The sequence below is a fragment of the Sceloporus undulatus genome, chromosome 1, assembly GCF_019175285.1.
Source record: "Sceloporus undulatus isolate JIND9_A2432 ecotype Alabama chromosome 1, SceUnd_v1.1, whole genome shotgun sequence".
In the NCBI taxonomy this organism is placed as follows: domain Eukaryota; kingdom Metazoa; phylum Chordata; class Lepidosauria; order Squamata; family Phrynosomatidae; genus Sceloporus; species Sceloporus undulatus.
This window is the reverse complement of record NC_056522.1, coordinates 212,976,710-213,048,798: the sequence shown is the minus strand read 5'-3', so window position 1 is coordinate 213,048,798 and position 72,089 is coordinate 212,976,710. Positions and strand designations below refer to the sequence as shown.

At 42.2% G+C, this 72,089-nt stretch overlaps 1 protein-coding gene across 1 annotated transcript; it reads right to left on the bottom strand.

Annotated features, from left to right (window-relative positions):
* Positions 1 to 21,503: 21,503 nt before the first annotated feature.
* On the bottom strand, positions 21,504 to 67,009 carry LOC121926049 (growth factor receptor-bound protein 14-like). The gene is made up of 13 exons (XM_042459061.1): positions 66,726 to 67,009; positions 57,523 to 57,679; positions 39,544 to 39,665; positions 38,586 to 38,660; positions 36,444 to 36,581; positions 35,470 to 35,580; positions 35,161 to 35,256; positions 30,565 to 30,642; positions 28,461 to 28,577; positions 28,309 to 28,378; positions 28,126 to 28,213; positions 23,592 to 23,685; positions 21,504 to 21,941 (listed from the first exon to the last, which is right to left on the bottom strand). The coding sequence occupies exons 1-13, from the start codon at positions 66,786 to 66,788 to the stop codon at positions 21,795 to 21,797; spliced, it is 1,356 nt and encodes a 451-aa protein (XP_042314995.1). The 5' UTR covers positions 66,789 to 67,009; the 3' UTR covers positions 21,504 to 21,794.
* Positions 67,010 to 72,089: the final 5,080 nt, after the last annotated feature.

Here is a 72,089-nt window from a genome sequence, read left to right as displayed (position 1 = left end):
TCATAGGGTTTTCTTGGCAAATTTCTTCAGAGAGGGTTTGGCACTGCCATCCTCTGAGGCTGAGAAAGCGTAACTTGCCCAGGGTCACCTAGTGGGCTTTAATGCCCGAGTGGGGAATCAAACCCTGATCTCCAGTCATAGTCCAGCACTCAAACCCCTATACCATGCCGGCTCTCAGCTATGCAATAGGCCTGTGAATTTTTTTAAAAAGAGCAAATGGTGCATCATATGTGAAAATTTCACTTTTTTTCCAGCTGATATCATGCATTTTATTATGACACAACATCACACCATAGTATCATTAATGCTAGGGTTTCCTGCCAGTAAATACATCAGCTGTTTCCCTTTAAGGGTTTGTATCTGTTACCTCCTTCTGCATTTCAGAACAAGGTTAGGAAATAGGATAAGTATAGGAACAAGTGAGATTATCCAGAGGCTAGCTCAAGAAAAGTGAATTTTAAAGCAAGATTTCATAGAATCATAGAATCGTAGAGTTGGAAGAGACCACTAGGGCCATCCAGTCCAACCTCCTGCCATGCAGGAAATCCAAATCAAAGCATCCCTGACAGATGGCCATCCAGCCTCTGTTTAAAGACCTCCAAGGAAGGAGACTCTGTCACCCTCCGAGGGAGTGCATTCCACTGTCAAACAGCCCTTACTGTCAGGAAGTTCCTCCTAATGTTCAGGTGTGGAATCTCTTTTCCTGTAGCTTGCATCCATTGTTCCGGGTCCTGTTCTCTGGAGCAGCAGAAAACAAGCTTGCTCCGTCCTCAACATAACATCCCTTCAAATATTTAAACAGGGCTATCATATCACCTCTTAACCTTCTTTTCTCCAGGCTAAACATCCCCAGCTCCCTAAGTCGTTCCTCATAGGGCATGGTTTCCAGACCCTTCACCATTTTTGTCGCCCTCCTTTGGACACGCTCCAGTTTCTCAATGTCCTTTCTGAATTGTGGCGCCCAGAACTGGACACAATATTCTAGGTGGGGCCTGACCGAAGCAGAATACACTGGCACTATTACTTCTCTTGATCTAGACACTATACTTCTATTGATGCAGCCTAAAATAGCATTGGCCTTTTTAGCTGCCGCATCACACTGTTCACTCATGTTCAATTTGTGGTCTACTTGGACTCCCAGATCCCTTTCACACGTAGTTTCATTCAGCCAGGTGTCACCCATCCTATATCTGTGCATTTTATTTTTCCGCCCTAAGTGCAATACCTTACATTTCTCCGTATTGAATTTCATTTTGTTAGCTTTGGCCCAGCTTTCTAGTCTATTCAGGTCATTTTGAATTTTGATCCTGTCCTCTAGGGTATTAGCTATTCCCCCTAATTTGGTGTCATCTGCAAATTTGATAAGTATGCTCCCAATTCTGTCATCCAGGTCATTGATAAAGATGTTGAATAGCACTGGGCCCAGGACAGAGCCCTGTGGGACCCCACTGGTCACTTCTCTCCAGGATGAAAAGGGAAAAAAGGAGGTTGTCACATGACATAAATAAGAGCAGTAATATTTTTAGGACATGGATCAGAGCAAACACTGCAGGAATCAAGAAGAGAGCTAGCCAGGGCAGGGAGAAAAGTCTCATTGGGATAAGTAGGAATAAACAGCATTGGTTTCTTAAGGCACCATATTTTAACCTTTCTGTTTGTTTTCTGAATTATCTGTGATTCTGGGTAGTCCTCAAGGTACCGTTTCCCCTTGCTTTACTAAATCATTTTAGAAATTAGGTGTTCTAAAGCTTATTTATTTTCTGTGCCTTTAGGGCCAGAAAATTATGAAATGCTTTTTGCCCTTTCCGGTCTTTTAACATATGAGAGCCAGTGTGGAGTAGTGATTTGAGTGTTGGACTACAACTCTGGAGACCAGAGTTTGATCCCCAACTCAGCCCTGAAACCCACTGTGTGAGTCACATTCTCACAATCTCAGAGGATGGCAATGGCAATGCCCCTCTGAACAAATCTTGCCAAGAAAATCCCATGATAGGTTTGTCTTAGGATCACCATAAGTTGAAAAAAATTGAAGGCACACAACAAAATCTTTTAACCTGCAAGCATATATTTCTCCATGGCTTCTCCCTGATTAGGATGCTGAACCAATTTGTGTTTATAAATGACCCCACTTTATTGGCTGCCACCAAACTAGCGCCAGCCAATCACATCGATTTCCCACTTTGCTCATGTATACGCAAGCAGGGAAAAATCCTTCCACCGTCATTCTTATAGACTTGTACTGCTCCTGCAATACTTAGGAACAGCATATTAGCTAAAAGGCATATTATATAGCCATGAAGATGACTTCTTCTTTGTTATAGGTTTCCTGCTCTAGAGACTGAGAGAGAAAGGGTGATGCAGGCTGAGAGATGTAAAAAAAAAATGAGGATCATATTTTAATACATGAGAAAATTGAAATGCCTTAGGACAACAGCATAACTAATGCCAGCTAATGTACTGGTTTTGGAAATAGAATACATTTGCCTTTCTTGCCCACTCTTCACAAACCACATTCAAAATTGCTCAGAGGCCTTTGAGGCTGTGACATAGTGATTTTCCCCATTCTAAGCAGCCTATATGAAGAGTAAATGATCAGTTAAAAATGAAAGAAAAATGATCAATTGAAGATGCCAAGGGTCACTTCAAAAACAGGATGTATTCCCCCTACCATCACAGCCACAAGGGCACCAACACTGTGTGCTGCTCAGTCCTCTTTTTTAAGCATATTCCTATATCAGACACATCAGGATAGTATCTTGTGCTCTGTACTTCCATTTATGTACTTATTTATCAGCTTGGGAGGAAAGTGCAGTGAGCCAATGAGTCACTCGTATGTTCTCACCAAGCCTATATGCTGGAGAAATAGCAGGAATCCACCCACACTAAGTAGTTACTCTCATGTGGACAACTCTTGTCATTTTTCCCACAGGCGTCTGTAGTTTTGTCAGAGATTTGGTACACTGCATCATCTCTCTCTTATAACCTACCAACCTTTGAGTATTTAAGCAGAATTAAGATGTTCAAGCACAATGGGCCTTTGATATCCTCTGCGGTTTGGTTCCAAGACCGCCTGAGGATACCAAAATCAGTGGCTGCTCAGGTCCCATTAAATGGAATGGCATAGAAATGGTGCTCTCCTTACATCAAATGATAAAATCGAGGTTTGTTGTATTTTTGTGCATTTGTACTTGCATCTTTTATTTGAACAATATGCTGTGAGCAACTGTAGCTGATGCTTCCTGTATCAAGTATAACTACATCTCTGCCTTGAGTCCCTATATATTGGGAGAAAGGAGGGATATAAGTAAATAATAATAATAATAATAATAATAATAATAATAATAATAATAATAATAATAAGGCTCCACCTCCTGTCCCCAAGAGTCAAGGTTTGGGCAAGAAATCTCAGGGCCTGGGATGATCCTGACCTGATAACCCTAATAAGAGATTTATTTATTTTAAGTGGTAAAGAAAAGCCTCCTCTCACCATTTGCTGTGCTCCTTAATCAGCCCCACCCAAAGAACTAGTTTTTTTAAAGCTTTCATAAACAGTCACAGGCTGCAGCTATGCTGCAGAATTAAAGCAGTTCAACACTGCTGTAACTGCCATGGCACAATGGTATAGAATTCTGTGATTTGAAATTTTGTGAGATAATCCTTCTCTATCAGAAAGCTCTGCTGCCACAAAAAACTATAAATCCCACAGTTCCATAGCATCGAGTCACGGATTCCAGGATTCCATAGGATGGAGCCATGACTGTTAAAGCAGTGTTAAACTGCATTAATTCTGCAGTGTAGCAGCAGCAACTAGGGCCTGTTACAGACAGCCAAAATAAAGCTGCTTCGAGTCACAGTGAAGGTATGGTGTTTCAATGATGCATGCATCTTAAGAGTCCAGAAGTCGCACAAAGGCCACGGCTCCAGCCTGGAAGGCATGCTTGGTTTGTGGCTTCTGGACTCTTAAGATGCTTGCATCATTGAAACACCATACCTTCACTGTGACTCGAAGCAGCTTTATTTTGGCTGTCTGTAACAGGCCTAGTATTCTTTCACCCACCCACCCCCCAAAAATACACAACCGTGATATGAATTTATTCTTATTCCTACTCCCAGTTATAGTGGCATACTCAGTCTGAGTCGTCAGCAATATGGCTGTTCTTGAATGATATTTACAAAAAAGGTCTCATTCTGATAGACCTCTATTTAGGTCTGTCTTTTTGAAACAGCACAACAGAAAAGCTTTCTGTTACGCATGGATTTTTTCCCCTCTATATGGAGCAAGGTGTGGAGTGGTTAACAACTGGTACTTGGGAAATGGGGAGGTTTTAAAAGTAGTTACCATTACAGATGAGATATCTTGGTTTGCAGACTTGGCACAAAGATTAGGCCATTAGCTTTATAACGGCTTCAGAAAACTATATCTTGAGGAGTTTTAAATTGAAACATTGCTGTTGTTGTGTGCCCTCAAGTTGTTTCTAACTTACTGAGACTCTAAGAGAATGTATCATGGGATTTCCTTGGCAGATTTTCTTCAATGGAGGGTTGCCATTGCCAACCTCTGAAGCTGAGGAGTGTGACTTGCCCCAAGGTCACCCAGTGGGTTTTTCATGCTCGAGTGGGAATTTGAACTCTGGTCTCCAGAGTTGTAGCCCAACAGCATGTTCAGTTTAGTAGAGTAGCTCCGGTTCTCACAGCTGATTTTAAAATATCTCATTTTCTCTGTCTTCATCCCACTTTCCCTTTGTCCTCAGTTTACTTCAGTTGTTGCAAATGAATAAGTACAAAAAAAAAGTAGTTTGCACTCAGTTAGAAGAATGAGTGGACAGGGAGTAGGCAGAGTCTACTGGTTGCCATAAAGTCAGGACCTCCAAACGGGAACAAATGTTGGACAACATTTTCAAATGTAGGACACTTTTTAAAAAACCTTTGAAAAATGGGCTCCTCCTCTTCTTCTTCCTCCTTTTCCTCCTCTTCTTCCTCCTTTTCCTCCTCCTCCTCCTCCTCCTCTCCATGCACCAATAAAAAGGGCGCTTTTCCCTCCCCCTGGCTGGCCCAGAGTCTCACTCCTCTCCTCCTCCTCCTCCTCCTTCCTCCGAGGCTCCTCCTCTTGAGACTGGCCAATGGCAGGCTGGGACTGGAAAACAGCCCGCACCTGCCCTTCTGCCATTGGCCAGCCAGCTTGAAGGGGCGAGTGCTTTCTATATGGCCCGCGTGCGCAAGCGCGAGCTGGCGCGGCCACCGCCCTGCGGAAGTGATGTGGGGTGGGCAGCACACAAAGAGGGAGGAGGGAGGGGAGGTAAGTGGGGCTGTGCGCCATGTGCGCACAAAAGAAAAAAAGAGGAGGAGGAAGAGGGCGGGCTGCGCAGGCTGTGCTGCCGCGCAAAACACAAGGAGGTGGGGAGGAGGAGGTGAGTGCCACTGCTGGGAGCAGCGCGCAGGGAGCGGAGAAGGGGAGCGCTGCCTGGCCCGCAGTGAAGACAAAATCCGGGCCCCAACCCGGAAATTGGTGGAACCGGACCCGGACCGGGCTGTTCCGCCAAAAACTGGACAGTCCCGCCTGCCAGCAAGTTATGGCACCCTAAGTCTACCTAAACCTCACATAAATGCCAGGAGTCTCTCTCTACCTTAAAAATGGTAAGTTTTGTAAACCCACTGGGTGACCTTGGACAAGTCACACTGTCTCAGCCTCAGAGGATGGCATAGCAAACCTCCTCTGAAGAAACATCCAAGAAATCCCATGATAGATCTGCTTTAGGATCATGATAAGTCAGAAATGACTGAGGGGCACCCAAGAACAACAACCAACAGAAAATATAAGAAGGACCAATAGATGATCTATTTGCATGGAATATTTTTCAAAGAGGTAGCCATGCTAGTCTGTTTGGGTATTAAAATAATGGAAGGAAAAAGTTTGTGGCACAAGACTACTTTCTCTTTTCCATTATTTTATATTCAAACAGAGTAGCATGGCTACCTCTTTGAAAAATATTCCAATGCAATAGATCATCATTAATGTCAAATGTTATCAAACATTAAAGATCTTCAGGACACTTTACTGCACCTGCATTATATAATATGTCCTTTTGTGGCCATTGTACTGGAAACCAGTTTGGGTGACACGGCAGTTGCGGGATCAGGAAAGAAAACACTGCACCTATAAATCCAGGGAGGACGAGACAGGAAAACACATGAAAAACAGAAAGAATAAAATGGCAAGGAAAACAGCTTTCGTGTGACCAGTTAGAAGACAGGCAGAAGAAAATAGAAGGGCTTCATTGTCCATGTTAGCATTCTGAAATAAGGACTTGGCCTTAGTTCAGGGAAAGATAAAAGAGCCGATCTGGAAGCGATTTTTTGCAACAAAATTAGTGCTACTGTATCATTTACTGGACTAGTAAAATTGACACTTGTCACCATGGGTTATTCTAAGTAAATAATATTGCTGGAATGGAAATGGGGTGGAGAGGGGAGTGTTAGCTGCATACGGAAGTATTTCATTTTGTCTTGCTTTCTTCTGTTTTTACTCCTTTCTTTCTTTCTTTCTTTCTTTCTTTCTTTCTTTCTTTCTTCTTCTTGCACTACACCCCATCTATCTCTCTTAACTAAAATAAAAAAGATTGGAGTGTGTGTTCACCTACCCTCCTGTTGTATCTCTCGATGGTGCCTTTGAGCTTTCAAGATCGGCCAGGTTGAGGACCTGGCAACATGATTTTCTATCCTGCCCTTGGGTACTTAGGAGCTGTACATGCCATACAGCTCTAGGCACAAGGAAATACTTTTAACAGCTTGACAACACAATGTTGTCTAAGGGGCCTGTAATATTGTCCTTCCACGAAATCTCTCTTGGGAGAAGCAAATAGCTTTTCACGCCAGGGGAAAAAAAAAAAAAAAAGAAACAGATGCCATGAGATCTCCTCTGCAGGAACACCACAAGGTGTGTTTTGTGTTCATCCACAAAATTGGTATTGCACTTTTTCTTCCACGATTGTTTGCAAACAAAAAAAAGTGCCTAAGAAAAAGCTGTGCCCAAGTCAGGTAAGTTAAAGTGCTAAACACCCAAATCTAACTAATCCATTTTGGACATTGAGTGAGCACTTTCCTGACATCCACAACCCAACTGGGGTGGCCTCACCCCGTGCGGTAACTCATGGTGTCACCACCCCCATTGACCTCCTCCTATATCACACTATACAGAATCCTTACGGAGTGTTTTTTGTACTAATGTTATTCAATAAATTGTAATTCCTGGATATCACTGAACATAATGGTAATGGTTGTGGGACATAAAATGACTAAGCAGAATTAAAATTATAACTTTAAATTACTATAATCATATATGCACAGCCTTTAGTACATTTGCATGTACATGTTTCATGTAGTTGAAGTGAAAAAATTTGATAAAAAGTACTGTTTTAAAGAAAATGTAAAAAGTAATTTTTAAAATATATTTTTCTAATTTTAATTTATTTAAAAATTAAAACTTGTAAAAATTTAATTTAATTTAATTTTTAAAAAAGTTGAGCCTCATCTTGCTTAGGGGGGTCACCTTGGTACACTCTGAACCCGCTTAGGGATACCCTAACCCGGCGGCCCCCGGGACAAACCCGCTTTGTTTAGGGCCCCCTCCCAGTCCCGGTCTGGTTTGGCCCCCAGCCCGGGGCCCGCGTGGCGCCCATACACCCACCTTTCCTCCGCCTCCCCCGTTGTGGGCGCCGTGGCAACCCACCTTCCTCCTCCTCCTCCATTCCCAGGCTGGGTGGAAGGAAGCGGAAGGAGGAAGGCGAGTGGCTTCTTGGCCTGAAAACACGGAGGCGGTGGGTAAGGTAGGGGGGGCAGGGTGGGCAGGGGGAGGTGGGCCGGTGGGGCCGGAGGCACGGGGGGGTGCACGGCGCCGGGAAGGGCGCACCTCTCTTCTCCTCTCCTCCGTTGCAGGCCACGCCAAGCGGAAGGAGGGAGGGGCAGAGGGTGCTGCCTGGGCTTGGCGCTCCCCGCCCCCAACGCGCACCAAGGCAACAGGCGGCAAAGCCACCCACCACCCCTCCTCCGCCTCGCATGCCTCTGCATTGGGCACTTCCTTGGGCCCAGAAGTCCGGAGGCAGAGGAGGAGGCTGGAAGGGCGGGAGGGTGGGTGGGCTGCCTGCCTGCTGGCCTTGGCGCACATGCGGCGGGGGGAGCACCAAGCCAGGCAGGCACCTCTGCCTCCCCCTCTGGCCTCCGCCTCTGCCTGCCAGCGCCAAAGGCACGCGCCTAGGCGCGGGTCATGTGGAGGCACACACGAGGCGGGAGGTGGGTGGCTGCCTGCCTGCCGCCTTGGGGGCACGCAAAGTCAGAAGGGGAGCGGGGCGCCCGCCAAGGCAAGCCACCCACCTCTTTTCCTCTTTGGGGGGGCCTGGGAGGCCAGAGGAGGAGGAGGAGGGGAGGAAGGGCGGGAGGGAGGGAGGAAGGACGGGAGGGCGGAAGGGGAGGGAGGGAAAGGAATGAAAGTGGAGGAAGGACTGAAGGAAGGGGAGGGAAGGAGGGAGGGAGGAGGAAGGAAGAAGGGAGTGGGAGGAAGGAGGGAGGAAGGAGGAGGGGGAAGGTGGAGGGCGGAAGGAAGGGGAAATTAATGGGAGGAGGAAAGCGAAGGGGGAGGGAGGGAGGGAGGAAGGAGGGAGGAAGGGAAAGGGAGGATGGAGGAAGGAAGGAAGGACAAGGAGGAAGAAGAGGAGGAGGGAGGAAGGAAGCAAGATTAGTGAGGAGGGAGGGCGGAGGAGGGAGGAGGAGGAGGAGGGAGGAGGAGGAGGCAGGATGAAAATGAGCCAGCTTCTGAGGCACGACCAATGTAAGTTGGCTCTTATTTTTACAAACTCATGCGCATAGTGAAGGAAAAAACCTAAGTCCCTTGACCAAGTACACACTTCTGAGAAAAGTCCAGTTGAATCCGAGGGGCAAACCCACTTCTTGTTTAAAACCACCTTGACATATTCAGTATGCATAGAATGTTCAGTGTGAAACCCAAAGAGTTTGACTATCGAAATAAGCCTCTGAAATATGCAAGAGATTGCCCTGTTAAGTAAAGCCATGTTCAAATGCCCAACACTGTGCTTGTTGGAATGGGGGGGGTGTGGCCCAGAAAAGGGAAAGTACATTTCTGCCATCTGTCTAGGAATATGCCCAAATGTTCCTCCATTTTGATCACTGCCTAAGAAAACATGATTTATATTAACATTTTTTTTAAAAAAAATCAATTTTTTTCGCATCGCTGTCCTCCCTATTTAAAAATGTGCCCTACATTGTGAAAATTTTGTTCCTACATTTGTCCTACATTTATCCTGGTTAGGAGGTCCAGACTTATGGCAACCCTAAACCCGCTGCCAACCCCATTGATGCCACAGCCACAATCTATGCCTCCAGCAAGCTGCCTCATTTCACTTAAACTGCAAGAAACCAGCCCTGCAATAGGCCTTAACAAACAATATACTTGGAGGGAAACTCCTTTTTTTCCTCTCCGTAAGGAGATCTATTTATTCCTCCTTCTCTACTTCTTTCTGGTTTACTGCTTTCTGCTATATTGTTAAATTAGTTTTTATAGGTTAATTCCTATATATAAAGTCCAGGTATATGCCACTTCCTATGTAGCCTTACAACACCGCGAATATATTAGGTCTAATCATCAATAAAACCTAGGCTGCATTATTCAATGACCTGGATGACAGAATTGGGAGCATACTTATCAAATTTCCAGAGATACACAAATTAGGGGGAATAGCTAATACCCCAGAGGACAGGATCAGAAATTCAAAATGACCTGAATAGACTAGAAAGCTGGGCCAAACTAACAAAAATGAAATTCAACACCGGAAGAACTGTAAGGTAATTGCACTTTAGGGCGGAAAAAAATAAAATGCACAGATAATAGGATGGGTGACACCTGGCTGACAATGAAACACTAGTGTGAAAGGGATCTAGGAGGTCCAACGTAGACCACAAGTTGAACATGGGACCGTGAAACCCAGTTGTGATGTCGGGCAGCTAAAAAGGCCAATGCTATTTTAGGCTGCATCAATAGAAAGTATAGTGTCTAGATCAAGAGAAAGTAATAGTGCCACTGTATTTCCTGCTTCGTGGTCTAGCCGCCCACCTAGAGCAATAATTGTGTCCCAGTGTCTGGGGGCGCCACCACAATTCCAGGAAAAGGACATTGAGGGAAAAACTGGAGCGTGTCCACCAAAGGAGGGGCGACCAACAAAAATGTTGTGAAGGTCTGGAAACACCATTTGGCCCTATGGAGCGGAACGACCTTAGTGGAGCTGTGGGATGTTTAGACTGGGAGAAAAAACGAAAGGTTAAGTAGGTGATTATTGATAGCCTCTCCTGTTTTAAAATTCTAGTTGAAAGGGAATGTTATGGTTGAGTGACGGGAGGCAACGGCTTGTTTTTCTTGCTGCTCCAGAGAAACAGGACCCCGGAACACAATGGATGCAACGCTACGGAAAAGACGAATTCCCACAACCTGAAAACATTAGGAGGAAACTTCCTGACAGTTAGGGCTGTTTTTTTGACAGGGAATGCAACTCCCTCGGAGGGGTGGACAGAAGTCCTTCCTTTCCTTTGGGAGGTCTTTAAAAAACAGACGGCTGGGATGGCAATCTGTCAAGGGATGGTGGGGGGGCTTTGAAATTTGATTTCCTGCATGGGCCAGGGGGTTGGGACTGGCCCTAGTGGTCTCTTCCAACTCTATGATTCTATGATTCTATGATCTACACTGCAGAATTAGTGCAGTTTGACACTGCTTTAACTGCCATGGCTCAATGCTATGGAATCCTGGGATTTCTAGTTTTGTGAGATATCTAGCCTTCTCTCTCAGAGAGCTCTGATGCCGCAGCAAACTACAAATCCCAGGATTGCAAAAGATGGAGCCATGACAGTTAAAGCAGTAACAAACCGCATTAATTCTGCAGTGCAACAGCAGCTGTACTTAGCATGAATGTGTGACTATGTAAGTTCAATTATACTAGGAAAATGTCAGAAAACAATCACAGAAGGAGAAGAAATTATTGCTGTGCTGGTTTCTGTCCTCTTTGGTTCTGAACTTGGAAGGTCTATAGAGTGATCCTCATTTTGTTGCTGCAGCTTGTTCCAAAACCTATGAAATGGAAAGCAGTCCTTAAATACAAGTGACACTGCCTGTCAGCATCTGTTTGCAAAGCTTCCACTTATAAAGTTGCCCATGATGTGAGTAAAGTTTGAAATAAAACACAAACATTTTTAAGTGCAAGAGAGAGGGCATTCTACTTTCCACCCTCTTTTTCCTCAAAGGGTGTGGAGGTTCCTTCAGTCCTTTTCTTTTTTTAAGGCATAAAGCAGTAAGACTTTCAGAAACACATAACTGACAGGATAAAAGCTATGAAGTTTGGCATAGATACTGTTCTGAGCATACTAAATGGTTCTCCACCAAGACCAAATAGGAACATCCTATTTCTTCCCAACTGGGTGTTCAAATTCATTCTGAGGTCATCAACTACAGCTACCAAGAGCCCAAAAGGGTGAAACTTGCTACATCTACGACAGATAGGACTTTCTGTTTAAAAATCTTTAAAACACTGAAATATTTTTATCACTCTGTGAACACTTAAATTTCTCTCCCTGTATGTAATATTTCTAAAAGTGAAATGGTAGCAAAAGAGTAAAACCCAGTTAAAGTTACAAATGTAAGAGATGTTCTCTCTCTCTCTCTCTCTCTCTCTCTCTCTCATTTTTGCTGAATGAACCTGTCTTTAAACCTGTTAAATATAGAATAATTCAATAATTCATACTGATCAGAGGGAAAGGTTTAATTTCCGCCAATGGTGCCTTGATCTAGGAGCCATATAACGAAGACATTCCTTAAAAATATTTAAGGAATTAACAAGCCTTTAGGCCACTTAATGCAAAGGGATTGTCTCAATGCTTAGGATCATCTGCCTTCATAGCATTTCCTTTTCTTTATGTCCTTTCTCCCCCCTCCCCCTCTACTTTTTTTCTAATAAAGGCTTTCCATCCCCCCCCCTTAAAAATTAATTATACAAATCATTAGTATTAAAAAGGTAATATAATGGTTCCAAGAACAAGCTTCACAGAGTATCTGCATATTTAATCATCTGTGTTAATAAATATTTCATCATTCATTGAATTCAGGTTCTGTCTTGAAGCTTAACTTGATAACAAACCTTGCAACTGGTAGAACTAATTGGTACAGAACAAGTGAATAATTTATAAGAGTAAAAAGCACTGGGTTTTCGGAAGGTGGGCAGAGACCAGGAAGGCACAGCTGTTTCTGGGAGCTCATAGGAAAACAATGGGATCTTCCCGAAATTCCACAGCACACGGCTGCCCTCCTGAGGCCACGATTTACTGTGGGTTTGTATGTCTTAAAAGAGGGCTATAAGGCCGACTACAAAGTCAGATCCATTAAGTTTTAAATATTCATGCATTTCATTAAAGCTATCATAATTGGTCTACCGTACACATTGATTATGCATAGACCATCAAGTGTTTAACCTCTGAAAGCTTGCATGCGTATTTAAATATATCTGTTATGTCCTGTCGTGGTGACTTCAGAGAAATCTTCAGCAACATGGAGTTGAATGAGGGTGTTGGGAGGGGAAGGATATTGCAGCGCTGAAGGAAAAAGATAGCTTCTCTGGACGTCAGAGAAACAAAGATGTTTCGAACAGCATCTTTGGTACATGCAGAATTTTCCCTTGCGCTTTCTAAAAATATGCAATCCAAATGTTTGATGTGACTAAACAGAAGAAGAATTATGTGGTGTTTCTCAACTGCTAACTGCTCATTTTCAGCTATTTCCCACATGCATTTAATTCTCAGCTTTTTCAAAGCAGAGTAAAGGTGCACTTTTAAATTACAATGCAAAGCCCATGAACCATCAAGAATTAAACCACAAACTCACATGACGGCTAAGCATCAAATGAACACAAAACAAGTTAAGATGCACAGTAAAGATGTGAAAACTAAAATATACATCAACTGGTGTAACACATTTCAGAACAGTAAAAACTGAGCATAACCCCACTAATGGCCACTTTAAATATACATGAATCTCTTTGTATAAAACAAACAACCATTAATGGATAAATGAACATGGATCACTTTACGGGTGACAAAAATCAAACACGTTTCAACTGTATATGGTCTTCCTCGGTAGTTCAGTAAAGTCTAATGCCATCAATAACACACAGAGGACAGTAAGTCAACACTAGTATAATCGTAGCTGTGAAAGAAAAAAATATTTAGAAAAATTAAAACATGCAGAAATTAACCAAAAAATGACAATGCTTTCAAAACAAACTTACTACTTAAAAGATAAAGGATAAAGTTAACACACACACAACTGAAAAGTATACATACATACAATTTTTATTGGTATATCATCATCATCATCATCATCATCATCATCATCATCATCATCATCATCCCACCTGTATCCTGATATAGGGACTCAAGGCGACTACCAACCTATTTAAAACAGTGCAAATTAAAAAATAATGCAAAAATATAAAGTTTAAAAAACAAACAATTAAAAAAGTTAAAAACATTATTAAAATATTAAAATAAATTTAAATATATATATAGAAACCTTAACATCTAAACTGTACAACATTTAAAAAACCCAATCCTTTTCATTCTGAAAAAAACCTGATGGTTGAAAAGTATTTTTACTTGCCACCAAAAGGAGAGCAGGGGTGCGGCCATCCTAGTCTCTCTAGGGAGGGAGTATCAGAGTCTGGAAGCATCCACCAAGAAGGCTCTCCCTTGTTCCCACCATACGATCCTGAGAGAGGTATCGCAATCCCATGCCCAGCCTGGTGCCCTCAGATTAGCCTAAACTAGGATAGCCGATTGTCATTCATTGTGGGCATACTGCTTTGGGGAAGGCTTGTGGATTACACTTGGCAAACTAACACAAAAGACACCATGCCATCCCTAGGGTTGGCGTCACCCAGTGCAGTAACCCCAATCCTCACTGACCTTCTCTCATTTAACACCACAAAGAATCTTTAGTAATGCTTTTTTGCACTAATGTTATTTGTCAATAGTAATTCTCATATGCCACTGAATGCAATACTTATAGTTGTGACATAAACAACTAGCAAAATTAAAATTATAACTTCAAATTACAATATCATACACACAACCTAAATGTATTTACATATACATAGTGAAGATCTGGTTAAAATGTAATGGTTTTTAAAATAAAATTTAAAAAGAATAAAAAAAGTAATTCTGATTTTGTTTAAAAAATAAAATTTCTCCTCCCACTGGGATTCACCCCACTCAGTCATCTCTTAAAGCATTTTAAAGGGAAGCAGGTGAATGCCACAGCCCATTTCTGCCAAACGGTTGGTGTTTGAGAAGTGGTGTCACACACACACACACATGCCATTTAGGGTATCACCTGGTGCAGTCTGCACCCCCCTTGTGATGCCACTGAGAAGACACCGTATTGCATTTTATGTGTTACATGAAATTTGAGGTCATTAAGAACTTAGTAGAAAGTCACTTCTGTTTAACCCATATTATTTACATCCAACTAAATACAACCAGTTGAGCAATACAGCACTTTTGTGAAAGCATTGACTTTTAATTTCATCTTCTTTTAGCATATTTGCATGATGAACTTTTTACTGTGTTTTGTATGTGTGTGTGTGTTATGTGTGCCACAGGTTAAATAATATATATTGGGAAAAACAAGGAATATGTAAAGAACAGCTGTTAATACTAATAGCAAAAACACACTTGGGAGTGCAATCTTGTCCATTCTTTCGGAAACCAGACATACTGAAGCTTCCATAACAAACTAAGGAACTGAAGAAGGAAATCATACTAATGCCTGTTCCCGTTATTAGAAGCTGCTATCCTATACACACTCATCAGGGAGTAATTCCCACTGACCTCAGTGGAGCTTACTTCTGGGTGCACATCATAGGCTTTCCCTTTAAATGTATGGGACTATCAAGATGCTTGATAGACATACAGCTTCTTTGTAGTTGTTGTGTGCCTTTCAAGTCGTTTCCAGCTTATGGCGACCCAAAGGCTAACCTATCATTGGGGAATTTTTGGGAAGGTTTCTTGAGGGGAGTTGCTATTGTCATCCTCCAAGGCTCAAACCACTACTTTATTTGATCAAAATATTCATGTTTCTCCCTAGCTTGACATTCAGATTGTGACTAGACAATGACAAAGATCCTTCATCAAACGTGCGGCTATGATGTTCATCCAATTCATGACACCTTAAAAGCCATCCTGAACAATGTGGTCTGTACTGTTACTTTGTGGGGTGTTGGGGTTGACTAGATCCTTTCCACCAGCAAGACACTACAAGGAGAAGCAGGGACCCCTTGAAGGACCTGTAAAAAATTTTAATTCCAATTTGATGGAGAATTTGTTGTCTTTTGCCCCTGATCCCCACATGTCCAAGAAGGGAACTGGCCTCTGCCTGCATTATGGTCTTTCCAAACCATCTTAACTGGCAACAGAAGGAACATTGGAGACAAAATGTAGGCCTGTGACTAATCTTGTCACTTTTCCTCTCCTGTGTATTTTTTAACATCTTTGCCTGATGAAGAAAGAAACCAGTCAAGCTTTGAAAGCTCATATGATGCATTTTGTTTGACCAATGGACAGATCACTGTTTGTAGATTTTGCTGTATTTTGCTGCATGGCCAACACAGCTGTCTTATCAAATTTTGCCACAACAGGAGAAACTTTAAACAAGACAGAGCTAATGGACTGGGATTTATTTATTTATTTGAGGTTTTTACCTCCAGCAAAAGTAAAATTATTTCATCTGGATTATAATTGGCAAGTTTTACCTATACAGCACCTAAATGTTTTCCAGATGTTACAGTACAGAGTCGTCTTCGGAAATTCAGTGTTCTCTGGCTAAGAAAGTGACAGTTTGTACAGGAAAGTGGCAGCTTTGATCTCAAGGCAAGTTATTTTTCTGTTGCTAATGGAATTGAAATTTTATTTTCTATCATTCATATTTATTTATTTGTTTGTTTGTTTCAAGGATTTATATCTCACCCTTCTCCCACAATGGGATTCAAGGTATTTAAAAAAAAAGAACTAAAACACTGATTACAAAAGTTAAAGTATAAGTAATATTACCAACATTAAAACATATGTTAAAAACAGCATAGTCAAAACCAATAAACCATTAAACCATTAAAACAGCACACTATATTACAAAAGTAAAATTCACCCACCAAATGTCTTCAGCTGCCAGTTAAAAGAGAGCAGGGAGGGGACTGATGTGACCTGCCATGGAAGGTTGTTACAGTCTGGGAGCAGCCACAGAGAAAGTTCTCTCCTGAGTCCTCACCAACCGCACCTGTGAAGGTAGTGGGACTGAAAGCCCTCTCCTACCAACCTTAGGGCTCGGTCAGGCTTGTATAGGGAGATACAGTCCTTCAGATAGTCTGGTCCCAAGCTGTTTAGAGCTTTAAAGGTCAAAACCAGTACCTTGAATTCTGCCTGAAAATGGACCGATAGCCAGTGCAGCTTTTTAAACAGGAGAGTAACATGATCCCTGTAGCCAGCCCCAGTCAAATACCTGGCCACAGCATTTTGCACCTGTTTTACTTTCCAAACGGTTCCCATCAGCGGCCCCACATAAAACACGTTACAATAGTCCAAATGGGATGTAATCAAGGCATGTGTCACTGTAGCTAGATCTGAATTCTCAAGGAATAGATACATCTGGCAGTCTAGTTTTAACTCAGGAGGGAGCAAGCTTATTTTCTGCTGTTCCAGAGAACAGGACCCGGAACAATGGGTGCAAGCTACAGGAAAAGAGATTTCACCTCAGCATTAGGAGGAACTTTCTGACAGTAAAGGCTGTTCAATAGTGGAACACACTCCCTCGGAGTGTAGTGGAATCTCCCTCCTTGGAGGTCTTTAAACAGAGGATGGATGGATATCTGTCGGGGATGCTTTGATTGAGAGTTCCTGCATGGCAGGGGGTTGGACTAGATGGCCCTTGTGGTCTCTTCCAACTCTATGATTCTGTGAACTGTGCAAATGCACTCCTGGCCACTGCTGCAACCTGGGCATTCAGGCTTACAGTTGAATCCAAGAGCACACCCAAGCTGCAAATCTGAGATTTCAGGGGAAGTGTAACCCCATCCGAGTCCCTATTCCCTGATCTACCTTATGACTGACCAGGAGCACCTTCATCTTGCCTGGATTAAGTTTCAGTTTGTCCACCCACATCCAGCCCATTACTGACAGCAGACACTGGTTTAGTATAGAGACAGCTTTCTTGGAAAGGAAAGATAGAGTTGGGTGTCATCAGAATCCTTAGGGACCCCTCAGGCCAATGGCCGGGGGGGGGGGTCAAACAGGAGTCCCCCAACATCACCTTCTGAGTTTGCCCCTACAAGGACTGAAGCCATTGTAAGACAGTGTCCCCAAGTCCCATACCAGAGAGGCAACCCAGAAGGATACCATAGTCAATGGTATTGAAAGCCAGAGTGGTCCACCATAACCAACAGGGACGCACTCCTCCTATCCCGTTCCCTGCATAGATCATCCACCAATGTGACCAAAGCTGTCTCTGTCCCGTAGCCAGTTCTGAAACCAGTTTGAAATGGTTCTAGATAATCCATTTCATCCAAGAACCCCTGGAGCTGGGAAGTCATCATGTGTTCCAACACCTTGCCCAAAAAGGAGATATTTGAGATTGGCCAATAGTTATCCGATCTGGAGGAATCTAGGGAATTTTTTTTTTCCCCAGTAGTGGCCTCACTGCCACCTCTTTTAGACAAGCTGGGAATCTGTCTCGCTGTAGTGAGGCATTCACTTCTTCCCTTACCCAATCTGCCACTCTGGTTGCTTTCAATAAAATGGGCATGGGTCCAGTATGCATGTGGTGGGTCTCACCTTTCCAAGGATTCTGTCCACATCCTTAGGTTGCACAAGTTGAAACTTATATCCAATAACAGTGGGCAAACAGGTGCCAAAATTACATCAGCCAGATCTGTATCAACTATAGCATCCAAGTTGGAGAAGATCCGAGTGATTTGATCAACAAAATACTGGGCAAACTCTTCACAGCATGCTACCGAGTGGTTTATACTGTATATACTGCTCCCTCGGGTTACGAAATTAATTCGTTCCGCGGCCGCTTTCGTAACCCGAAAAGCCTTCGTAAGCCGAAATGCCATAGGCGCTAATGGGGAAAAGCCGCGATTCCGTGTAAAATAGCGCCGAAAAGCACCAAAAATTTTTTCGTAACCCGAAAAAACATTCGTAACCCGGAACAATTATTTCCTATGGGATTTTTTCGTATCCCGGAAATTTCGTAACCTGGGTATTTCGTATCCCGAGGTACCACTGTACTGCTCTTGCAAAGCAGAATGCAGAAAGCCCCTGACCACTTGAAACAGTGCAGCTGGATGACACTGTGCCAGTGTAATGGTGGCAGTGAAGGATTTCTTTGCTTCCACCACTGCCATGGCAAAGAGTTTCCAATGAGTTCTAGCCCATGTTCAATTGGACATGTTCTGAGTCTTCCGCCATCGTCTCTCTAGTCACTGTCCCACTCATTTCATCACCATCAGTGGTGACAGTGATCATTACTCACATGGCTCCACTCCATGGGAGGGAATGCTTAGGAGCAATCGTGTCCACTCCCTGGCCATCTCCCTATTCCAGAGATCAGCTAAAGCTTAGAATGGATCACCTGCCACGGCAACAGGAAACTCCCCAAGAGACATCAGGAATCCATCTGGATCCATAAGCCTCCTGGAGTGGACCATCTTAATCAGTCCCTCACTCCTGCAGAGGCTCTGAGTTCCAGTGAGTCTAAACCACACTAGGTAGTGATCTGTCCATGACAATGGAATTACTGAAAGTTCCTCCACACCCAGATTATCAAAATCCCTTCCTGCACAGAAAACTGGGTCCAGAGTGTGCTCAGCAGCATGGGTGACACCAGATATTACTTGGAACAGACTCATGGTCATCCTGGAGGACATGAAGTCCTTAGCCACTCTTGACAGAACTATCTCCGCATAGATATTGAAGTCTCCCACCACAAGCAGCTGAGGAGACCCCAACACCACTGCGGAGACTCAGCTCGGGGAGACTGTTGTGCAGCAGGGTGGATGGTACACCAACAGAATCCGTATTCTGTCCCAACCACTGACCTTTACATAGACACACTCATACCCATCAGACTGTGGGACAGGGCACCCAGTAAGGCAGAAGGAATCCCAATAGACCACTGTAACTCTGCTTTCCCTCCCTCCTGGCAGGGAGAAATTAACCCACCCACCCCCAGCTTCATCTGACCAGGTCTCTGTGATACAAGCCAAGTCAGCACGATCACCCAGAATCAAATCATGAATCAGAGCTGTTTTTCCATTTACCGACTTGGTATTAGGCAGGAGTATTTTCAGCTGGGGGGAGGGGGGCTGTTGACAAGGCTACCCAGACTATTCAAAGTGGGGTACCATTTAAAGACAACCAACACTCTATGGATCTCCCCTCTTCTCCGTTGATAACTTTGTCTCCCCATACCTATTAGCTCCTTCTCCCAGACTCTCTGAAAACTCCATAACTATTGCAAATAGGGCAGCTAAAGACAAATTAAAAAGAGAAAGAATAAATATAACACCTTCTTTCCACTCTCCAGTCAAGTGATTGGTCCTCCCCCTTTCACCACCCCCAAAGCAGCTCTCCCATAGGGGCAATCCTCTTCCATGTCGGCCTGCCACACAGGCAGCCCCTTACATTCCTGTTAAGGTGAGTGGAAAGTGTTGCTCAGTATTACTGGAACTGCTCCTGCAAGCAGCTAGAGTCCTCCTCAGCAGGAAGATAGGCAGCAGCCTTGGAGAAGAGGACCAGGCAGTGGATGATGGAACTTTTTTTCTCTCTCTTCTCTGCAGTCTTGGTGGTTTTATCCTAGCAGGAGAGTTGCTGGTGTCACCTCCCAAGTGTACGGCTCTTTGTCCCTGGTCCCCAAACAACCAAGAACAGAGTGGCCTCTGTGTTCATTGAGATCACTCCACACCATCTTAACTGACAACAGAAGTGACATTGAAGACAAAATGTAAGCCTGCAACTCCAATATTGTCACTTTTCTTCTCCTTTATAATTTTTAACATCTTTGCCTGATAAAAAAGCCAGTGAAACTTCAAAAGCTTGAATGATGTATCTTGTACCTTTTGGTTGGCCAATAAAAATATCACTGTTTTTGGATTTTGTTCTACTTTGCTGCAACATCTATTGCAAATATGTTTTCTACATCAGAGTGTCACATGCCAGGAGGAGGGGGCTGGTTATGTCATTCTGCAACACCTTCTGACTTACCTATGAAACAAGGATCCAAAAAAGAAAATCCCAGCCATGATCAAATCATGTGTATTACATGTATCAGTCATCTTTGTAATTATTTGGGGGGGGGGACTGCAAAAAGCACTATTACATGGGTTGCATTCATGTTAGTTCTTCATATCCAAAAACAGTTAAAGATCTAGCTAGAAAATTATTCTTGTGTACAATGAATAACTTTACCATTTTGATGCCCACTGCAAGAAAATCCTCAAAAACTGTGCAACCTTCAGTTCAGGATTTATTCTGTTATCAATCCACATTGGTGGAGGGGGAGTTGCACTGAAAACAGCATTTCTTGTGGAGATGTATTTTTCTACAAAGCCGTTTGCTATGCAAAATATTTTATTTGTGCAGAATTTTTGCTGCCTGAGCAGAAAATAACATTTTTGTGCAGAAAATCCATTTTCTGAGCAAAAAATCCAACACAATTAAGTCCCAAACTCCAAAGATTCTCATCCACCCAGGAGTTTCCTCATCAAGGTTTCCTGATACTTAGAAAACCCTTTTTGCATTTGGATTATCAATACAGTGGGCCCTCCACTCCACATTTGTGGTTTTGACTTTTGTGGCTTTGATTATTCACAAATTTGATTAGTATGTTCTCTCTAGGAATCTCTAGGTCTTGCAGGGTGACTCTATGGTCAATGTCCACCAGAGGTCATGCTGGATGACCTAGAGATTCCTAGAGAGAACACTTCTCTAGACATTTGCAGGCCCTCCAGTGCAATTCTCTGGTCAACTTCTGGCAGATGTTTACCATAGAGTTGCACTGGAAGACATAGAGATTCTTAGAGTGGTGTTCTCTCAGGTTAAAAAAAATGTATTTTTTTTAATTTATGGTTTTTCCACTTTCAGAGGTCCTGTTCCCCTAATCCCATGGAAGGACCATCTATATTTACAAATATACTTCCCATCCCTGCTAGCAAACTTTAGGAGAATATTATAAATACAGCTTAAAATATAATTTTATATTTTGCCATTATGTACAAAGGAGCCTCACAGGAGCAGGCCTCCATCACTGAGTTTATCTTTTTTTTTTCCTCCCTTGGTCTACAATAAATTCTCAAGAAGAAAAATGAGACAGAAGTTTAAAAGGTATACAGGAAACTAGTGAAAAAGACATTTATTGGTATTTTGAAAAATACTTCCTAGGATTGCAGCATTGCACAGTTACACAATTCCAGCTTGAAAGTCATTTTTGGAAGATCAACTGTTAATTAGTCAACTCTAACACAAAAATACTGCATTTTGTTTTTGTTTTTCTATAGAGAATGCAAGCTCTTCTTTGCAAGCTGAAATTTACATTCACTGACCTTCACTTTTTATCGCCTTTGTTTAAGAAACAGCTTTGTCAAGAGTAACAAAAACCCTCCCTTTATCTTCTACGAGGCTTAGGTGAGATATTGGTGTTTAGGCTAAAGTGCAATTCGGGCACAGTAATGTTTTAACTTGCAGGGTAGGATGCCTTTATTGAGCTGATAAAACTCCACAAGTTGAATGAGATCAGAAAATCTGGTGTGACCATCATCCAATGAATAAAACAGCTTGCCTTCCTCTTCCAACTGCAAGAAGGGGGAAAACAACATGAACAATAACGACTCAAGTGCTTCATAGTTATATTTTATTTGTCCACCCTCCTCAGGATGAATTGGCAGGCACTCAACTTGTCCAAAGTTACTAAAATCTTTAAGACTGAGCTTGGCTTTGAAATTACATCTTCAAAAACTGCAGCTTAATCAAGTTAGCCTGCATAATTCCACAGCTTCATCTGCAAACCATGAAATTGGATCACCACCACCACCTTTTTTTCTTTTTTGATACAGTACCCTTGGAAGTTGGGGACATCATATAACTGGGCAAGGTTTGCCCACTCTTTGGTGACTGGTGGGGGGGAGAGGAAATACATCCTCATGTTGCCTTGACAACAGAGGTATGTGTCCCTCTCTTTCTGTGATATGCCGTAGTCTCTTGGCACACTGTGCTGGAGGCTGCCTTGCCCAATTAATTAGGGGCACCTTTTTATTTGATTAAAATGATTCTTAATTGAGCAATCTAACTGATTAATTGAGTAAAGGTTGCAGTACGAAGCGAAATGCTACTGAAGAAAGAGGAATGTATCACTTTAAAGCTTTAAAACTGATCAGTTCATTTTACACTATTATTTTATACTGATCAGTTCGCTTTACACTATTATTTTTGTTAGCTTCCTTGAGGCACTTTCAAGAAGACATGGCAACCTAACATTGATGCACAAAACAAATCATAACCAAAACTAAATTTTCTTATCTCTTGCAGCCTTTGCACAGATTGAGGCAGAAAAAGGTTATAATGAGGGAACCTAACTGGAGCAATAGAAGCACATACAGGCACAGAATATGATACACCTGCCTTGAAAACATATTGGTAGGGTTTGCTACTATCTCAGAACTGCAGCAGAGTTTTAAGTCTGGATCCTATTGGTAGTCTCAGTTAGAGTAGACCCACTGAATCAAGTGCTGAACAGTGCAGTAAGACTTGAGTGAATCCCAGTGATTCAGTGGGATTCCCCTAGTTGGGATCACCTATACAATTAAGACCTTCATGTTCCCAAGGCTGAAGATTAAATCATTTACAGTGCTCCATCTTAGTCAAAGAATTAGACAAAATGTGCAAATATGCTTTGATAATGTAGTTAGATCATTAATTCCAGTCTTCCTAGGTGGAAAATTAGACTGCAGTCTGATAACCACTTACCTGAAAGTAAGTGCCATTGAACTCACAGGGGCTTACTTCTAAAGATACATGTAGAGGACTGCACTGTTCAGCTATAACGCAATGAACCTGTCTTTCCAAGGTGCAGCCCTCTGACCTTTGGTTTTCTTTTGAAAAAAATCCCCTTTCCTATTTTATTTACTTATAAAACTTGCTTTTGCATTTCAACAAGGCAAAAGTCTGCTCAGTAGCAGTTGAACATTCAAAACACATGGGGAGAAACATAACAACAGCATGATCTATATTTACATGTTGTTGGCATGTGAATTAAAGAGAATGCAGAAACCTAGGGAAAGGTTAACGTATCCCATTAGAATCCTGTTTTATGTAATAGATTTTTAAAAAATCTGCTTCCATAGAAAGTTGTAAAATAACCAGTTTTAATCATAATAAATAGAACAAATTACCACAATGCTCACTTTGACATGGGCAGAACTATATCAGCCCTGTGGTATACTTACTGGCACAATCTGGAAGTGCTTTATTTTTAATCCATCCGTCAATGACAAAACAAAGGTTTTGGGGTTACTTTGGCTATCCCGTACCAAGAAAACTCTAAAGGAAGAAGGAGAAAGGGGGAAGAAGATGTCATCAAGCACTTTGTAAGTGGGGCAATACTGACTTTCTAGTAAGTCTGAAGTTAAACAATGAACGTTGGAAAGTATAAATATTTGTCTGTGGCAGTAGTCTTGTTGCCTTACCTTTTTTTGACAAAGTTAATGCAATTAACATTATTCCACCCAAGGCACCAACTGGAGGAAGATGATATAGCAACCTTGCTGGGTTTAAGGCAGCATTGGGCAGATCACTGCTTAAATGTAAATCATCCATGGAAACTGCCAGGGAGTGTGAGGTGTGTTGCTTTTGTTTATAAATTGGAAGAAAGATGGGATAAAAATGTGACAAATAAAACTTATACATTGTCATACCCATAAAGGCCTTACTTCCAAAATATATGAGATGATATTTTAAAAAATAAAAAATAAAGAGGAAGTAGCAACATGTTATACCTCCCTCTGGGATAACAGTGATAGAAGAGCACTGAGGAGGGGCTTGGCACACCTGTAGCTCAGGCGGTGATGTCTCAGCCATTCTCATTGAACCATCAGATGGTCTAGAGAAGGCTAGCAGCAAACACTGGTCATGTTGGAAGCAGCATCTATCTCCCACTCTGTGGAAAAGACACCCAAACTAGCTCAGAGACTCTGTTCTGCTTTCTGGACCCTTGGAACTGGATCTTGACTACTGTTTTGCACACTCTTCCACCTCACTTATTTTTCCTGGCTACTGACTCCTCACCTTCTTGAGCTCTGGACTGAGAACTACCGAAGTTGCTTCTCTCCTCTCCCAGTGAATTATGAAAGATAAAATCCATACACATTGCAGGTCACAAAATATCAACCTTGTACTACCAGAGCTATTGAAGCACTCCCTACTCAGCCAGCCCTACCATTAGGCAAAGTCAAATGAAAGCTGCTGGGTGCTGCAAGTGCCACCTGGTCTACCTCATATACCTTGAGCTGACCCTACAATCTTTTGGTACTGCCAAAGATGCTGTTTTTAATTCAAAACATTCCAATTGTTATGAATGATAAACCTTTTGTGAATTGGAATAAAACCATTTCCAAGTTCATCTGGGAAAGTAAAAAAAAAAAACACAGATAAGATGGAAAACTATGCAGGATAGGTGAGATAGAGGGGGTTTGGGTTCACCAGATTTAAAAACATACTATGAGGTATGTGTTTTGAATTAGTTAACATAATGGATTAGGCTGAAAAAAGAAGATATATTAAATCTAGAAGAAACAGATATGTACTTTGGATGGTATGCCTACTTGTGGTATGAAAATATAAAGATAAAGAGTTTAAGGATCATTACATGAGAAAGCCACTGAACATAAAAGGAAATGATATATTAGAACACCGTTGTGGATATCCCCGCATAAAAACGTTTATGGGAGATGGAGAGCTACTAATAAAAATGGTATTTTTATAAAGACCTAATAAAGAAATATAGTGATAGGGTATCATTCAAAACTAGACAGGATTTAGAAGAAGGTGACAAGGGATGTCAATGGTTTTTATACAGCAACTGAAAGAAAGATACTTGATGGACAAAAAGTTATATGGTTTTGACTGTGATAAATCAGACCTGGAAAAAATACTGATGCGTGAAGACACAAATAATTTTTTTTTTAAATTACAGGAATGGAATAAAGAGCAAGAAATGGTTAAGGAAGGAATGATTCAATGGGCACAAAACATAGGTCACCTAGTAAATTTAGAACAATGGGAAAAGGTCTGGAAGGTAAATATAACATTTACATTAAGATATAATATGAAGAGAAATGTCTACAAAATGCTATTTAGACGGCATTTTACAGTGTTAAGGTTGGCTAAAATATGTAAGACAGTGGACTCAAAGTGCTGGAAATGTACTAATGTAGGCACTTATTATCCTATGTGGTGGTTGTGTCCTAAGGTTAAAACATTTTGGTTACTGATTCATAATACAATTGCAAAAATATTGAATATAAAAATTCCCATATGTCCAGAAATGTTTTTACTTAATATGTTGCATATGCTGGCTGCCAAGATAGAGAAAAGATATTTTAAATTTTTATTATATATGCTACCACTGCTAGGATAGTTTATTGTGTTGTTGAAAAAACTTGGAGATACCAACAATGAAGGACTGGCTGATTATGTTATATGATGTGATAAGTACAGATAAGTTGACAATAATGATTAAGAAGGATAAGATTCCTAAAGTGGAAGAAGAGTAGTATGAGCTGATAGAATTTTGAAAAGACAATTGGTGTAAGACAACGGTTATTTTTTGTGATAATTGAACTAAGGAATTAAAGTACTATAAAGGTTGTAATAAGGTAAATGCATAAACCTAATACTGAAAGTGAAGAAGAAATTAGAAAGAAAAGGAAATAAAGAATTTAGGAGGGAGTAAAATTATAAAAAAGAAAACAAAATAATTTAAAAAGAAACCAGAGAGATAAAAAGCAGAAGTTATTCTATATATTGGCTGTTGTTTTACGAAGTGTGGTTGTTGTGTTTAATTTGTACTGTTTTGTGTTAACTTGGAATAAAAATATTTTTAAAATGAAATGAGAGAATGTATTCCTATCACTCAGTGTTGCCATAAGATTCTAATAGCTGGCCAGTTAGTTGGCTTTTGCACACGAAACTGGGAGAAGGATACTGCTCCTTGTCTCAGGCAGAAACATTTCATAGAATGGTTCCTGGAAGAAGCCAGATCTCAGGAGGAAAGGAACTCCCATGCAGGGAAGAACTTACCAAGAACACAACTTACACTCTGCTTACAGAAAATATGTTCCTGAAAAATACAGAAATCACTTTGGCGGGTTACAAACCGCCATAAAGTACGCGCTCCGCGCGTACTAGGGTTAGGAAGGGCCGTATTAGGGTTAGGAAGGTTCTTACCTTCCTGACGGCCCTTCCTCCCAGTACGCGCAGAGCGCGTACTTTTTTGCGGTGCCCATCCACATGGGCGCCGCCATGTTGACGTACTGGACGCTGTGCGTCCAGACGTGTCGCGGCGGAAGTGACGTCGCGAGGGCGCACTCCACCCCTCGTGGCGCCACTTCCGCGTTCAAAAAAGGAGCGGCATTTTGCTGCTCCTTTTTTGCTGCGCAGGGAAGCCTCGCGGTCTGGCAGCTGGGGCTTCCCTGCGCAGCGAATGGCGGCGGCGGGAAAACGGCCCCTTGAGGGCCGTTTGTAACCCGCCTTTGTGTGCATACAAAGTGCTTTATGTGCCCTTCATAAGCGTGTATGTGCCATGTGTGTACAGATGTATATGAGAGCTGTTCAGCGCTGCCTCGGAGTGTGAAGGAGTCTCCTTTTTGGAAGTTTTTAAGCAGAGGCTGGATAGCCATCTGTTGGGAGTGTTTTGATTGTGTTTTCCTGTATGGTAGAGGGTTGGACTAGATGCCCTTGTGGTCTCTCCCAACTCTATGATTCCATGATTCTAATGTGTGCATACACACAAACACACACATTTATTTTTCTACTAAGGAAACTCTCCATTGGTAAAATGGGGGGGAAAATCTGAAACACATAATAGTCTTATTAAATCTGAATCTGATCTTCCTCAGTATTAGACATTTAAAATAGGTATATTTTTGCATGAGCTTTCATGGATTTCAGTTCACTTCTCCAGATACATTTATGAAGTGCTGCTGAAATAGACTGAAATATAGAAGCTCATGCTGAACTAAATCATCTGGTCTTCATGGTGTTGCTAGATTCTCCATGTGCCGTTTTTTCTCTCTCCTCCTTTTTATGGTTTAACAGACTAGCATGTTATTTCCTTGAAGCATATTAGACATTGTTCTTGTAATCTATTTGCCTGACTTGACTGGGTGCAAAGAGTATGAAACTAGTTCAGTGAGCACAAGTGAGTTTTATTGGCTTTTCCAAATGCAGCTCCTCCCTCCTGCACCCACACTTGCATAAGTAAATTGTTTTTGAAAATAAGAGTCCCAGGAAAGGTGGGGTATAAACAAATAAAATACAGTAATGGTAGGTGAGTTTGTGATAGGAGACTGAATTCTAGCAAAGTGAAATATTTTTCTAGAAGACTGACTTGGTAGGAGCAGTGAGACAGATGTATCAGTCAAGAGATATACAGTACTAAGCTTTGTACCAGGAATGGGCAGGGCCACCATTCCATCTATGAAATCCCTTTTTCTCTGTCTCTCCTTTCTTTCTTTTCCACCCAGTAGACTCCTGTGGGAAGACATATGTCATGTTTTAGAAGTTGAAATGACCACCTGAAGAGGGCTCCTAAAACTGGGCCAGAGGAGTATGAATATAGGATAAGGATTACAATTTGCTCACCTCTGCTTTAAAGCAGTCACCATGATTCCATCTTCTGGTTGCATCAGATTTCACTCTCCCGTCACAGTAATTGCTGAGTAACACCCAATTAAAAAATAATAATAAAGGTAAATATCTTACCCATCCACCAGTCCTTGTCTTAATATCAACTGATGTGCCTCGTCTCTTGATATCTTATGGTGGAACCACGGCTGGGAACTGTGTATGGCTAAAAATATCATCAACAGAGGGAAAATATTACCAATATGATTTTAGCAAAAGGCAACACCATTACTTTCTACCATCCCACTGAATGGCACATACCTATATTTGATGGGGCATTTTGCAAAGTGGTAGGACTACTGTGTGTGCCGAGTCTTAAGCACCCTTTTTTCTACATGGGAAGAAAGAAACATTTCTAAATATTCTCAACAAAAATACAAATCAGAAATGATGTAAGATGAAAAGGTTTATACCCGCCATGCCAATCCTTCTTCAACGGCAACCGAAAGGGCTTCTGTTGGATTTTCAATAACTCTGGATTTATGTCCTGTGAAGTCCATGGCCACCAGAGAATTCTCTGAAACACTTCTCTACAAAAAGAAATATATATATATATATATATATATATAAAGCATTTTAATGTGGCTCTCACCCACCACTCTCAGAGACAAGTTTAGTGGGGATGTAAGAATGAGGCTTCCTGGTGGTTGCTCACAGACTGTGGAATTCCCATCCAAGGGAAACTAGGCTGGTCTTCCTTTCCTGTTGTCCTTCCACTAGCAGACAGTTTTATTCAAGTGGACTTTTGGCAACTGACTAACTGCCAATTTGCACTCATGTGTTTTTAAATTAGTTTTTTGTGGGTTTTTCAGGCCATGTCGTCATGTTCTGAAAGTGTTTATTCCTGACGTTTCACAAGCATCTGTGGTTGACATCTTCAGAGAACTGTTTCTAAATTGTTTTAAATTCAGCTGTATTTTAACAATATAGTTTTTAATGGTGTAATGTTTTAAGTGTGTGTGTGTGTGTGTATAATTTTGTTGCACACTACCCTGAGTCCCACATTTTAGGGGGGAAGTGGGATATAAATCAGTCAGTCAGTCAATCAGTCAATCAAACAACCCAACCTTCATTGCCAATTTTGTGGTTTCCAGATGTGGCAGAGTATGTGGACAAAGGGAATACCAGCTCAATGCTTCTGGAAAGCATAAGATTAGGAGTAGCTAATCTAAACAAAACATTTCACAACATATCTTTTGTTTTATGTTTTGTTTGTTTTTTAAAATAGCATTTGACACCTTCTAAGACACTTTCAGAGCAATAATAATAATCTTTGGATCTATTGATTAGCTGGCAGGAAAGGAAATGAAGGATAAGAAAAAAAATATATTGCACACACATGATGAGTCCCCGACCCTAAAGGATATTTTAGTTATCAAGATCAGAAAAAGATACTCCATTTATAATGGGGCTTATAATTGCCTGTCTGTCATTAGATCCTAAAACAGTTCTGTTTGAATATTTAGAGGCATGATTTTGTAGTCATTAATGTTAAAAACTGATAAATAGGTTTCCAAAGGCACCAACAACTGTGGTAAGCCAGGGCTGGCAGAAGAGAAGAAATAAGAACAAGAACTTGTTTGAGGAGTGCTTATTTGAAACATTTTGGGGACAATAGCTAATGTGGTTCAATTAATAACATATGTTGGGCAGCTACTTGGTCTGGCTCTTTCTCTTGCTGCAACAGTAAAAAATTTAATATGATGGATTCTTATAGTTTATTATTAACCATATAACTAATTGATTATAAAATACTTCTCTTTAAAGAAGAGATGGGGAACCTGAGGCTCTCCAGAACATTTTAATTTCAATGACCATCCACTCCATCCATCATGACCAATAGGAATAAGCTTTGACCATTATAGTCCAACACCTGCTAAGCCATGGGTTTGCTGATTTTGTCTTAAAACATCTGCATGGAAAAATTTCAGTATGCTGCCTCTTCTGTGTATAAAGAACTCAGAATTACTTTTCTGATTAGGCTGATTGGCTACTAAAAATAAAGAAATGCAGGTGTCTCTATGTCAAGCTGAGATACGCTCCCATGATCTTGAACATTACGGTTCACTCAGAGGTAATGTTGTTACTTTAACAATGACTACTGTATTACTATGAATTCAAATAAGAGGAACATAACAGTTTAGTTGCTATGGAACACAGAGTGTTCCAGCAATAAATTATGGCATGATGATGTAACACTGTCAAAAGCATGGTTAGTGGCTAGGGGAAACGAAGAAGCAAGTTCAATCATGTTTCATATATATTGAGCTGAGCTTCATATTAAAAGCAAGGCCAGGCTGGTCCAGATATTTTGCCACCTAAGAAAGCAAACCATGATAACTGAGAGGAACTAAGACATTTTTGTACCCAAGGCACCGTCATGTTAATAAAAAACTTACAATAAAGGCAAATTAAACAATAATTGGCTGCCCCTCATGACATTAAAAATCAGTGCTTTAGCGGCAACACTACACAGCAGTCTCAGTGTCACTTTAAAGGGATTTCAACAGTACCTACCACAGGTGTGCTAATGGAACTGCACCCACTTCTGCCTTGATAGGGATACATATAATTCTGGTATAACTGCATTCCATACTACAAACAAAGAAACAAGTATCCATTAGAATGTAATGTAAAGAATAGGGAAGTACTTAGCTGTGGGATTTGCCAACCACAAAGTGAGCCAACTTTGCACCTGTGCTTTTCATCATTTCATAGACTCTGGATGCCAGTGATTTTTCTTGCATGGCATTGCTGAACTAAATGCCATTTCTTAAAGTGATGAAAAGTATGTCATTGACATTACAAGCAGAGATTATCAAAACAATGCAATGTGAGCCTCTCTGTCTCCTTCAAACCAAATTAGTATCTAAATCAACAATTCTCTAGCCCTCTAAATTAAGACCAAAAAACAAACAAACAAACAAACAAACAAACTCAACCCAATGCTCTCCAAATTTGCTCTTATCCTTTGACAAGCAGACTATATGGATAGAAGCAAGGCTACATGGAGACACAGCAAGCTTCAATGTACCTGAAGGAAGGTCCCTAAGGAAGTATACAGCTTGTCAATATTGTTTTTAAAGCAAACTATTATAGAACATTTTTTCACTGACTCAAGCAACAACAGGAACAACAAAAGGGCAACAAGCACTTGTATTTTATAGACAGTAACAAGGTAGCATTAAACTGACACTTTCTTTCTATCAAGAAATAAACTGGAGTGTATCTGAGTACAACTCATGGCTCAACTGCCTATTTTAAATGCTTCCCCTTCACACTTTGAAAGCCGGTGCTCTGACACTGATCTTGAATTTAGTTTAGATGCATCCTTATACAGTGGTGCCTCGGGTTACGAAAATAATTCGTTCCGCGGCCGCTTTCGTAACCCGAAAAGCCTTCGTAAGCCGAAAACCCATAGGCGCTAATGGGGAAAAAGCCGCGGCTCCGCCGCGGCTCCATTTAAAATAGCGCCGGAGTTTTTTCGTAACCCGAAAAAACTTTCGTAACCCGAAACAATAAATCCCTATGGGATTTTTTCGTATCCCGAAAAATTCGTAACCTGGGTATTTCGTATCCCGAGGTACCACTGTATTTTGTTCCAGTACATTCAAAAGTTACTTTGTGAATTCCCAGTCAAACCTCTCCTTTAGGTCTAATTGACATAGGTTATTCTGTCAGTTCATTTAAAAATGCATTATTTTAAAAAGTAAAGAAAAAAGTGGGGTGAACTTATAGGTGGCTAGCAGAAGAATTAAGGTTGAACTCTGAATATGATAAACATAAACATGGATTAGCAGTCTTTGGTTCTTGGAATAATTGCAGGTTTCAAGTACCTGGTCTGTAACTACGTTTGCTCTAGTAGAGAAGAATGCCAACATTCCTTTACATGGAATTATGAATGATTTTAATGGATGGATCAAACCAAGGCACAGTCTCCTCATCTCTGTGCACAAGGGTAACTATACTAATAGTCATCACCTTGGGCAGGAGATGCTGGAGGACAGCAGGGCTTCCATATTATCACAACAACAACAACAACAACCAGCTGTTTCTCCTTTGCTGGAAGACAGAATGGTTTGTCTAACACAATTTGCCCCAGGTTTGCTAAACTAGCCTGCTGACTGAAGTGTGCTGGTGGATGCTATCCCATCACGAATGTTGAAGTACAATTTAATAGTTGGCTTCTGTTAGCTTCTGCACATGGATTAGAAAAGAGGAAGCAATTTTCTCCTTCACTTTGTTGTTGTTTTGTGCCTTCAAGTTGTTTCCGACTTATGGTAAGCTTATCATGGGGTTTTCTTGGCAAGTTTCTTCAGAAGAAGTTTGCCATTGGCTCCCCCTAAGGCTGAGAGCATGTGACTTGTCCAAGGTCACCTAGTGGGTTTCATGGCTGAGATGCGAACTGAGACCTGGTCTCCAGAGCCACAGTCCAACACTCAAACCACTATGCCAAGCTGGCTCTCCACAGACAGCAAAATAACAGGCCAACCCTGCCACTGTAGCACTCAGTGCCCCCACCCCCACCCCAACTCATTTCCTGGAGATTGTGGCATCCTTCAGAACAATATTTTCAGGGAGCAGCAGATCAGCAGGAGGCTGTGGACAAGTTGGCAGAAACTACCCTCATGTGAAATAAAAATCAGCAATCTAGGATTCAAGTGACTGTGTCTGAATTTCACCTTCACTTGCCTTATTGCTGATCTGCTAGAAGGTTTGTGCCCATTCTTGTTCTCTTTATTTCAAAAAGTAGTTCATCTTATAAAGAAATATTCTTCAACTCATCTTCACAACATTTTTTTTCAATTACATTTTCAAGCAGGTTATTAATGTACAACGAGAACACCATCATTATCATGGCCAGGGTACCATCTCTCACTCTGAGAGAAGCTTGTCAATGAGTCTCAGAAGAGACAATTTACCCCTGCCATCCTAGTGCAGCTACTCTCCCCACCCCCAGCCTTCTCCCCATTCCCACTCCACTCAGAAATTTTGCTCTGGATGGTTCTCCAGCCTTCTTGAGCAGATACTGAGAGAATGCAGAGAGGAACAACCTTTACAAGTTACAAATTGGATTTGAGGCAATCAATTGACAAAAACTAAGAGATTACATCTAGTTTGAAGCAACAACATAAACCCATATGACCAAAGGAAATGAAAGCTGTCCTATAACCTGAATCATAAAAGTATACTAACACAAAAAATAGCCAGCCAAAATACTGACAGGCTAAGGTAGACATAGGAAGGAAGGATCATGTTTAATATACTAAAAGGACCCTAAATGGCCTCTTGAGAGTTAAGTCTGAGTTGGCAATTTTTTAAGGGAACAAAGTGTCCTATAGGCGTGTACCAAGTCTGGTAGCTGACTCCTTCCAGTGTTCTCCATTATTCACATATGCAGAAATCATTGAGATGCAGTTAGTTCTTGTGGAAGTCTGTCTTATGTGATGCCATCATATTTTGAAATCGTTAGGACTGCAACTTGATGTTCTGGATTATTTACCTGACAAATACTTTTGTTTTGGGACTACAACTCTCATCAGCACTAGCCAGCATAACCAATAGTGAGGGATTAGGTAGTTAAGTCCACAAACCATTTACCAAGTCATAGGCTGCAGCCACACTACAGAAATAATCCAGTGTGTCACCACTTTTATCTGTCATGGGTCAATACTATGGAATTCTGAGATTTGTAGTTTGTTGTGGCACCAGAGCTATCTGACAGAGATGGCTAAATGTCTCATAAAACAAGAATTCCCAGAATTCCATAGCACTGAGCCATGGCAGCTACATTGTGTCAATCTGTATTATTTCTGCAGTGTGGATGTAGCTACAATTGCCCATTCCTGTTTTGGGGCTGTTTTTGTTGAGTTTTATTGTGAATTTTTTGGGAGGGTGGGGGGCAATAGCCACGAACGTGTCACATCAAAGCTCCTTTACACATACTGCCATTTGTTTATGCCCAAGGACCCACCCCAAAGAGAAAGAACAGCTCATGGGGCAGGGCAATTTGTTAGAGGCTGGGTAAATTACAAGAGTGCAGGAATTTCATGGTGATTTTCTGGCTAAGAATGAACACAAAGGCTTCTGTTGTGCATAGTGCAGTCCACTGGAATAGCTGCTCCCAAAGCCCCATGCTCCAGGGGCCATTTCATAGTACACAATTATAGTTACCCTAAGTCTCTGAGTGAGAAGCAGGGTTTGAGTAACATCAAATGGTCAACTGAAAGCTGTGGTAAACATGTATGTACAGTCGGCCCTTCTTATACACGGATTTTTTATACACGGATTTAAGCATACATGGTTTGAAAATGTTCCAAAAAGTATAAATTTACCTTGATGTTCAATTTTTTATTAGGGACACCATTTTGCTATGTCATTATACTTAATGGGACTTGAGCATACACGGATTTTGTTATACACGGGGGATCTTGGAACCAAACCCCAGCGTATAACAAGGATCCACTGTACATATCGGGAATGCCTACTGAATGACCCTTCCACACTATGCAATTATAGCACCATGATTTCACTTAAACTGCCATGGTTCCATCCTATGGAATCCTGACACTTGTAGTTTAGGGGAGGAGACAATTCAAACCATCAGTCGGTGAGCTCCTCTGGTGCCTCTGACCAGACTACAAACACCAGGATTCCACAGGAGGCAGTCAGGCTACAGTGATGTACTTGTGAAAGGGACTTGGGAATTAAACAGAATCAAAAGGCCTTTTTAATTGTTGTGTGCCTTCAAGTCATTTCCAACATCGTAACCATAAGGTGCCACCATCGTGTAGGTTCCTTGGCATGATTTATTCAGAGGAGGTTTGTCATTGCCTTTCTCTTTGGCCAAGAGAATATGACTTGCCCAAGGTAGCTCAGTGGGTTTCCTTGGCTTGAGTCAGGTACAAATCTTGGGATCTTGGGATCCTGGTCAAACAATCAAAACACTAAACCATGCTGGCTCTCCATTCCACTCAAAACAGAACTCAAGGGCATGTGCATGCTCAAAATACCACTTCTGGCTTTGTGGCTTAAGGAAAGAGATGAGGCCCTTTGTATACAGCAACCAAAGAAAGAACTCGTGAAAACACTTAACAGGGGAAAATTCTTTACCTTAAGCAAGCGAATTGCTGTCATCCAGCAGGTCCTACTTTGTTCGCTTTCTGCATAAAGCTGTTTCAGGTCTCTGGCTCCTCCTGCTTTGTGAGGCTAGAAGGCCACAGCATATTGTTTAGCATTAATTCATATCTTGGAGGCAATACCTGTTGAAATAAAGGCCACTAATTCTCCTATTTCATGAAACAAAACATCATAATTATCATCATCAACATTGTTATTTTCTGGTTCAGAAAAATATAGAAAGAATTGTCCCCCTTGCCTCCCCCAAATATGTTATCCTTTATTAAAGTGCTAAGCATTTACCTTAAAGCAGAACCCAAAGCTGGATGGCACTCCAGATATCTTTTTGCATGTCAAAGACATATATAGGTCACTACTGCTGAATTCACTGAAAAGCTGTAGATGCCTTGGCTCCTAAAATGAAGAGGAACATTAAACTATTAGGGACTTTGTGATTTTGCTTTTTTAACAAAATCAATACCTCATAAAGGAAAATGACCAATTTGCAGAATAAAATATATGATTCCAAAAAAGAGCATTTAAATTATCAAAGAAAGATACCTCTAAGCATAGGGCAACTTACTAGCAAACAATGAATTCTAAAGTGGAAAATCCTCCATCATTCTTAACACCTATACCAGCAATAAGGAAAGCCTGGTCCTTCCTTCAGCCCCTCTAAGACTAAGGCTGCATGGCCAATGAGGAAGGATTTTGGTACTTGTAGGCCAATGTTTCCCTACTCTGGGGTAATGCACAGGATAAGAAATACTCCATGGTGCAGAAGAGCCTCAAGTGAATGAAGTAATTTTCATCTGTTGGCCCCCAACAACTGATCCAATTGATGTAACTCTAGTTGAGACTTGCAGGATTTTTAGACTGACATCTCCTGGGACAGCCACCCAGAGACCACAGAAGGATGAATTTAATCACCAGTGTGATTTGAAAGAAGCCTTCCATGTTTCACAAGTAACAACATTAATGTATTTGAAATGGCATATTAAAAATTCCATTTATTCATCAGCTTTACAAGTTAAACAAATGGCTTTCCTTTACTCCAGTTATAGTGAGAAAATCTTTCCCATTTCTTGCCTGACATACCCACAACATCTTTCCACCCTGCTTCAGCTATGACAACTATTACTACTTCTACTGAGCAAAGAAATGCTTTCATTTAAAAAACTTGACAAAGTTGAGGACAAAATGACACTTACTGCACATGGAATTTAAGAGGCACTAAGATATCAAACTAGCACTTGTTTATCATTTGATAGTCTTACTTTTGATGTCCCCTTCGTGGAAAAATAGAGACCAGATCTTCGCAACAAGAAGTACATCTTTTTCCAGTTTTTTTTCCCTTGCTCTTTAGCATGTAAATAACTATGAATTTCAGGATATGTACTGGTACTTAAAAACATCTGAAAGGAAGAATAAAAAAAAATCTTTAAATTCCACTGGAATGTCCCCTTATTCAGCAACTCCTTGGACACACTGGGGAGTTCTAGCAGAGCTTCAGGATGGGTTGACAGGCTACAAGTACGATCCCTGAAAAGCTAGTGTGCTCAGCTGTTAATTTGACTGACAGTAGCGTTGGAATTTTGTGTTGTAAGCATCTGATGGAAGGATGCGATAATTTCTCAGTTTCTAAAGGATAATAAACCTGATCAGAACTTGGAAAAAATACTTTTTTGTACTACAGCTCCCTGAAATCCCATGGCTTCACCACTATGGGCATGCTAGTTTGGAGATTTTGGGAGTTATATTTCCCCCAAAATGTACCTCTTACAAGTTCTGGACTTGGTCAGCTCATATTGTTAAGCCGCATCATAAGCTGAATGCTGTTTCTTCATGTAAACGTTCTTCTGCTGCTTTTTTTAAAAAAAATCTCTCTGCTGCCCTTTCCCTGTGATGACTTGAATATTGCAAAGCTTGTTGGACCCAAGGGATGAGGATTCCAAATGAGCCCAAAGCCAAAATGAAACAAGAATTAAGCTGTGATTGTGTAATCACTAAAAACACAGAGGAACCATTCAGTCTCTTGAATACATTCAATCTTCTCACATATATGTAGATTTATATATGATATATTTCTAAATGCTGAAAATAACCCAGGTGATTTTTTTGAGGGTGGTATAAAAGATGTCATAAATAAGCAAAAGTATTTGCATAACAGTTTTAGGAGAACCAGTAGACTTTTTAAAATTCCAGAATGAGACTTTTTATCAAGCCTGAACACTGGCTTTGCTGGTGTCCAACTACTTGCTTTCACAAAAGACTCATAGGTTTGTCAACCCTTACTTTCAGTACAATTGCTTGTAACCATTTATAATTTAATGTCAAAAGTACAAAACAACAGCTAACTGGCTTTTTGGTAGTTTATACAAGCCTCTTTCTGCTTGATCTTATGAAATGTTTCAAATACTTATCAATTTTTTCCACAACTCTGACCAAATATTTCACAGGGCCAACACCTATAATATTTTATAAAGTCATTCTCAACTAGTCATATGCTGAATAGGACATGCAACATAGGCAAAACTACAGTGGACCCTTGTTATACGCTGGGGTTTCATTCCATGATTCCCCGTGGATAACAAAATCTGTGGATGCTCAAGTCCCATTAAATATAATGACATAGCAAAATGGTGTTCCTTATAAAAAATGGAAAATCAAGGTTTGATATTTGAAATTTATACTTTTTTGGAACATTTTCAAACCGTGGATGCTTGAATCCGTGTATAAAAAATCCGTGTATAAGAAGGGCCTATATATCAATAAATCAAGCATTAGCCCCCACACTGAGCTTTATGTATTTATTCAAACTAAATACTTCTCATAAATATCCACCAATAAGTTTCACTGAGTCCATACAGACAGGCCAAAATAAAGCTGCTTTGGGTCACTTTGGAGGTATGCTGTTGCATGCGTCCTAAGAGGCCAGAAGCCGTGCCAAAGCCACACTTCAGTCCTAAGGAATGGGGCGCAGCTTTGATGCAGCTTCTGGCCTCTTAAGATGTGTGTGTCATTTAAACAGCATACCTCATGTGACCTGAATCAGCTTTATTTTGGCCTGTCTATATGTGCCCAATATTAGTTTTCAACCACACATTTTTAAAAGGAATAACCAAGAGAAGTGTGGTGATCTTCTCATTCAATTAATTCCAGTAAAGAAATATTATGCAAGTTATTGTTAAACCATGTTCAGCAGACTTCCTGAACTTACATTAAAAAGGAGAAGGTACCATTGTTCCATTTTTCTTTAAAGTTTTCCTTTTAAAAGCACTCATGCAGAGAAATGAAAAGTATGTCATTCCTTTGCACATTGCTAGATCATCACTATGCCATGTTAAACCTATCATTTTGTCCAGAAAGGCAATGTTTGGGATTTTTAGATGAACTTGTTCTAAATGTCGATATCTTACCTGTAATATCTGTGTTTGGCTCATTGATCCATTGATTTCATTTGAGAAGGACACCAGATGTTCAGGGAAAAAATTCTGTTAAATAAAAAAAAAAATAACTGGGGAATTGAGTAGAAATTTCACAGAGTTAGTGCAGATTCTGATGACGTTTCTCTAAAAACAATTAAGTTTATTTATAGCTGCCTTTTTACTATGGCTTAGAAATGCTACTTTTTAATAATACAATTGAGACTTGGGGACCAAAAGGTAATGTTTCCAAGCTTGGCTATTTTCACACAAAACATATCAGCAGCCATTTTGCCTGAAATGAAAGGCTTATGGCATCTTTGCTTACATAAGACAAAAACCCAGAATAATTTGCCTTTGAGGAAAACATACAGATCCTGAACAATTTAAAGAGAATGTTCATGGCAGAATACATGCATGCAGAAGAACTAAGGTTCAGTCTACATCATCTCTAGTTAAAAATGGGGAAGAGATGGAAACCCATCAACACAACTGGGCAAGATGGACAAATAATCCAACCACAGAAAATTAAACCTAATGAAACAGAAAGAACACAAGAGAAACTCAGTAGAGTCAAAATTTCTCTGCCAATTCATTCACTGATATATATTTATATTTATATTATATTCTTACCTAGTGAGGCACAAGGCTGCCACATTGCAGGAATTAAATAGTTTGACACTCAAAGCTATGGAAGCCTGGGATTTGTAGTTTGGTGGAGCTCTCTGACAGGTAAGGCTAAACAGCTCACAAAAGGGCTTTATTTCTGTAGCCATGGACCTTAAGTGGCTAGGATTATATCCATATAAAGTTAGGGTGAGGCAGGCAAAACTTTCTTGGCATTAGTCTGGTTTTCATTGGAGGGTGTAACTGATGTTTATCCACCCTTATGAGTGAGGTGGGTTAATTTAACCACATTAAGATACAATCTCAGGGTTTCTGAAAGACGTACCTCAGGGTTTTTGAAGAACTCGTATTTGGCATAATTTTTTCTAAAATAAAATCGATTGCCATCTTCAATTCTCCATTTTGACTGAACCTCAATCATCATTTCATGGTCTTCTATTATTCTCTCTGTATAATAAAAGAAAAAGTAAATCTAACCACACTGGTATTAGCATACCTTGTGTTGCATTTCAGGAATTGATACATGTCACCCAACTTAACAAGTGTAGCAGCTGCAAATGCCAATTTTCAAACAGTTAAAAGACAGCAATTAAACTGGCTGGTTCTACTCAGGAGAAGGGGAAAATTTGAGATCCTCATGATGGTTGGAAATCCAGTGCCTGGATCTCTATTTGGTACTCATGCATAAATTATCATAATCTATACTTAGGACTTAATTTGATGGTGCTTGAGGCAGCAACTCTACATCTACAGGATCTATGTAGAGCTGGGGTGATTCTGTACCTGCAAAGAACTGCTTGAGAACATCACACACACATACACACAAATTAAAAGTCTTTTGTCTATCTATTTGTTGCCCATTATGCTGTATTAATCCCTGTACATATTCACAGAGCCACCAAACTTGGTAAATTATCTAATGTGACCAAAGGAAAGATGGTACAGTGCGCCCGCATCATACGTGGGTGCCTTTTACACGGCTCTAACAATGGCAAGCACCACACACCGTGCATCATGCATGAGTCCCATTATTTTCAATGGGGCTCGAGCATACACGCTATTTGCCTTATGCAAGGTGGTGGTGGTTCCAGAACAGATCCCCCACATAAGGCAAGGGCGTACTATAATAACTGTCTGTTAAGGTTCCTAGATCTCAAGGTCCAGACCCTCTTCTGTGGTCCTCAGATGAGATGAAAAAACCTTAGAGCAAAAGTGTCACTTTGAAAATTATATGTGTGTGTACATTTTCCACAGTATTATTTTTACTGAATTAAAATAAAATTGTAATAGATGTTTAATGGGACTGATGCTTAATAACAGGCCTCAACATACAGGCCAAAATAAAGCTGCTTTGGGTCACTTTGCAGGTATGCTGTTTAAATAATAATAATAATAAATAATAAAAGATTTATTTATATACCGCCCTTCGGAACATCAGGGCGGTGTACAAAATATAGAACAATACAATCACAATAATGCAAAATTATACAATATACAATAATACAATAATACAATAACAGCAATTACAATATTAAATAAACATAATACAGCAAAATACAATAGAGTGTAACAGCAATACAACAATACAACAATCCATAATAATACACAATTCAAGAAAATAAAACTCTAAAAAAATGATGCATACATCCCAAGAGGCCGGAAGCCATGCCAAAGCCACACTCCAGTCCTAAGGACTGGTGAACAGCTTTGGCAGAGCTTCTGGCCTCTTAAGATGTGTGTGTCATTTAAACAGCAAACCTCCAAAGTGATCCAAAGCAGCTTTATTTTGGCTTGTCTGTTCGGGCCCAACATCATCAAAGCATAACATTTACAGCGCTAAAAAAATAAACTATAATAATAATAAACTATAAATAATAATAATAATAAAAATAAGGGAAGTAGAAATACTGAAAGTTTAACACAAAAATGCTAACTTTTCAAAATGAGAAATGGTCTGTGCCATCTATGTTTTCAAAATGAGAAGTGGGCTGACATCCACTTTTTCATTTTTATTTGTCTGCTTTTTTGGCAGTCGAAGAGAGCCCCATACCATAAAATTAGCCCTTGACTTACTGCAGTTGCCCACCCTTGACACTAGGCTAACAAAGCAAGTCACTCTCAACAAGGCCTACAAATGATATCTTGGAGTATACAGCAAAAAGTTTTTCAGACACCCAGGAATTGAACACATATCCTCTCATATACCCTTGCTTACATAAATCCACACATCTGGAAGCTAAGATGGATCCATGGAAACCCCCCAGGTCCAAAAGATTTCTTTGATTTTAATGGTAGGGAAGGGATTGAAAACTCTAGTGAAACAGCCATGTCTCCAAATACACTTCTTTTGCAAACTTTAAAGAAAGCTTTCAAACTGATCTGACATTTAAGTATGGTTACATGGATGTCACTGTGACATTTATGGAAATGCCACCTTTTGCAGGCTTAGAAGGTGGGGAATGTAGGGTTTTTTTTTTAAAAAAAATGTTTCATGACCGTCCCCAATAAACTATATTAACTCTTTAGCTGATTACATTACTGTTTACTCCAATTACATCTTGTAATTAGAGCTTAATTCTGCCATAATAAATTGGCAGAAAGAACACAGTCTAACAGTTTCTCCTCTGACAAAAAGCAAAATGCAGTATTTTTGTTAATCAAATGAAATCAATCAAAAATGCTAACAGTTTTTTCAAAAGCATCAAAGAACAATGACAAAATCTACACTCCTAATACAGAATCCAAGCCAAGTCTACACATGTTAGGACCTATCAAGGCAAACACTGCCATGCATGGTGGCCTGCCAGGGTCCTATTACAGCACTTTTATTTTCCCTGCCTGCAGGTGACTATCAAACCATAGAATAATAGCTGTACACTGAATTCAGATTGGTGAATTTTGTTTTGTGAGCTCCATATTTATGGAGTTTACTCAAAAAGGTTCAACTGATACTTAATACCCAAGTTAGTGAGCATGCTCAGTCCCAATTGGGTTAAGGTGAGAGAAGTCAATGCAAGATGTTCGTTTTATTTTAATATTTAATTTAACAAAGCTTGGGTTTTTCCTGAGCAAGCCAATTCTGCCTTTTGTTCTTACTATTTCCATTGCTATTAGCCACCCAAACTCACTACTAGAGGGAATAATTAACCTGGACCAGTATGTCAGATTTATCAACTTTGCTTACGGTTTTTGTATTGAATTATAGGTCCTAAAATAAAAAAAAATAAAAAATTAAAACTGCTACAGCCAGTCAAACAGTGAGCACTCAAAAACATTGGCTTACTGAAATCTTGTACAGTACTTGAGACTTTTGCTATAGATTAATATCCATAAGTGAGAAACAACAGTGACACCCAGTGGACACTTCAAAGCCTCACACTTTTGAGCTAAAGCAAGGTTTAACAAGCATCCCTGGGTGAGCTGTAGTGTGCAAATATTAGGCAGATTTCTGTGATGTATCTCCATTGACTATGCATAAAATTGCCACCTACAAACTTCAGCCTCTAGAAGCCATATGTACTCTCACAAGTAGCATAGATTGAGAGTATTATCTTTCTGAGCAGTTTACTGAATTGTTAGACAGCCATCATGCCCTCTGTCATTTAGTTTGACACTGAAGATCACCAAACAGATATATTCCAACATATAGATTATGCCCGATAGGATCAGGACCAAAGCATACTTCCATTTGCTGTACACAAAGTTACACAAATGTAGCAATTGGCTGGTATGTTATGCCAGTCAAATGTCTATTCTGTCAGGGTACACAAAATGTAAAATGGACAATGCTGGGAATGGGATGGAAAATAAATTTTGCTTCATCAGAATCCTGTTTCCTTGTGGATTGGTTCTTTTGTTGATGTGTGCCTTCATGTCATTTCTGACTTAGAGTGACCCTATTGTGGGGTTTTCTTGGCAAGATTTGTTCAGAGGAGCTTTGCCATAGCCGAATGACTGTGACTTGCCCAAGGTGACCCAATGGGGTTCATGGCCAAGTGAGAAATCAAACCCTGGTTTCCAGAATCTTAGTCCAATGCTCAAACCACTATGCCATGCTGCCACAGCATAATAATTTGTGATGTAAGTGGGGACAACAGAGGATTTAATTTGGTTCATCTTCTGATAGTAACTTCCCTCAAGTTCTATTGAACGTGTGTGGAAAATAACCATTGCTTTGATGTAATCTATCCTCTGCATCCACTAACCATCATAATGATAAATAAAAACTTTTTTCCAGATAGAGCTGATTTTGATTATCTTCAATCTGGTTGATGAGCACAAGTGGATCAGGCTTCAGATTAAGACAAACTGTATTTAAGCAGACCTTTCTGCACAATCAAGAGCAAGGGTGGAAGAACACATGGCCTCATAGTTATGGCCAACAGGCATGGTTACCTGCCTCCTCTGTATGAAAAACAAATACCTGGCACAGATTTTAATGTACTTAATCATAATAGCTAAGCATGACATGTCACCAGGATTATATGTCTCCCTAGCCTTTGCCAAAATAACCAGTGGTAACGGATAATGGGAACTGCAATTTCTGGGGGCCCACATGCTCCCCATCCTTGATGCTAATGTCAACATGTACAAGACACCTCCCAACATGGTGGCAAGCACCTCTTCCCAACACAGCTATTCCCTCTCTGGTGGAGAGCAGCAGGAGGGGGTGTGGATAAGCGCCCAGCTATGTTCTTGTTGCTGAATGCACAGTATGTGCCCCTTCCCTTTGCTCTCCATCCTTAAGAAATGTGTTAAGAAATACAACAACCACCTTGGGAAGTAACAGCTGTGGCTGAAAGTTGGGGTTTGGAAGGTGAGCAGGGGACAGGTACCATCATCCCACTTGATGAGCTTTACAGTACCTCATCCTGCTTTAGGATCTGTTAAGCATTAAAATTAAAGGAGCACTGTTCTGGATCCAGTCTGTCACACCTAGCTAAGGCTGAGCTGCACTCTCCACCATCATCTGGAGAACTCCATTTTGCCCTGGCAAAAATCACCTCTGAGTATTCCTTGCCTAAGACACCCCTATGAAATTCATGGGGTCCCTACAAGTCATCAGGTGACTTGAAGACACTTACACACATATACAAAAACCAAAGGACAGTAACTAAGAGTCTGAGTAGTAGTCCTTTAGCACCACCATCTGGGAATGTTCAGCTAAACAGGGTTCCCTGATAAAGCATTTCTCTGCCGGCACAAGGCCAAATATGCTCTATCTTATCCCCTGCCTCCTGGGGCAGCCAAGGAGGTTAAGGACTGCACTGTAAGCACACTTTTGATTTTGTTTTGTTTGCAAAAAGTGTTCAGAACAACAATGATCAACAATGGGGATAATTTTAGAAGACTGATGTTAGGCACATTACAGCTGCACAGATTAGTGTGCTAAAAGCAGCTGGCACTGTATTACAGAGCCTCTGCCCAGGAGAAGAGAGTGATGTTCTAATAATTAACATGGTGTGTAAACACTTAACACATGCATTCATTATGAAAGCTGACATGTGATTATTGTTGAAAATAAAAGCACCATATTCAATTTACTATGATTCATAGGTTCAGACCTTTATTCATGAGCCACTGGAACAGCTGCTGGGTGTTAGTCAAAGAGTTTGGAACTGCTACAGTTATCATGAATTATTTATCCCTGAACTAGTAAAAAGAAAATGCATTTGTTCCCCATTTCCTACTGGCAGAGAAATCATTTACTTAATCAAATCCTGACAATGACTTTAAAAAACACCACATACATGGAAATCAACACATTTGTACAATTGTTTCTTTTGCTCTATATATCAGGATGTTAAAGATTCTCCATGGGCCTACCTAGAGTTTTGAGCTGGGAGGGAGGATGGATTCTGAAAGTATTATTTACTTCCTAATTCATATTAATATGACAGCTTTGTATCCAGCTGGAGCACTGAAGTATTTAGCTAGACTCCATCCCTTTTGTCTGTCAAGGTGACAGAAACAGGTTATGTATATGGTCTGTTGAATGGGGCTTGAGCATACATGGAATTCCCTTTACGCGGGAGGATCCGGAATGGATCCCCCACATAAGGGAAGGGCCCATTGTACCTTAATACTTTTTCTCTGTCACTATGTTCAAGCCACAGGGTCAGCATGGTATAGTAGTTTGAGCTTTGGACTGCCACCCTAGGAGACCAAGATTTGAATCCCACCTTGGCCATGGAAATCCACTGGGTTAGGGCAAGTCATACTCTCTCAGCCTTAGAGTAAGGCAAAGGCAAAGCCCCTCTGAGCAAATCTTGCCATGAAAACCCCGCCATAAGTTCACCTTAGAGTTGCCGTAAGTCAGAAATTACTTGAAGGCACACAACAACATCAATAATGTTCAAGCAACCATAGGCCCTATACATAGACACTTTTATTTGTTGTGACCAGATTGTGTGAGGCATACTTCCTCAACATGGGTCTCTTTTTCACTACACAACTATAGCACTATGATTTCACTTTAACTGCCCAAGAGTCCATTGATATTTCACGAGCATAATGCTATATTGCCCTTTAATTGTGTCACAGCTGCATTCCAGAGGATATTGCCGTAACAGCTGAACTGGAATATAGCACTGTGTCTATGCAGTATGAATGGGCCCCTGGGACCGGTAGTTTTGTGAGGGCTTACAGCTCTCTGACAGAGAGCAAAAGGGCCCTGATGTCTTCCACATATTCAGGGATTCCCTGAATATAGGATGATATGACCATTCTTGGTTGGCTGAGATAAAAGAGGGCTGAAGCCCAAAAAAGTAGAGAATATCGGGGGGGGGGGGAGTTGTTGTAAGGTTTACAGTATTTAGTGAGTAGGGATAAGGAATCTTTTTTAAAGGGGGGGATGGAAATGAATAGGTGGGCATCCCATTCTAATTTTGATTTTTGGATAGGGCATTGGCGTAACCATCCAACATTTCACAGATCAAAACTGAGACACATGGGGCCAGTCAACATCAAAGGATAGTCAAGATAGCAATAGCTTTTGATGAGACAGACAACATAGGAGAGGCTGCAGCAATTTCCTTTTGCCTGAGCCCACTGGCAAGGGCGAGATTCTGACCGCCTCCTCTCTTCTATTAACTGAGTGCAAATAAATTTTGCACTATGAGTTCAGATTACAGCTACTGAGGTAAGCAGAGGACAAAGGAGAAAAGTGGGAGGAGAAGCACAAAACTAGAGGATCATTCCAACTGGCAGAATAACACGGGTTGTGATTCGGATCTGCTCCGTCTTTGTAACCAATTTCAAACGATCCCTCATTCTCACTATAAAAGGGGATCTTTTTTGCCACTTGAATTTATTTATTTATTTATTTTTGGGTCCCCATTTGCGCTGTTTCAAGCTGGGGATGGGGAAAGCTAACGATAGAGCACAAGCCTGCAGGGGGAGAGAGCCAAGGCTGGGGACAGTGAGCAGGCACCGGGGAAGTCAAGCAGGGGAAGCCAAGCGGGGAAGGAACGAAGGCACCGGGAGAACAGAGGAGGAGGATGAAGGGGAGGAGAGTGGTTTTTTAAAAATAAACTATAGAATTTTCGATTGATTGATTTTGCAACAATCTATCAATCACATATTCTATCAATTTATTTATTTTTTTAAAAAAATACAAGTACTCAGGCAACACTGCAAGGGGGGGATGGTGGATCTGTCAAAATGTCGCCCCTGTGCCATTTGTCCCTCCTTGCCTTGCAAGTAGTTACAAACTCAAACAATCGCATATTCTATCAATCACATATTCTATCAATTTAATTTTAAAAAAACTAAAACACAACCGCACAGGCAGCACTACAAGGGGGGAAATGGTGGATCTGTCAAAGCGTCACCCTCTGCCATTTGTCCTTCCCCTCAGAAAGAATGGATTCTCATCTGGCATTCCCATTGCTAGGAATCACGTCAGAACCGATTCTTCTCAAAAGAACCTCAAAATAACTGCTATAAAAAAAACCCGGGCTTTTTGCGTTTGCTCCACTTTATTTCCCCTGGAATCGATCAAATGAGGATCAGGATTGATTTCCAGTGGGAACTAGGGGCATATAGCTCAAATCAGGATTCCGAGCTTTTTGTAGTGGAAATGACCCCAAGACATTTAAAAAACAGTTCATAAAGTGGGGAAGAGAGAGGATTAACCAGGACTGTCCCTGCCAAAATGGGGCAGGTTTTTTTCCCAGCACTGGGGAGCAGTGAGTGATCATCTGGAGGGGGATATATAACACAAACAAACTTTTGAGTGTGTATGCAGCCCTTGGGCCTGCTTCTAAGAAAAGCTGTATCTTTTGAGTACTAGAATAAGAGTGAGAAGCTAGACACTTCTGGTTCGGTAACTCCTTTATTGCCACACAAAACAATATCTCAAAATCCTTCAGTAAGGAGAAGAATCCAAACGCCATCAGCCCTATTAGTGCCTGCCTGGTTGTTCAGTCCTACTGGCTCAGACCACCCTCACTCTTGGGAGATTGCTGCCAAGTCTCAATTACTCACCAGTCAGCCAGGGAGGAATACACTATCCCTGTCATTGCTCAGGCCTGCCTGGTAGCCTCTCTTGGCTCCTCCTTCTGGTGCCCCTTTCCACATTTACAGGCGGACCTCTGTATCCACAGATTTTTATCCATGGATTTTTTAACTACAGCTTGAGCAAACCTCAATTTTGCCATTTGTTATAAGGAATACCATTTTACTGTGCCTCTATATATAATAGGACGACCATTTTGGCATCCATGGGGGCTCCTGGAAACAAACCCCAATGGATGTCAAGGGTCTACTATACTGGCCAATTTGGGTGTTCCATTTTCTCCTCCCTTGCCTTTGTATCTGCCAAGTATGACAAGCGAAGCACTTTAGATTGCAAAAGAGGCCCATAAGACAACAGTGCCTATACATGTCAAGCAAGGAAAACCAATCCAACTAATCCATCCGATTCTATAATAAAAGCTGGGGAAACTCCTAGGACAGGGATTCCCAACCTGTGTTCTGAGGAGCCCTTAGGGCGCCACACGCACTTCCCTGCTGTACTCCATTCCAGGAAAATGAAATAAAAATTGAATGAAGTTTTTAAAAAGATTATATATTTGATATATATATTCCTAAACACAATTAACTTGTAAGACATAGGGTAAGCCTCCTAGGGGCTCTGCCATAACAATAAGGGCTCTACGAGTCTAAAAAGTTGGGAACCCCTGCTCTAGAGATGAAACACTTGACAACAGCTTTGCGGGGGAGGGGGGAGAGGAACCTTCATGGCCCAAGTCTCAATTTGTCCCCCCAGCTCCCCCTTTTGGTGCTTCTATCCACATCTAAGCCCCTTGACATAATGCAGTTTGCTTCTGTTTGCATTTGTTACTGCTGAAAGACTATCTCCCCATACAAACTTGCCAGGGCTCTATGGGCTTGTTCCCACTACGAGCTAAAGCAAATTCCTGATTAGTTTATATGATCTTCGTTCCCATTTGAAAATGGTTCTAATCCTGGTGTGATCAGTTTCAATTGCGATGAAGGGAGGCAAATGCAAAAACAAAACAAAACAATCTTTCCTGACAGTAGTTCTTTGGTGGCTTTTTTGGAAAGAATTCTGGAGCATGTTCAACAAGTGGGAACGATGGATCTGAATTGCATCATTCTGGAAGGGAGGGACTAATGCCAGAGGGACAAATTGAGACTTGGGCCAAAAGGGGGAGCTGGGGGGACAAATTGAGACTCTTAAGTTTTTGGTAGATCCACCATTCAGAGAAACACAGAGTTGGAAGAAACCACAAGGGCCATCCAGTCCAACCCTCCCTGCCATGCAGGAAATCACAATCAAAGCATCCCCAACAGATGGCCATCCAGCCTCTGCTTGAAGACCTCCAATGAAGGAGACTCCACTATGCTCCGAGGAGTGTGTTCCATGGTCAAACAGCCCTTCCTCTCCTCTCTCAGCACTGCTTGTGCTGCGACCTATGGGTGCATTGTTTTTAAAAAACAGAATTCATTGAAAATTCGATTCATTGATGTTGCAGCTAGCAAGTAGTTGCAAAACAAATGAATCGAATTTTCTATGAATTTATTTTTTTAAAAAAATCTATATTTGATCCAGGTATGGCAGGGAGGGAGAAAGACCCCCGCAGGTCTCCTAAAGACCCCTGCCATGCTTGGATTGGGTGATCCAGGAATGGCAGGGGTCTGGAGGGGACTCGTAAGGGTCTTCTCCCCCGCCATGCCTGGATCAGGTGATCCAAGCATGCTAAGGGTCCAGAGGGGACCCATGGGGGCCTTTCTCCCCCCTATTATGCCTGGATCGGGTGGTCCAGGGATGGCAGGAGTCTGGAGGGGACCCATGGGCGTCTTCCTCCCCCTTGCCATGCCTTCTCCTACTTGCAGTTGCAATACCAATGAATCAATTTTTGATCAATTTAATTTTTTTTAAAAACTATCATTCCCCATCTGGACTGCCCAGGCTGCAGCTTACATCACTCATGATGCACAGATGACTGATAGTCATTTTGAAGCAGCACAAACTAGCAGGAATGACAATCGTGCCAAAAAAGAAGTGATTACAGAAAAGATTTGATTTCGTAGTGGGAAAGATGGACCTTTTAGAATCACTTTACCAACACGGAGTGAAGGCTAATCCCAAACTGGTTTAAATATAAGTGAGAATGAGGCCTAAGATCTTCAGGGGAGGACTTTCTCTCAGTCCTGCCACCATCATAGACTCAATTGGTGAGGACACACGAGAGCACATTCTCAGTGGCTGCTCCCACCCTTAAAACTCCCTTCCACAGGAGGGTAGGTTTGCCCCATCTTTGCTCTCTTTTCAACAGCAGGCAAAACTTTTTCTTTTCAAGCAGGCTTTTAATACATACTGGTAGTTGTGCATAGGGAGGCTTCTTATTGGGGCGTTGGTTTGGTAAGTTTTTTATGGTTTTATATATTTAACTTAGGCCCGTTACAGACCGCTCAAAAGGGGCGGTCTTGGGCCGCTGCTGGTTGCAGCGCGGAGGAGCCGCAGCAGCCAAACCGCGCGACTTCTCGGCGCTGCAAAAAAGGAGTGCAGAAATCGCACTCCTTCCGGCAACCCAGAAGAGCTGCCGCAAGTGCCAAAGCGCGCACTCGTGACGGCTCTTCTGGGTTTAGACGTCTGGACGCTGTGCGTCCGTTACATCAAGATGGCCGCGCCCGTCTGTATAGGACGCCGCCATCTTGCCATACGGAATACGCACGAGGGGCAAGGCGCATCCGGAAGCGCCGCCCCTCACGCGTATTCCTGGTGCAACGACGGTGCCGCTTAGGCCCGTCTGTAAGGCGCCTTAGTATTTTTAAGGATTTTTTTTTTTTACTTTTTATATTAATGTGGTGTTTTAATTGTGTTTTAAAATCGTACTGATCATGATCTATAGAGAAAATATAGAGTACAACAGGGATTGCAGTAAAAAAAATCAGAAGAAGACTAGAAATGGTAAAGGCTGCTATGAAAGAACTAGAAAAGATCCTAATGACTAAAGATACTTTCATACAAGTCACTGTATTCTCTATTACCATGTATGGATATGAGAGTTGGACAGTGAAGAAAGCGGCTAAGAAGAAAATCAATTCTTTTGAGATGTGGTGCTAGAGATGAGTGCTGAGGATACCGTGGACTGCCAAAAAGACAAAAAATAGGTCCTAGAACAGAGCAAGCCAGACATTTCTTTGGAAGTTAAGATGACTAAACTGATGCTGACATACTCTGGCCACACCACAAAAAGGCACAACTCATTGGAAAAAAACAATAATGCTAGGAAAGCTGGAGAGAAGAAGAAAGAGTGGAAGGCCACATGTTAGATTGTTGAACTTTATTAAGGTGATCACAGGTATTAATTTGCAAGGCCGGAGCACAGACATGAAGAACAGGGTGTTTGGAGGTGTCTCATCCACAGGGGCACCATGGGTCAGGATTGACTCAAAGGCTATTAACAATATCAACATGATCTATAAAGCCAGCCCTATATAACTTAGATTCACACTATTTGAAAAACCCTGTATGAACCTGCTATATGAACTCTAAGATCTACAAGGGAAGACTTTCTCTTAGTCTCCCACCACCATCACAGTCTCACTTAGTGAGGACACAAGAGAGAGCCTTCTCCATGGCTGCTCCCACCCTTTGTAACTCCCTTCCATGGGAAGTTAGGCTGCCCCCTTCCTGCTTTCTTTTCACTGGCAGGCAAAGACATTTTTGTTCAAGCAGGCTTTTCTATTGGGTGTGTGTTCTGTATGTTTAATGTAATGTTATACTTTTAAACCAATTTTAGCTGTAAGCAACCTTGGGTCCCCTTCTGGGAGAAAAGCAGCACAGAAATAAAATAAATAAATAAAATAATCATGTTATTCTCCCAAACTTTTGAAAGTATAAGTAATGCATGAAAGGATTAAATGCCAGTATTAGATCAGAGGCTCACAGCACATTTAAATTTTTATCTATCATACTACACATAAGCAATCAACCTAACTCTAAGCAGCAGCGCCTTTATGCCTAGGCAATCGTTACAAATGTAGCACAAGCTTTCACAGTTCTCTGGCTTTCATGCTTCTTTCTTTATTCAACACAGCTTCAGAACTTTACAACTAAAATGCAGCCAGCATAGCAGAGTTTGATCCAGGCTTTTAGAAGTTCAACAGCTGTAGCTCTGAATTCCACCACTGCAGTTAGCGGACTTTAAAATCAAATTGCACTGGGATAATTTATGACCCTGTAAGGGTATGCTGACAAGTCTCCTTCAGAAGAACAAAATGTAATTTAGAAGACAGACATCTACTATCTGCACAGAAATATGCAGTAAGATAAACACTCCTGTAAATGCAGCAACAGTCAACAATGCTCTTGTAGCAATATTTTGGCTGGCTACGCAGCCCAGGGTCAAAGTAAAGGAAACTATATATAAATTATGGGAGTGGTGTTTTTTAAATATACACATTGATTACAAAAACAAACCTCAGAAAATGTGGTATCTTATGATCCATTGTGAGAAACAAAAAGAAGAGAGGATCCTTTGTGCCATACGTGGCCATAATATTAGAGTATGAGGGCATAGTACAGTAAACAAAAGCAGTGGAAATGAACCTTACCAAGGCCTGGTATGAATCAGGTATGAACAGGAGTGAGTGCACTGAAGCAGAATGAAGACATTAACTGGAATAATACACATCTTTATTTTTGCTGTTCTAAATGTTATGTGTCTTCAAAGTTACAACTCTCTCAGATTTCTTGGCAAAATTTATTTAGAAATGCTTTGCCACTGCCTTCCTCTTAGGCAGAGAGAGTGTGACTTGCCCAAGGTCATCCAGTGTTTTCATGGCTGAGTGGAGATTTGAACCCAGTCTTCCTGAATCTTAGTCCAACACTCGCATGATTACGGCCTGATTCAGACTAGCGCTTTGCGCTGGCTTGGTCATGTAGTAGGTTTGTCCGGGGGGGTGGGGGGGTGGAGTGTTCGCACGCCCCGCAACCCTAGTACATGGTGGTGGCGTCATCATGGCGGCCTCCCAGCTACACCTTGTCCCTATCCAGGAACCATGTCCGTCAAACTTCCTATATTGAGTGTATTTACCTGACCCTGAAGGCCAGTGACAGTCTAGGGATTCTGTTGGTCTATCGGCCACCCCGTGCGCTAACAGACCCCCTTAACGAGCTGACACAGTTGGTCTCGGAGCTAGAGCTGGAATCCCCCAGGCTCTTGGTCCTGGGGGATCTCAACATTCCCTTTGTGGCCAACCAGATTCCATCTGGTGCGGCTCAGGAATTCATGGATACCATGACTGCCATGGGCCTGTCACAACTGGTCTCGGGGCCTACGCATTCGACGGGTAATACACTTGATATGGTTTTTTGTACGGACATGGAAATTCCGTGGGCGGAAATAATCAATATTTCCGCCCTGTCATGGACGGATCATTTCCTGGTGGAGGCAAAAATCAAGGCATCTACCCAGATCCCTCCCGGGGGTGGCGGACCCATTAGAATGGTCCACCCTCGAAGGCTGATGGAACCCAAAAGGTTCCAGGAAGCCCTAGAGGGGTATATGGTTGGGAATGACGGCGATTCTGTTGATGCCCTGACTAACATCTGGGATATTGATCTCTCCAGGGCTATACACAGTATCGCTCCCAAGCGCCCTCTTAGGCCTGCTTCCAAAAAGAAGCCCTGGTACACGGAAGATCTCCGGGCAAGGAAGCGGGTGCTGCGACGGCTAGAGCGTGACTGGCGGGCACACCAGCGCTTACCCGACAAGGCTCTCCTAGACCGTCTGCTGGAGGACTACAGAGATGCGATAGATGCAGCAAAGAACTTGTTCATTGGTGCACGTATCACATCCGCGGAGTCGCGTCCAGCAGAGCTGTTCAGGGTAGTGAGGGAGCTTACTCGGCTCCCCCCTGCCCTGAACCCTATTTTAGAACCATCTAAGGCCTGCTGTGACCAATTTAACAACTTCTTCGCGGATAAAACCTCTCGGATAAGGGAAGGTCTTGACGCCAGTAATAGTGCAGAAACCAGAGTAGAGGTATCCAGAGCTTCCGTGGACTCGATTATACTGGATCACTTTGAGTCTGTAGATACCGATGATGTGGACAAGATCCTTAGAAGTGTTAGGAAGACAACTTGCTCCCTCGATCCCTGTCCCTCGTGGCTAGCGGCTCAGGGGGGAATGGTAGTAACTTCCATGTTACACCGTATAATTAATACATCATTGAGGGATGGGCAATTTCCATCTAGCTTGAAATTGGTCATTGTAAAACCCTTGCTAAAAAAGCCCTCCCTTGACCCCCTGATGCATAACAATTATCGGCCAGTATCGCTATTGCCATTTTTGGGGAAGGTGATTGAGAGGGCAGTTGCAATCCAGCTTCAATCGATCTTGGATGAAACGGATTATCTAGACCCATTTCAAACCGGCTTTCGGGAGGGTTATGGGGTTGAGACTGCTATGGTCTCCCTGGTCTATGATCTCCGTCTGGGCATGGACAGGGGTAGCGTGTCCCTGTTAGTGCTCTTGGACATCTCAGCGGCTTTCGATACCATTGACCATGGTATCTTTCTGGAGCGCCTAGTGGAGTTGGGAATCGGAGGCACTGCGCTCCAGTGGTTCCGATCCTATCTCTCTGGGAGGTTCCAGATGGTGCAGCTGGGGGACGTGTGCTCCAACAAGAGGGCCCATACATCTGGGGTCCCTCAAGGAGCCATTCTGTCCCCCATGCTTTTTAACATTTACATGAAACCGCTGGGAGAGATCATCCGGAGGCATGGAGCGCGGGGTTATCAGTACGCTGATGACACCCAAATAGTCTTCTCTATGTCTCCGACTGATTCAGTGACCAAGGATGGCATCTCTCCTCTCGTTGCCTGTCTGGAGTCGATAATGGGCTGGATGAGGGAAAACAGACTCAGCCTGAATCCAGAGAAAACGGAAGTACTCGTGATAGGTTCCCCTGGCCCGGGGATGGCGGTGGCTCCACCTGTTCTGAACGGGATCACGCTTCCCGTGAAGGACTCAGTACGCAGTCTGGGGGTGCTCCTTGATTCGTCGCTCCACCTTACATCTCAGGTGGATGCGACAGTCAGGAGCACCTGTTATCAGCTTAGGCCAGTGTTTCTCAAATAGTGGGGCGGGCCCCCCAGGGGGGGCGCGAGGCTCCGTAAAGGGGGGCGCGAAGCTCTGTTATGCAGAGGTGTACTTATAACAATTTTATAGACAAATTATACTATTTACAGTCGCGCGGGGGGCGCGAAATGTTTTCTTCTTCCTAGGGGGGGCATGACAGAAAATAATTGAGAAGCACTGGCTTAGGCTGATACGCCAGCTGTGACCCTACCTGGGCCGGGGGGACCTTGAAACGGTAGTACATGCTCTGGTAACCTCTCGATTGGATTTCTGCAATGCGCTCTACATGGGGCAACCCTTGTACCATACCCGGAAGCTGCAATTGGTGCAGAATATGGCGGCAAGACTGGTCACTAATACACCTAGGACCAGCCACATAACACCGGTCCTTAAAGACCTTCACTGGCTGCCTGTTTGCTTCCGGGCGCAATACAAGGTGTTGGTTATTACCTATAAAGCCCTAAATGGCTTGGGCCCAGGGTACTTGGAGGACCGCCTCTCTCCGTACAATCCGCCCCGCACACTCAGATCAACCGGGAAGCAATTATTAAGAGTTCCGGAGGTCAGATTAGTTACTACCACCAGGAGGGCCTTCTCTATCTCGGCCCCCAATCTCTGGAATTCGCTTCCCGATGAGCTCCGCTCGGCCACCTCACTGAACCAATTTAAGAAGGGGTTAAAAACACACCTCTTCGAGCAGGCATACCCCTGACTCCTGACTCCCGATGTGCTCCCCACCCACCCCTGTTCAGCACTGTTGAGCTGGCACGAGATGTGGTTTTATTGCTGTAGTTGGTGTTCTGATGTTTTATATGATGTTTTGTATTTTGATGGTTTTAGATTGTATTTGCACATGTTGTTAACCGCTTTGATTTTTAGAAAAGCGGTATATAAATAAAAATTTTATTATTATTTATTATTTACACAGGGGCTGTCATGATTATGTCACACACACACTGCATCCAAACGGCACGGCACGTGTGTGACGTCTCTGCACCATCCCAGTCTGCTTATGGCAGCCTGGGCGCAGCGTGGGAAGGAGCTCCAAAACGGAGCTCCTTTTGGGAGCTGCATCATTCCCGCACCAACCAAATGGCTGTGGGAACGATACCAGGGAGAAAGGGGCCGGGTGGTCCCTTCCTCCCATGGCTCTGGCTCCCGGGTTGTCCAGGGGCATAAAGCCCTAACGACACCCCTTTTCTGCTCCATGGAGAAGCAGCATTTTGCCACTTCTCTATGAGCTGGAAAAACTCTGGATTGGGGCTGCAGGGCTGCTGGTGAGGCTGCCCTGCCCCCAACCCATAGATAAAAGGGGTGGCTACAGGCCACCCAAAAGGGGTGGTGTGTACCGCGCCTACATTGCACTTACTCACTATATCACATCAACAGGACCAGAAAATCCTGCTTACATCTTTCATGTAAATAGTCTGCCCTGCACTCTCAGAACATCAAGAAAAAATTTATTAGTACTCCCTAAGGTGAGACTAACAGCAACCCACCAGAGAGCATTTTCATCAGCTGCACCAATGTACTGGAATAAACTTCCAGAAGAGCTCCATACGATCCCTACATTGGACGCCTTCAAAAAGGCTTTAAAGACCTACCTCTTCCGATTAGCATTTCCTTCGGACTCCTCATAGAGACTGTCTCCCCCGATACGAATGATTAACCACAACTGATAGATTCCTTGCCTGTTTTATTGTTTGCATGTTTTATCGATGTTCAATTTTATTGATATATACATTGAGATAAAGCTTTTATGATGTAAAAGTTTTAAATGATTCTGTGAACCGCTTTGATCGCTTCGGAAGAGCGGTATATAAATAAAGCATATTATTATTATTATTATTATTATTATTATTATTATATAAATACAGCACGCACCCATGCACACACACACAGAGCCATGATTAGAGACAGTTCTTCAGCTTCAACACCAATCCTGGTGGGAGTGGTGAGTGGTCCAGTAAAAGAAGAAACCTGCCACAGACACTCACAGTTCCTCTGTTCAGGAGAATTTTCCAGAGGTGCGCAGAGATTAGGAGATGTGGTGACTGATTCATTATTCACAGTGGGGACAACTGGATTCATTCAGAGAATGAAAATTACTGGCCTCAGTGATTATGTAAGTTGTCATGCTACAAGTGGATTATACTCTACACACACACACACACACACAAAGAGGGAGAGGGAAGGTGATAGCTTTCAGGTGGGAGTGGAGGTTTTAAAGAAGAGGACTAGCATGTCCCTCTGAAACTTTTTAGTTGAGTGACCAAGAGAAAGAGCTCATAAACGTCAGTCATGAAATGTCACTTTTGCCTTCCTTGTTGTCTCAGTATGAGAACTATATACATTTACTGCTGCTATTACCATCACTTACCTGATTCAACTTTCGCACCCACACAACCTACTTGATCCCACCCATCTCTGAGTGACAACCAAATGTAAAGAGATAGCACAGTGTTACAGCTTAAACTTCAGGGGATTCACCACACAGTTGTGGAATGTTCACCATATAATCTTACACATTTACTTAACAATAAAGACCACTGGAATCAAAAGTGGCTTAACAGCAACTGATCAGGAAGAATTGAACTGCTGCCTTAATTCTCTCCTTGCTTCCCCATATTGTATAGAACTGAGAAGGGTTAACATCATGTTTTTCAGAAACAAATCATACTTACCCAAACCTAAGCTAGTGAGCTGTTCAAACAGAGTCCAGCTGTGATCATCAACATAATGATTCTTTAATATTAGCAGCTGGCACAGATCTCTGGCTGTTATATCACTGGGTACTTCCAAAGCTCTGCTTGTTTCATCCTCACTGTATACTTTAATTACCTGTGAGAAAGGCAGAAACAAATTGCTTAACATAAACAGCACACATAAGCAGGGCTTGGAAAACGTGGCCTACCAGATGTTGTTGGACTGCAAGTCCTCCTCATCCTTAACTAGCAACCAGTATGCAAAGGGATCTTGTAGCACCTTTGAGACTAAGGGCTGAAACAGACCAGCAGTAAGCGCCAGCATGGGGGCGTAAGGTTTAGACGACGTCTGCCCCGATGGTGCCCCCAAGCCAGTGTCACACCACCTGCCTGATCAGATGGTGGGCAGCACTGCAGTGCTCCAGTGGCATGGCATTCAGACGCTGTACTCTCCAGGAGTGCAGAAGAGCCACCATTGTGGCGGAAAGGGCAGCTTTTTTCTGCCCCAAAAAAGAGCAGCATTTTTCCACTTCTTTCTGGGCTAGAAAAACGCCAGATTGAGGCTGTGGCGTGCAGTTGCTGCAACTCCGATCTGGCACTCAGCAGCATCAAGCCAAGGGCCATCTATACTGGCCCTAAGTGAGAGAGAAGTTGGTAGCATGAGCTTTCATAGACTTGAGTCTACTTCCTCAGATACATGTATCTGAGAAAGTAGGCTCAAGTCTACAAAAGCTCATGCTACCAACTTCTTTCTTTCACTTAAGTCTCAAAAGTGTTACAAGATCCCTTTAAATACCTGGTGAGAGACATATTTCTCAATCCTAATATAAAACATTAAAAAAGCAGTTTGATTAGCAAGTGAGACTGTTTCATGCCTGAAAAAAATAAACCACCTACCTTTAAAAGCTGGCTCTGCATGTAATCACAGTAATTATCTCAGATCTGATAACCATCTAAGGATAAAATTTTGGAGATAAATCTAACCAGCATGTAAGCAATGGGGAAACCATTATTTAAAGCATGATTACCATGTAGAAGTTGGGACCACAGGAAAAAAGAGATCTATGGTGGGGTCATAGTGGGATGATGGGATGGGATGCATGATTGAAACTCTCCAGGTTGGCCCCACAGTTCCAGCCCTAAGGCTCCTGTCAGTCATCTTGCCTTTTCACCTCCACAATCCTTCCCTGGATCTGCTACTTGAGCCTCCAGATTACTGCCCTTCTGCATCAGTGGATGTATTAATCAGTGGGCCCAGTATGGTGAAATGTGGCCATTTTTATTACAATAAAACATTCAGGCAAGAGACATTCAAAATAACAGCACTAAAGACAATAAAACAATTAAGTTACACATGAACCCCTTGAACTCTTTCCACATTCCCAGCTTCCAAAACCCTTTTCAGATCTTATCAATTCCTTTCTTCCTAACTGGCCTTCATTCTGGGGTTATCTACTCTGTGGAAATAATCCAGGATGAATCTGGGTTAAATCTGTTGTTCACACATATCCCGAATGCACCCAATTCAGTTTTGGGGAGATGCTAAAAACCCACTTAATCCAGCATAATTGATATCAGGTTTTCCACCAAGTTTTTAAAAAAAGATTTGCATCATTGGTAGTGTGAATAACCACTACGAATAGACCCAAATAGACCTGGGATATAATGCTGCATGCCTTGAAAGTTTTCCTTATTCAAATGTTTGCACATGTGAACAACCAAACTCACAGAAATGTGAATTGATGCAGTTCCATAGTGTGAATAACAAACCAAAAATGCATAAGTGAGATGATTTGCACTGTCATGCTTAAAAACCAATGTGCGAATGACCTCGTAGTCTTTGATTGCCCTAACTCGAACATAGCCTTCTCCTACTCTCCTTCACTGCATTCCATTAGTCGTTGTGACTCTAGGCTGGCCCAGCTCATCATTTCACAACCTGCTTTGCATGCACAAGATCCCTAGTACAATCCCAGGCATCTATAGCTAAAGGCCCCCAGCTAGCAGGTGGTAAAGGAGACCTTTGCTGAGGTCCTGGAGAGCTGCTGTCAATCAGGCTGAGTAAGAGTGGTCAGGATCTGTGATCTGACACTGCGAAAAGCAGATTGATATGTTCTAACTAGGGAGGCATGTAATTCTGAAGAGAACTCCATGCCTTGTTATACGAATGTCTGATGGCTGAGTCCCATTTACCCATGTTTTTAAAACTTTTTTATGTTACCAAAATGTCTGCCAAAAATGTCTGCCAAAAGCCCTGGTGGCGCAGTGGTTAAATGCCTGTACTGCAGCCATTTACTCAAGACCACAAGGTTGCGAGTTCAAGACCAGCAAAAGGGCCCAAGCTCGACTCAGGCTTGCATCCTTCCGAGGTCGCTAAAATGAGTACCCAGACTGTTGGGGGCAAATTAGCTTACTTGCTAATTAGCTTACTTGCTGTTCACCGCTATGATCTTTGGAATAGCGGTATATAAATAAAACAAATTATTATTATTATTAAAAGTATGCATAAAAGTGGGGGAGACAGGACACTCTACAGGACAGTGCCATTCTTCATCCTTCTGGTGGAGCATGCAGTGGTACTATGTGAGTCAGAGCTTGGGAGAATTACTTTATTGAATTACAGTTCCCAGAAACCCACCGCCAACATGGGCAATGGCCATGATAGCTGATGGATTTGGCAGGTTTTGATCCAAAAGATAATTTTTCCAAACGCTGTATGTGACATGTTAACATACCTGCCAACATTTCATAGCTTAAAACTGAGACTTGTATGACTAAGCAACATCAGAGGGTAGTCAAGATAGCAAAAGCTATTATTAATAGGAAGAACACACAAGCTAGGAGAGGTTACAACAGTTTGCTTTTGCCCGAGTCTATAGAGAATGGCAAGTTTCCACCCCTCTTCTCCATTCCCCATTGCTGAGTTAGGTTTTTTTTTATTTTTTTTTGCGCTTTGAAGACAGTTTGTAGCAACTGAAGCAAGCTGAGGACAAGGAGAGGAGAGCAGTGGAAGGGGAGAGAATCTGGAACATTTTAAATGTAGCTGATAAAGTGGCATAAAAAGGAGTAATTAGCACTGTCCCTATCAAATCAGGACAGTTGGAAGCTATGGTATCATAATATATTGGTATCTGTATGCATGTACCAACAGTGCATCAGTTCTGAAAGTCACATGCATTTGTTATTTCAACTGAGCTTATTTAAAACACTTCATATCAGAAGCTCAATGGCCTCACATCCCACTGTTTAAGTATTTTAAAGAGACATGAACCTAAGAGCATTTTAGCTGAAATGGAAGAGAAAATTCAAAAGCATTGTGGAATAAAGGCTGTTGGGAGTTCACATATCTAACAAGTGTAAGTTGTGAGATTTCAAAGGAAAACAAAGAATTGACATTTAGACACAGTTTATCAAAGCTGCCTCAATACTGCCTTCAAAGGAGTCCATCTTACAACTGAAGGATTGTAAGCAAATTCTGATTGGTCACACCAGTTTGTCTCCCAAATGAATCTTAGCATACACAGAATAAAGATTTAGTGCTATCAGAAATAAATGTTCAGTAGGCTGCATAACATACTTGAAGGAAAAACAGCTGTCTCAAGGTCAAATTCTCACTACCAGGAAACTTACATTATTTGAAAGAAGCGTAGGATGAAGTAATGGACTAGTACTACTGTTAGTAGCAACAAATCCAATCTTTCTCCCTCTTTCCAACACAGGGAGTTCTGCCAAGAAAAGAGTATTATGAACACTGGAAGCTGCTAGCCCTGCCAATTTCCTTGGTTACTATATGAGCAGTACTGAAGAATTTCAACGAATCAGGCAGGGGAGGCAGGAACAGTAATCAAGATCTACACAAACGGGAGGGATAAGTTGCATTAAACCTCATCGACCAAGGCAAGTATACATTATGGCGAAACATCGTGATGTTGCTGTTAGAAACGTTTTCACTGATGGTGTTCTTCCTTCCACACATGCATTCTCGCAGGGGACAGCTGTTCCTTCAGCTTTCCATAATAAACACTTCATAAAGCTCTGAGAAGGTCACCTCAAGTATAGCCTTGACAATAGGGAGAGCAAATATAAAAATAACTACATGCTGTTGCATCTTTGGCTTAAAAATTGCCTTCTTCAGCACAAGTTGGGGGGGGGGGATCACAAATCATGGGACACAGTATAAAGCACAATTGTGTTAAATAACATGTAGCTGTAGATATACTGATGTATAAATATGTGGGGCTAACCTGAGTTCAGTACAGAAATCCATGAACGGTTACTAAGAATTAGAGTTGAATGAATGAATGAATCTTTATTTATATACCGCTATTCCCATGATCACAGCGGTTTACAATCAGTTAAAATACAAAAACAGCAAAATACAATAAAAAGAAATCCCCCCGCGTTAAACAGTAAAATACAAGCGATAAAATATCCATCATTCAATCACCTTTAAAACAATTAAAACCAATAACACCAAGGACATCCATTACACTACAACAGCAACACTACAACAGCATAAAAGGAGAAGAGTGGAACTAAGGAACATGGGGGAAAGCAAGACAGAAAAAGTGAGTCTTTAGGTTTTTCCTAAAAGACTCCAGGGAGGGGGCTGAGCGGAGCTCGTCAGGGAGAGAGTTCCAAGCCTGCGGGGCCGAAGCAGAAAAAGCCCTATGTGCAGACATCACATATCTCGTGTCAGGGACTCTCAAAAGCTGTTTCCCACCCGACCGGAGAGTGCGGGGCGGATTGTATGGGGAGAGGCGGTCCTCCAAGTACCCTGGGCCCAAGCCATTTAGGGCTTTATAGGTTATAACCAACACCTTGTATTGCGCCCGGAAGCAAATTGGCAGCCAGTGTAGATCTTCCAATACCAGTGTTATATGGCTGGCTCTGGAAGTACCAGTTGTCAGTTTAGGACAGTGGTTCCCAACCTGTGGGTCAGGACCCCTTTGGGGGTCAAATGACCTTTTCACAGGGGTCACCTAAGACCATTGGAAAACACATATTTGCATATTAGCAATGAAAATAATTTTATGGCTGGGGGTCACCACAACATGAGGAACTATATTAAAGGGTCGCGGCATTAGGAAGGTTCCTGTTTGAAAAGAGAAATATTAGCTAAAGGGGCGGTTCCCAGATCAAGGTAAAATGAAGAGATTGTTCCTTCTCATTTGAACATTTAATCTAGCCTTCTTGCTTCTATAACCAGAAGGTGAAAGCAGAGGAAAATGGAGGGTGAGCCCTGCCACCACAACAACTGCAAAGGAAGGGGGAAGCTAAATAAATACCTAGGCACTCTGCAGGATCTGTAAGTTGCAACAATCAATCAATTAAATCTTTCAAACTTTAGCAAGCAGCTGGTTTCCTAGTGAACTAGAGATCTAAACACATCCCTTTCTTCTTGCCTGGAGCTGAAGCTCCTGAAATTGGAGATCCTCCTCTCCCCTGGAGATGACCCATGAAAACTGGAGAGTCAAGGATAGGCTCTGAGATCTGGCAACCTTACTCAGAACTGTAAGTCATTCTGATTCTGTTCAGAATTCAGGAATACAAATCACACGTATTTTCCAGCGTATAAAACAACTGGGCGTATAAGACAACCCCCAACTTTTCCAGTTAAAATATAGAGTTTGGGATATACTTGCCGTATAAGACTCTTCCAACACACACCAAATAATTTTTTAAAAAAACATCAGATTTGATTTTAATATGGTAATTTTAATTCAAATGCTTATGACATTCAGGTATTTAGCAGGAAAACTTGTATACAAAGCCTGCTTGGATTGGTCAGCTCTCCCTGCCTGCCCAGCCCTCCCTGTCTCCAAGACTATCAGAACGGTAGCGCAAACACGGCTCTTTTTTCCATATCCCGGGTGTCCCGGATGCCTGCGGCTTGCTCCGCCCTTCACTTACATCTTTCTGGTGAGGCACCCCATCACCTCATCATCGGGACCACGCTAAGTCACTTTTTCCCATGAATCCTGGTGAGTGGATTTTCTTCTACCATACTAGTACAGTGCCACCCTTGCTGCTTTCATACAGTCGCCGCATACAACGGGGATGCAGCTGCAGCCATTTTTGAGCTCCCTCCACCATATGCGGTGACCACAGATTCTCCAGTCCAGCTCAGAAGTTTCAGCACCTGCTCTATAAGACGACACCCAGCATATAAGACAACCCCCGACTTTTGAGATTATTTTATTGGATAAAGAAGTAGTCTTATACGCCAGAAAATACAGTAATTAACGGAGCAAAAAGCATGAAATACATCATCCCATATAGGTTTTTTTTTAAATGAATAAAAGAAATGTGTATGTGAAAATTGTATTTTACAAATTAATTCAGGTGCAGAATTTGGGGACCCTTAGGTATGGAAACCTTAGAGCAGCACTCCCCTTCCTTAATCTATCAGACTTAAACAGAGAGAACTCTCTTACACTGCATTTGACCTTCTTGGATGTTCAGTGCAAAGTGAAAGTACTCTTAATAGCAGTGCAGCTGGCCTTGGAGCCTTGGAAAATGCCCAACCTTCCCTCCAGAAAGAACCAATCCCAATGCTAACAAACTATGTAACACTATGAAGCTCTCCTGGAAACAAAGTAACAGGATGCGGCCTTGGATAGAGGGTTCCAACTTATTAAAACGGTTATTTCACATGTCTTCAAGACAGCTCCTTGTTGGTAAAGAGGGATGACTAGCTAGCAATATGTCCCTCCACATCCGTGGCTTTGACATTAACAATTTTGATTATTCACAAGGTCAAGCGGCCATGTGCATGCACACTCCTCCTTCTCTTCCTTCTTGGGCTTTTCCCCGGGCGGAAAAAGCCCAGGAGAGAGCAGCCGGGAAGGGTGCGTGTGCCAATCCCGCTCCTTTCCCAGCAGGCTCAGTGCCTTCCCCAGGCACCGATCCAGACGGGAAAGGGGAGGGGATGGATCCACCCCTCAAGCCTCTTTCCTGGCTGGATGGGTGGCTGTCTTCCCTGGCACCCAGCCACCTGGGAAAAAGGCTCGGAAGGGGTGGATCCATGCCCCTCCAACACAGGAATCAGAAACACAATTACTTTGCACAAACACCAATCACTTCTCAAGTTAGAGGATCATCACACCATACCTGCAACATTATTTTATAATAAGGGCTTAAGAAAGATATGTAGATCCAGACACATGACTTTATGAAATCACATTTCATACTAGATTCATATCCCTTGTGGGTTTGTTCATGTCGAGCAAGATCTACTTCAATAGTGGGACTGCTACATGCAGGAAAGGGGAGGGGGATCTGTTAAAGGGATGCGGATGGGGAAGGTTAAAGGGGATGCTCTTCCCTTTTACTAGCTTGCTCATGGCGGGGGGGGGGGGGGGGGGGGGGGGGGGGGGGGCCTCCTATCTCTTTATATGGCTGTCGGGTGGGTGGGGGGGGGGGTTATTTGCGATTTTTCAACATTCGCAGCAGACACACAAATGTAATACTTTTCATATGTACCAGATTTGTATATATCCATCATTTGATGTTCAGTTTAGTCTTACAAAACTAGACTAGCCAGCATGATACAGTAGATATGAACAGGTTGCTCACCTGTAACAGTGTTTCTTTGAGTAGTCATCTGCGAATTCACACAAGCATTGCTGCACAGGCACACAATAACCCATTTGTGTGATTCGCAGAGACAATGAAGAAGAAATATTGTTTCCTGGCCTCTGAATGCCAACTCCTGGGGAAAACACAAGACTACAATTGCACCCATGTCCTTCATTTCTGGGGACGAGATAGGTGTCTGCTCTGATTCAACAGGGTTATTCTTAAGTGGGCTGCCACTTAAAAGAAAAGGCAGGGGGAGACAAAAACCATCCTTGATGGAAGCTTTTGGCCTTTAACTGCTCTATAATAAAGGGAAATTCAACAGATACAGCCTTTTCAAGTCCAAAGTGCTGTAACAGAAGAAGGGACAACTATGTGGAAGTAGAGTGGAATAGATCATGTTAGTAAACCATTCAATTTCAGTTTTGGGAACTAGGTGAGGGTTCATTTTGCTTGTTTGTGTGTGTATATATTTAAAAACAATATTTAATGTTTTAGCTAACTTATTTCTACACAGTTTGGAGAAAATAAAGTACACACCCATAAATCAGATTATAAAGTATAATATTATAGCAACATGATTCATTGGAGAGATTTGACATTATTGCTTTGAGCACCAGAAAAGCAAAATTACCAAATCAAATCAAATCTGGCTTTCATAAATTCAAAACACAAACTGTAAAACCACATATGTATTCTCCCCAGTGAAAATATGTAAACATGAAGAATACAAGAAGTGAATCCAAGTCCTGAGCACAGCTGACAGCATTAGATCCAACGTTCTTCCAATTTTAGTATGGAAACCAACTGCATTTCACCATTTCTTTGAGAAGGGACTACTGCAAATCTGACCTAGGCATAATCCTATGTTCACTTTCCTGGTTGTAAACTATATTGAGCACAATGGGACCTACTTTAAGTAGATATATGCAGGAACACAGTGCGTCTTTGGGTGTGTTTTTTTAAAGAAAAAAACTGTAATGCTCCACTAGGCCTTATAAACTACTTCATATAAAATTTACATGTCTTGTAAAGTGTTCACACATTTGAAAACAAGAAGAGTTCTTGTACAAACATCAAGTAGCTGTGTATTTATACTTTAGGGGATGTACCAGCTCCTTCAACAAAACTCCCACTTTAGTTTCTGCACTGTGTAATTTTGGTGCCTGCACATGTGTAAAGCAAAGATCTGAGCCCTCACTTAGATGCATTTTTAAAATGGGAATTACCAGGATTCCAAATGATGGAGATACAGCAGTTTACACACAATACGCCATGCACAATACATGTTTTTATTCTGTATTCGGGTTTTCCCTGTTCCCCAAACATAGTTATCCTGGTTTCACCATCCCTGGGTGCATCCACACTGTAGAAATAATGCAGTTTGACACCACCTTAAGTGCTACTGCTCCAGCCTAAGGAATTCTGGTATTTGTAGGTCTTTAGCCATCTGTGCCAAAAGGAGCTGGTGCATCAACAAACTATAAATTCTAGGATTCTGTAGGATGAAGTCATGGCAATTAAAATGGTGTCAACCTGCATTATTCCTACAATGTAAATGCACCTCCCTGTTTCCTACTCATCTCACACAAGTCACCTACCCTTTTCTGCAGAACTATTGGAGTAATCACAGGCAGAGTAACTCTTCTTCCACACAAACTCATTCCTGCTACTCAAAGTAATTAGCTTGAAACTCCTCATCCAAGTCACTTGTAAAATAAAAGACAAAAAAAAAAAAACGGTTTGGGAAGATCAGCTTTCAGACATCCACATCTTAGTGAGAGCTACCGCAAAGAGATAACTAGTAAAGCAGCTTTTAAAAGGCAGGCAGTCCACAAGATCCTCCTCCTTCTTGAATTCCAGTTAGGGATGACTCCCAGGCAGAACTAACCAATGGCAGGCTTGACAGCCTGTGTGGGGAAGGCTCTGCCTCTCTGCCCTTGGAAACCCATCAGATTACTTTTGTTTGTTATACTTCAAGAACCAGGGTTTAGGCAAGCATGTAAATCCTTCTGTTCAGCAGCGCCTGCATCTATCAAGCAGGGAGTTCCAGCAGCTTACTCCCCAACCCTTCCCCAAATAATTGACTTGAAAGGCCATATGTGCCACATATTTGAGCTGTTGTGCAGCTCTTAGTGGGGATTAGCATGTAGAACCCAAACTTACTTTTGGATCAAATCATGATGCATTCAAAAACAAGGAGATTTCCTGAGCAGATCACAAGATGTAACTGGAAGGAATCTCCCTTCCCCACAGAGAGGGAGAGAGTTAGTAATTTCTTGATGTGTGAAAGAACAGAAAGTTTAACTGAAGCAGTGACTTTGACAATGAGAAGCTAATATTTCTAATTGCCATAGGGTGTGTTTTTTTATATAAAAAAATTATTGCACCACCACCACTGCTATTTCTTGAAAAGAAAAGTGTTTTTGTGTGCACAATGTACATTCTTGAATACAGCCTCTCTTGGAATAGCTCATGGCTCCCTCAGCATGTAAGACTTCTCACACATTCCAAATCCTGCTATCTTTATTTTCTCAAGACAGCTGGAATGCAGCCAACATTGTGAACAATAGAGATGAGGGGAAAATTTAACCCAAGGTCACATTAGTTAGCAAAATTGAAGAATTAAATCCTAATCAGTTGGGGGGGGGGGGAGAGACAGCAATAGGTCTAATAATTCACTTCTTAATATGAGAGCACTAACATGCTGGAACATGTCTGGCTAATGTTCTGCTGTTTATCCTTTCTTTTATGGAAAGCTATTAGCAGAATTTAGTCCTTTAGTCTTCAAGAGGACCAAACAAAACCACTATGTTTTGGTCATACTGTACTCATTTTGATCTTTGGATCACAATGCAACCTGAATGCTTTACCTTTTCTGCCACAAAGAAAGGTCCAGTAGAGATTGTGCCCAACAATGTCAGTCAAAAGAAGGCCACACAAGAATTCCCTGTAGAGGCAGAGGAAACAACAGAAATCCAGCATTCTTCAGTGTTCTGGCCTATTTCCCAATATTGGTACCCAATCTCTTAAATACTCCAGCTGCTTTATTCCAAAGGAATCAGGAGTTCATAGGAATTCTATCAATATCATCATGGCAGAGGCAGAAATACAGTTCAATAAAGCAGAACTAGAACTCTTCCAACTGTGATTTTGTTGTTGCCATGTGCCTTCAAGCCATTTCCAATTTATGGCAATCCTAAAGCAATCCTATCAGGGAGTCTGCTTGACAAGATTTGTTTAGAGTGCAGTTGTCTTTGCCTTCCTCTCAAGCTGAGAAAATGTGACTTACTTAAAGTCACCCTGTGAGCTTCCATGGCTGACTGAGGATTCAAATTCTGGTACTGTAGTCCAATGTTCAAACCATTACACCATGCTGGCTCTATTAAATGGCCTCAATAGAATTATAATATTATTAATATTAATCCCCCCCCTCCTCCTCCTCCTGGCCCTTTTTCCTCACAGGAAAGCCAAACAGAGGAGAGTGTTCCATTCTCATCCTCCACCCAGCTTTCTCCTCAGGAGAAAGCCAAGCAGCGCAGGAGCCTAGTAGGGCAGGTATTTGCCCCTCCTCCTCCTCTGCCACCACCTGGCCTCCTCCTCAGGAGAAAGCTGGATGGTGGAGGAGCTTTGCACAGCAAGCATTTGCCCATCCTCCTCCTTTGCTGCCTGGCCTTCTCCTCAGAAGGCCGGGCAGTGGAGGAGCCTTGAAGTCGTTCCATATCCTCACGGGACATCCAAAATCCTTTGGCAGGTCTGGTCTAGTACATAATGCTATTGTTGTGCAGGTCTGGACTAGTACATAATGCTGTTGTTGTTGTGCACCTTCAAGTCATTTCTGACTTATGGCAACCCTAAGGCGAACTCTTGGAGTTTTCTTGGCAAGATTTGTACAGAAGAGGTTTGCCATTGCCTTCCCCTGAAGCTCAGAGAATATGACTTGCCCAAGGTCACCCAGTGGGTTTCATGGCCAAGCTGGGAATCAAACACTGGTCTCAAGAATCATAGCCCAACACTCAAACTACTATGCCACACTAGCTGACAGACAACCTTGGAATCCATTCTTGAGGCTAACAAGGGAAAAGAGCAAAACTACCATTTTGGAGGAAGGCTATATCAGTGCTTGTCAAGCCTTCAGACAGGGGGCACTGGCTTTCTCCCCCAGTGTGCCAGGGACCAGTATTATATTTGTGCCCATTATACCACTATCCCCCCACCCTTCCTGGAAACTTGTCAGGGCCCAACATGCAATGACTCATGGACCAGTATTCGTCCATAGACCATCACTTTGAGTACTACTGGTCTAAATGCTTTCTACTGTAATCTCATACTTCCTTCACAACCTCATGACCATTGACATCTGCAATGGGGGTAAGGAGGGGGGTGCACCTGCTCTATTAAGCAAACAGGCTGTATACAACAGCTCCAGTCATGCTGGAGCACATACAAGGCTCATGATGAGTCATATTATGATTTATTTTTTTGCTTTCAAAAGCTATTGCACTTTTTACACACACACATACTCCCCAGCAATACCCCCATTTCTTGCCCAATAGAATAAATAATAGAATAAATACTAGTTTCTTCCCTTACAGCAGGACTCCAATGTATTTTATGTTTAATCTTCTCAGCAAGCTTTCAGCCAAGTGCTGAATACCATTCATTTAGAAGTCCTACTGGCCTTAATAACCTCAGAGAAACTCAAGTCTGAACAGCACTGGGCTGTCAGAATAAGAAGAAAAAGACAACAAACCCAGCACCGGTGTGATCCACTAACACTTGTCCTAGACCTCAGATACTGGTGGCTTTTAGCTTTTATGTTGTGGGCGGAGGGGGCTGTGAATCCATGTTGGGTTTTAGCCTGAACAGGAAATACCCAAGGTGGTGAAGCTATTCCAGGGTTAATGATCATCACCTTGGATGTGGGTGTGCTGTGCTAACTCTAAGTTGACCCTATCACAGGGGTTTCTTGGAAAATTTCTTCAGAGAGGGTTTGCCATTGCCATCCTCTGAGGCTGAGAAAGTGTGATTTGCCCAAGGTCACTCAGTGGGTTTCATGGCTGAGCCAGGAATCAAACCCTGGTCTCCAAAGTCATAGTCCAACACTCAAACCACTATAGTGTGCTGGTTCTCACCAGCTTGGATAACTCCTCTAAAATTTACTCAAGAGCAGATTCACCACTCCACTCCCATGGAAGCTCTTACTGGCTTCATGTGCCAGCCATTTGCCTCTCAGGTTCCCTGATTTAGTTTCTCCCAATCTGTCATGCAACATTGTTTCAGGATGCCCACTAGGTCCTGCCATTTTAATTTCTCACGGTGTTTTGGATGGGAAAGGAACTTAGTTCAAGTTGGTCAATGTTGATCGTACTAAAGATGCTGGCCACCAGTACACCACTGCCAGGTAATTTCTTCCCCCGTGAGAGCCCCAGCCATCAGAAACAATCCCTAACTGGAAACCTCTTCAAATCTGACCCAGTCTTGAAATACATAAGGCAAAGCCCACTCAAGATTGTTGTTCACATAACATCCTCCATTACCTTCAATAGGAGAATCCCCCTCAAAGTCCGGAATCCCCTCCCTCATTTTATCCATTATTTCATAATGAAAAGGGAATGGATATGAGCAAAAAATGTGTTTCTTCGCTGAATCTTTTACACTCCCTTCATTTACTGATAACTTGTCAAAGATAAGTGGATCTCCCCTAAATGAAAAGTGCATTCTTCAACCATGCTATTATTATTGTTGTTGTTGTTGTTGTTATTATTATTATTTCTTTTATGGATTAGGTCTCCAGTAGAGTGAAGGTGGGCAGTAGAAGTGGGGTTTTTTTTCTCATTTATTAAAGAAAAAAATGTTTTCATAAACCTCACCTGCTTATAAACTGAGTGAAATTTGCCATTCTTAAGAGTCTCAAAGCTGCAGGTGCCATTTATTGTAAGTATCCTGACAATACTTCCCAAAGCAAGATGATCTCATTCAAGAACTCATTATCACTGGATCCTAATATTTTTTCAAACCATTATTGGGATGTATGTGCCAATATATCAATGTATGCCAGGTGGGATTACATTCTCACCACAGAATTAGGGACATTACCAGACAATTCTGCCCTTCCCATCATGACAAGTCAAATACAGTGGGTCCTTGTTATATGTGGGGGATCCGTTCCAGATCCCCCGCGTATACCCAAATCCGCATATGCTCAAGTCCCATTTGTCCTAATGGCGGCGCGCGTTCACGCACGCCGCCATTGGGACAAAAGTTCCTTCTCCCTCCCCTCCCTCCCTCCCTCCCTTCCCTTCCCCTTACCTACCTTCACTCTCTCGGCGCAGCGGCTTGTGCTCTGCCGCCGCCGCTGCAGGGTTAGCTGGGTGGCAGCGGCGGTGGCGGAGGCCAAGCCTCGGCTTCCTCACCGCCGCTGTGAAAGGGCGTGATGGCGGTGCTGGAGGCCTCTTGGCCCCCAACAGCACCGCTACTGGGCCTTTCCCACGGCGGTGGCGAGGAAGCAGGGCTGCTGCGCCGGAGGCCTTCAAGGCCTCCCGCGCCGGCATCCAGCCTCCTCCAGGCCTCCGCCGCTGCAGAAGGGCCAGATGCTGGCGCTGGAGGCCTTGAAGGCCTCTGGCACTGTGCCCTCACGCCTCCTCTTCCCCAACTCCACGCCTTTTTTTTTTTGGAGAGGAGGCGCGGAGGGCAGCAGCGCCCCCAGGCCTTCTAGGCCTCCCGTGCCAGCATCCGGCTTCCGCCGCCGCGGAAGGGCCGGGTGAGGTGTTGGAGGCCAAGAGGCCCCAAGCACCAATGCCTGGCCCTTCCGTGGCCGCGGAGGCCTGGAGGAGGCCGGGTGCTGGCGCTGGAGGCCTTGAAGGCCTCCGGCGCTGCTGCCCTCCGCACCTCCTCTTCCAAAAAAAGGCGCGGAGATGGGGAGAGGAGGCGCGGAGGCGCAGCGCCAGGGCTTCAAGCCTCCA

What these genes read in the sequence shown, in the direction of transcription:
- LOC121926049 (XM_042459061.1), bottom strand. Translation starts at nt 66,788, where the DNA reads ATGAGTTTGTGTGGAAGAAGAGTTACTCTGCCTGTGATTACTCCAATA. An exon ending in GCTCACTAGCTTAGGTTTGG is followed by an intron (nt 39,666 to 57,522) that starts GTAAGTATGATT and finishes TTTATTATACAG; the next exon opens with AGAGAATAATAGAAGACCAT. An exon ending in GCCAAACACAGATATTACAG is followed by an intron (nt 36,582 to 38,585) that starts GTAAGATATCGA and finishes TCTTCCTTTCAG; the next exon opens with ATGTTTTTAAGTACCAGTAC.